The 57,263-nt window shown below is 39.9% G+C and overlaps 1 protein-coding gene across 5 annotated transcripts; it reads right to left on the reverse strand.

Annotated features, from left to right (window-relative positions):
- Nucleotides 1–966: 966 nt before the first annotated feature.
- Nucleotides 967–48,596, reverse strand: cdc45 (CDC45 cell division cycle 45 homolog (S. cerevisiae)). 5 transcript variants are annotated; one of them, XM_088000176.1, is made up of 19 exons: nt 48,458–48,596; nt 44,394–44,453; nt 41,710–41,802; nt 37,897–38,034; nt 34,281–34,427; nt 33,528–33,586; nt 31,706–31,754; nt 27,663–27,724; nt 27,458–27,508; nt 24,019–24,138; nt 20,455–20,586; nt 16,919–17,017; nt 15,435–15,593; nt 9,680–9,818; nt 7,393–7,476; nt 5,122–5,240; nt 3,326–3,402; nt 2,517–2,583; nt 967–1,194 (listed from the first exon to the last, which is right to left on the reverse strand). In XM_088000176.1, the coding sequence occupies exons 1-18, from the start codon at nt 48,506–48,508 to the stop codon at nt 2,519–2,521; spliced, it is 1,704 nt and encodes a 567-aa protein (XP_087856302.1). In that variant the 5' UTR covers nt 48,509–48,596; the 3' UTR covers nt 967–1,194; nt 2,517–2,518. The 5 variants fall into 5 exon arrangements, with proteins under 5 accessions (XP_087856302.1, XP_043571993.1, XP_087856303.1 ...); XM_043716058.2 differs by having other exon boundaries at nt 967–2,583; XM_088000177.1 differs by lacking the exon at nt 41,710–41,802 and having other exon boundaries at nt 967–2,583.
- Between the last annotated feature and the right edge of the window lie 8,667 nt (nt 48,597–57,263).

A 57,263-nucleotide genomic window follows, 5' to 3' on the forward strand; every position in this document is an offset into this window, starting at 1 on the left:
GCTGTGTTAAAAAATGGCACTGTTTGTTGTCATAGGAACAGGAGCATGCCTTTCTCACAGTCACCAGGTTCCTTAATAGTGTTTCAAAATTCCCAGCGATATTCACTACCAGTGATGCAAAAGGAATTGCAGCTTTGTTCTTGTTCTTTAAATCAGATATTGAGAATTTATATCAAACTGTTGAAAGACTATACTGGCATATTCAGGGAAACTATTCTTGTAAAGAACTGGTGGAGACTTGATGGGCTTAACTGTACTGTAAACACTCGACAATTTGAAATAGCAATCAGTTAAAGTGCAGGGATCAAGATGTAGGAGAGAGTGATCAGTAATTATAAATCAAGCCACAAGTTGCTCCGAGCTGCCACATTTGCTCATAGTTTTCACTTTTTATTGTCTTTTGGTTTTGGATTTTTTAAAAAAAGTGTAGGAGCTTCAGAAATAGATGCAAAAGGTGATACTGTGTGCTTTGGGACCCCAACAGGGAGTCCAAGTAGAGGTCCTGAGCCTGCACTTGCCAGTAACAGAGTGCTTCAGCAATTTGACTGGATGCAGCCTCCTAATGACAACTCATTGATGACAACTCTGTGGAGTGAGAGCTCAATCCCAATTTTGTTTTGTACTCTAAGTGTTACATTTATTGAAATGGATCCTGCTAGGCTGCACTGTTACTAGCAAGAAGCCAGCTACTCTGGTTCATGGCCCCATCTGAGCTTTCATTCAGTAATTAGCTGCCCACTTCTGTGGAATGGGTAGTCAATCTACACACTGGTCTGCCTCCTGTGAGATTCCCAGGCAATGGGACAATGGTGTGGAGTCGTTTGGCTGTGCCCCCGGCCCTACTTTGCCCACAGCTTCTTCACTTCCGCCTCTAAAATTTAGTGTTCAAAAGAATTAGGCAAAAATTCGGCACTTCCACATCAGATGAAAGTGTACAAGGTAAAATTATGCAACAATTCAATCATGTAAAATTAGTACTGATTTTATTTAAAATATACGGCAGTAAAATTTGGGTAAATAGCATGCCTACAATAATACACAATTTACAATAAAATACTCAATATAAAAACCAGTAAATGACAACATGGCAACATGACAGGGAGGTAATTTACACACCTTTTACACAATACAGAACCAAGTACGTAAGAACAATCTTGCATCTTTCTACAAAGTGAAAAATCACGAGGCATGTTTCTGAAGAACGAGAAACAAAATATTAGTTGAACATCATAAGATTAAAAGAATTAATGTACAGTAAAAATTACAAGATACTTGTTTGGGCAATGAGAATTCAGAATGACATACCAGTTTAAAGAAATATCAAGCCTCTCAAACACATTGTCTTAAAGTTCATTGCTTTTACAAAACAGCATGCTTCTCCAGGAATGGGGGGGGGGCAAGAAAATCAGTTTTAGGTGCAACTTTGTTTGACTTTCCATTCCATTACCAGGATATTAAACCAAACCATTGATGGGAATGGTTCCCAAACACAATCATAAAAATGCTCATGGATAAACAAGTAGCTGCAAGTGATAAGCATAAAAAACTCTCAATCTTTCAGTATGGGTTTGAAATAAAGAGCACTGTAAAAAGATCTATTAAAAACTGCAATAAAAATGTCAGAACACTAGCAGTCATTTCAACCTCATTGATTGCCTGTGCAGTGTCAGGGCAAGACAAAATACTGCAAAAACATTCTGAAGCTCCTCCTTGAAGTGGAGCAACATTGCTTTAAATGACTAAGAGGAGTTTGTTACCAATCATTCAAATGGTGACAAATGTGTCCATCAAAATTGCATCATGCTAATGTGTGTCCAACTCATGTTCAAGCACCATAACGATGAGGCAGAGCAGCAACAAAGGAAGAAAGGAAAGGAAACAAATTGTGCACTCAGGATCCCACTTTCCCAGGGATATCCTGCCGCAGGTGGCCAAAGATTTATCAGAGGGTTGAGAATCAGCCTGCTCAGTCACATGAAGACCGTAGTAGACGCCACTCTCAAATCAAGGGATGGCTTCCAACAATTATTTAACTGACTAATTAATTAATCAGTATTAGGGAAGCATCTACATTATAACCATCAGCTTGTTGTCTATTCACAATCACTTGATCATGCTTACAGCATACAATAGGTACAGCACAATTTTTCACTGTTTGCTTTCCCATACCCCTCTAAATTCTGCATTGTTCCTAAACAATAAAACTTACAAGTGCATATGATTTAATCTGTCATAAATTTACTGGATCTGTTTAAAATTAGCCTTGATTTCAGCTGCCATTTATGTGGTGCCGTCGCGATAGGGAGACAGGATGGTTGACAGGTCTACAACCAGTAATTTGTCCCCAGTTTCACAAGATGTTGCACTTCAAAAATGTATTGGCAAGTTCATTGGGCACAGTATGAACACCTGAGTCATAAAATGGAGTCAGACTTTCCAAGTATGGTTTTCAGAGGTGTCATTGCCACGCAAGACCAGAAACACTGGGTACTCCTGCTTCGGCAAGTTGCACTCACATTTATGTCAGCAGAGAGATCAGTGCATCCAGAAATTTACTACGATCCTCAGTTTTCAGTTCAATTACTGTAATGAAAAGATTAATTAGTTAATTGAAATCTAGTCACTCAGCATGTATACAGAGCTGGCCAACACCTTAAACTATACCTTTACCAATGTGACTGGAAATCAGTCTCTGTGCTCAAACCAGCACCAAACAGATATTTAGCGGAAGGGATGCTCTGAATGTGGGAGGATGGAATATGTCAATATACACAAGATGCAAGTGGGTAAAGATATTACCACTGATACATAGCTGTTGTGAAATGTTTTTTCAGCGAATGCTGTTCTGAAGTTCATAAACGTTATATCCAATGGATAGCGATGTTATTTCAAAAGGACACAACATCAGGCATAAAGTTAGACACTATGAGATCAAAAACTGATCAGGATGTGTTCTTTATTTATTGCACAACACCAGCTACCGAGAATATTCTTTATATACTAGTTTTGACCTTTCTAAAATTACTTCAGCTTTTTCCCCCCGAGTTAGCCCACAAACTCCATCCTGTAATACTTGTGAATGGAATGATTTCCCGCTACTGTATTATAAGGAAGTCCTAAAACAATCGGCTGAAGCTATGCACAAAATCTTTGACACGTATTCCTCACATACACACTTCAAAGGGCTACCTCCCTGCAATCAATCACAATTATACAGAGAAATGAAGAAAGATTCTTCCTCAAACTGGCCCTGAGGGAGAGTCACTAGCAGCATTATTGCTGAACTTAATCTCACAGCACCATAATTATCTTAAAGGTTACTTACTGGAAGTATCAAAGTGGTCATGCAGAGTCCGTGAGCTTGTACTTTCTGCTGCCTTCTCAAATGCTTTACCAAAGAAACTGAAAGAGAGTAATTATTGTTTACAGAACTTCAAGCAATTTTATATACTCCTTCTGAATGTGAACTAATAGCACTCTATTTGGAGTTACAGAAATGATCAAGACAAGCTTGCAAACCAGCTGCTTCTGGTTATACAGTAGCTGCACTGGAACCACACTTAAACATTTCTTTTGTATGAATTCTGTGCTTATTTAAAGGATAATGTGTTAATACTAAACTCTTGCCATTTTGTCACTCAGTAGCAGCAATGAACATTCAGATGATATTGCAACTAGATGAATAATGTATATTCAATTCTGTACTAACTTCAGAGTTACACAACTATTTTCACAATTAGTTTAATTTTGGCTTCCTACAGCTTATTGGTATAAGATTGAATATTGTCACTGGTTGCTCAATATTTACATTCATATCATGTATAAGACACACAGTGAGGAAAAGCTCTCATTTCATGAATCTTGGGTGAAGTCGAATTCACATTTCAAAGGTCAATGTGTAATTACTCGCTGTACATTATTTACATTGTATGTACGAAAAGATTAAATTTTACAAAGGAATCAAGCCAAATTCTTTTTAGTTTATGTTTCATTTTTTATGGAGCTCTTCAATTAATAAAAATGGAGCAACACAGAAGGCAGTCACTCAGTCCTAGTTCTCATACTGGTTCTTCGCGATCTTCCAAGTCTACATTCCTGGAAATCTCTCTCATTCCAGTATTTGTCTTTTTTGAACATTAATTAATCTGCTTCATTCACCAAATATGTATAGTTCTATAGATCATAAATTATTGGATAAAAACAAAATTACTTCATAATTATTTTAAACCTGTGTCCTCTGATTAACGACATTTAAGATCTTGGAAAAAGATTCCCCAATTTACTATATTTTGAAAACCTCTAAAATTTTCTCAAATCTTGTTCTGCTGCAAAGACAGGAACTCAAACTTCTATATGTAAATTTTAAAACAATTAGTCTTTCATGGGACTGTATTTGTTGGCCATTCTTAAAGGCTCTTAAATTAAGTTGCATTTCAGAGGACAGTTAAGAGCCAACCATATTACTGGAATTACATGTAGTTTAGATCAGATTTCCTTTCCTAAAGGGGAATACAGAAACAAATTGTTTTTCTGACAATTAATATTGGTATAGTCACTGTAAATGAGCATTCAATTCCAGATTTTATTTATCAAATTAAAATTCGAATGATTGCCCAGGTGAGATTTGAACCAGTGCCCCACAGCATGAACCTGGGCCTCAGGATTACTAAACTAGTGATAGTTCAAAAGTACCACCGCCTTCCTCATGAAATGCTTTGTTCCTGGTACCACTACAAAATCTCCTTTGCACTTTCTTCTAGCTAAATGCAATGATAAGTTTTAAAAAAATATATGAAGATGGAAACATTAATTCAGTTTTCTATTTGACATTTCAAAAAAAAAACCTCATTCATTGGAAACACTGCTCCATCAGCAAATTTAGCACAACTGAAGATCAGACTTGGAACTTGCTGACTGAAGAAGGGTTTATGCCCGAAACATCAATTCCCTGTTCCTTGGATGCTACCTGACCTGCTGTGCTGTGCTTTTCCAGCGCCACTCTTTTCAGATCTGCTGACCCTGCCTGGCTGAGAACAACAGCAGTGGTTGCTTTCATCATGGAGGGAAACAATAGAGCTTTCATTTTTTCACCATAAACATGGAGCTTAGCTATGGACTCACTTTTTTTTGTCTGAGCTTTCAGTTTCTGGTGGGATTCCAATAACGATCACTGTTCCTTTCTCCAGGTCCATTGGTGCTGCTATGACCAGCGGGAGCACCTTACATCGTTTGTTTTTGGTCTGTAGAGAAGAACAGATGTAATTCGAAGACACTGCTTATTACTCTCCGACAACACCATGTACGGAATTTCCAGCAACATGTCCAAAATGGCAAGTCAATGACCTGTGGCACTGCATGCAGGATGTCAATATCAAGGGCAGTGCTTAGATCAAATTTGCTAGAGAGGATTTTGGAAAGGCAGGATGGGAATGAGCAGTGAGAGGTAGAGCGAGAGAGAGCAAGAGAGTGAGCAAGAAAGCAAAAGGAGGGGGAAGTGTGTTTAAGAGAGTGCCGAGAAGAGGAAAGAGAAAGAACACAGAAAAAGAAGAGGCCTGAGGCGGGAGGAAGAGGAGGAAGGGATGGGCTGGGAAAAGGAGAGTAGGACAAGATGAAAGCATAAAACTTATCGGGGCAGGCAATAGCCGACATTAGTGTTTGACTATTAATCCAGAAACTCAGGTATCGTTCTAGGTAGCTGGATTCAAATTTGGGTTTGAATTCAATAACAAAATCTGGAAATAAGAGTCAACTGATGACCATGAAACCATTGCCAAGAAAAAATTCATGAATGAGGCTTTAGGGAAGGAAACTGTCATCCTTACCTAGTCTGGCCAAGACATGTGACTCCAGACCCACAGCAATGTGGCTGACTATTAACTGTCCTCTGGCAATTAGGAATGGGCAATAAATGCTAGTCCAGCTTATGACACCCTTATCCCATGAATGAATTTTTAAAAAATGCAAATAAAACAGTAATTAATTAATCCACATTAACAGTGGGCAGAATTTTACAGTCCCTACAGGCACATTGAAGATGCTATGGAATGCAGTGCACGGCTTCATCTGCCTGTCCCAACCTGCACCCCAGACAGCCCAATCATCTTTGAGCCTATTGAATTCCTTAAATGGCTAATAAATAGTCACTTAAGTACCTTATCCAGCTCCTATTTTGGGCATGTTGCAATAGGCCATTTGGCCTATCAAGTCTGTATTGCCAAAAATATACTACACTGGTCTCAGTTTCCTGCACTAGGCGCACAGCTTTGAATGTTACGACACTTCAAGCCCTCATCCAAGTACTTCCAGTCAGTGCATTCCAGGCACCCACTATATGGGTGAGAAAGGTTTTCCTCAAATCCCTTTTAAACTCCTGCTTTTCTCTCTAAAATTATGGTCCCTTTTATTGACACTTCAACTTAGGGAACAACTGCTTTCTATTCACGCTGTTGCTTGTCTATGTCATTACACACCACTGGACATGTGGGATTTGAACCTGGGCATCTCGGCTCAGAGTAGGGACATTCCAACTACCTGCCTGGAGAGGTAGAGCTTTAGCTGTACAGATGAACCTCGATTATCCGAATATCAGATTATCTGAAGAAGATCTTGAGGTCCCAATAGAAACATTACATCAAAGAAGAGTTTCCAACACCGATCGCGTCTTTTGTTTACAGTGATTAAAAGTGAACTCGGCTTACTGAAATGCTGCCGAGAACAGTCCTGGACATTGGTGGGAGCCCAGGCACCATCTCCAGATGAATGACCTCCCGCCCACACACTCTCAGGATTTCTACACAGGTACAGGGCAAAGGTGGAACCTGTCAAACAGTTGCAGTAAAAAGTTGTGTGTGTGGCTGTGTGCGCGCTATTTGGAGACTCCCCCCCCCGCCAAAAGGTGGCAGCAGTCTTGTTGTTGGCGTCCAGTCTGGCTGCCCTGGAGAAGGGGTGGGGAGCGAACGGGGGCACACAGGGGACTGGGACTGGACAGCTGACTGGAGGTGTAGGTGGGGATGGGGGGTTTGCTCACACGCGTTGTGCTGCTGCATAGTCTCCTCAACAGGGAGCAGACTTAACAGAAAATTCCCAACCCCAGAGGAAAGGCATTGAATCAATTAACCAAATAATCAATTATCCAAACGAAAGAGTGCCCGCCCATCTCGTTCGGATAATTGAGGTTCCTCTGTATTGGTTAGTGTTGGGTAAGAGGGAGAGAGATAGCTCCTTTGAGGGTATCGTGCACCCATCAGAGCCCACCCTTAACACGATCATATTCTACTTTAACTCTGCCCGGTCTTCTCAAACCCATCACCCATCTTAGGTGGGCCCTGACAGCCATGCTGTCACATGTGCATGTGTGTGTGTGCTCCCCCTTTAACGAGGATACATACATACCGAACGGACAAAGCACTTCAGCAAGTGTTTACACAGAAGTTTCAAACAAATGGGCTTTGAATAGATCTTTACATCGGGGGTCCCCTGTAAATGAAAAAAAATGAATTACTTAAAAGAACACAATTACCGAATTGTATAAGTCAGCTAAATCACAATCTTGGTTAAGTGTGTTTTAAAGTGAAGGAAATTAAACAGGTGCAACTTTGTGTGCCAAATCTATATGTTCTGGAAAAGGGGTCACAGCTGGAAGCAAAATGTTTCTTTCCTCCACGGATACTGCTTGACCTTGAGTACTTACAACCTCTTCAATTTCTGTTTTATGTAATATTTGGTTAGGATACATTGTGAAATCGGATATCTGTTTTGCTCTTAGCTTTTAAAATATTATTCTTCAGAGTGACCATGACAAGATTTGCACTTTTTGTCCATCTTTAGTTACCCTAAAGTCGTGGTAGATCTTTCCCTTGAATTGCTGAACTACCTGTAGCCTAGTGTTTCCATAGCCATGCAAAATTGTGAAATCCAATCAGTCGGGATTGCTAGAGTAGACCCTTGTTTTGTGAGCTGTACGTACTTGGACTCTGGGTATTAGTCATCAACCAGCCTTTTCCTACCTACTGTTCTCAGCATCAATTAATGGACATACATCTGCGACAGTGGGGTTTTCAGAAAGATGTAAAAAATCCAAGATGTTGCACTTTTGGCTGAGGGCAGTTGCTTCAGCCTTAGCTCTTGCATTCGCATGTCAATTACAAGTACACCATAGTTGAAGACGGAAATGTATATAGAGATAGCACTTCCTATTACTTTTGCACTAGCATTCCTGACTAGATGTAACTTGCTTGGATTCATTTATTGTGAGACTAGTTAGCACCATCTGTAGCCTGCTGCATTTAGTGTTTGGTCTCACTATAGCAGTTATGTGACTACATTTATAGTTTATTCTAAGGCATCCCTGTTGCTGCTCCTGGCAAAGCCTTGTGATTGAAGCAGTTTTGATCTGCTAATTTGATACTGATCAAGGTGTAAGCAATATGTAAAATGACACTAATCCTTTGGTTTTAAAATGGTGGCAACAAATTGCTGAGTAATTCTTCTATAACTTGTGCCGTGCAACTTTGACAATTAAAAGTGTCAGATGTCATTTTCCCAGGCTTGTAGTCAGTGTCAAAATTCCACAAATCATCTTGATCTTTTTGCATATTAAGCTGAGGAGAAATAATTCACTTTTAAAAAGGCTGTGCTACTGTCACAGAACTAAATAGCAGCACAATCTCCTATTTTCCATTTGTTTGTTTAAGTGATTGTCTCAACTTGCAAGGGAAACAGGGGAAACAAAGCCATTTGATAAACCAGATTTTATCTTTTGATCTTTAGACTGATCCTTTTGAAGGTGGCGTGTGCAAAAGGATGTCTGGGGGAAATTATTGTATAAATCTGAATAAAGCATATTATAGCAATATTTGAAAAAGGCAAAGCTAATATTTCTACCAGAAAAATGTAACTCTTTTAATTATTTGATATAGTTGCATATATTTTTATAAATATACAGTCTTGTAATTACAGGGGAATTCAGCTTAGTTACTGAGTTTTTGTTCATTCTTTCCACATAAATCATTGATTTATAATTCACTATTGGAGTGATGAAAGATATTGCGGGATCTGACACAAATTGCACGTATAATAATTTATTTGTATATATTTTTATATGCATTTAAATTGTGGAACTATTTCAATGTTCTGCAAATGGATCTTTGGAATCTCAGGTGATTGTTACTGTGGTACATGGGACAAGAAACTACAGCAAAGCAAAGTACTAACTAGATGAGAAAGCAATAAGATCCAGTGGTTGGGAATAAACACAAGGAAATACAGAAAATGAATTAACATTAGGGAAAGAAATGTACTGAGACAGACACTCACAGCATCTGGCGATGGGCAATAAATATAGTCTTGTCGGTGCTGCCTTTTATTCCTGAATAAATAAGGTTAAAAAACCCTTCAAATTTAACAGGCTTTAATTTATTGTCTGGTCTGTTTATGGGTGTTCATTTCACAGGAACTGCCCTCGATATATTATGTTATGGTCTGTGGGAAACCCTGGCTTCTCATGATACCTTTCATGTAGAAATAGCATAATCCTGTTTCAGACGCTGTACTCATTCTAAGATATGTTTATCCAAGTCTGATTTTACTTCCCTGGTTATTTAGCTCACATTCCAGTCAGTCTGCATTACAAGATCAAATTCCCTAAAAATGTCTAAGTTTGTCCCGGGTTGATCCTTACCTCTTGTAAATAACAGTAGAGGAAGGGTCCTTGTGAGATGATGAGGTTAGTGCAAATGCAGCTAGCAACTGTTTGGTGAATGGCTCGGAGCTGCTGCTTGGCCAGTTCCAAACCTTGTTGTAGCTTCTCTGGGTTACTCCTAAACAGCCAGAAGAGGCAACACAAAGTTAACACTTTCATTATAAATTATTTTCAAGGTATAGACACTCATTTTTGTGTCGACTGGGATGGAGAGTTGGGGGAGGTTCTCTCACTCAACACCTCTACCAACAATTTACAGTTATATAGTCCTGTACTGGAGTAAAAACACTTCACAAGTGGAATATTAGATAAACAAAGCTTTAGGGCAGACAGAGACACAAGTTCTCAGACAACAACTCACCAAAACGAAGGACCCGATACCCAACATGAGCAAAACTAATGTAGTGTACAAAGTCCCATGCAAGGACTGCACAAAACACTATATAGGACAAACAGGAAGACAGCTAACGATCCGCATCCACGAACATCAACTAGCCACGAAACGACACGACCAGCTATCCTTAGTAGCCACACATGCAGACGACAAGCAACATGAATTCGACTGGGACAACACTACCATTATAGGGCAAGCCAAACATTGAACAGCCAGGGAATTCCTAGAAGCATGGCACTCATCCACAAACTCCATCAACAAACACATCGACCTGGACCCAATATACCGGCCACTACAGCGGACAGCTGAAACTGACAACCGGAAGCGGCAGGGACAGGCCACTATAAATGCCAGAGGAAACACCACAGAAGCGCTTCACAGGAGGCTCACAAGCACTGAGGATGTCACCTAGACAGGGGACGAAATGTTTGCAACAAAAACTTCCAGCTCGGCGAACAGAACCACAGCAACGAGCACCCGAGCTACAAATCTTCTCACAAACTTTGAACACAAGTTCAAAACAGTGTCTGAAAGGGCAGAGTGGTAAAGAAGCAGAGTTTTCAGGAAGGAATTTCAGAGCTTACGCACCAGACAGTTGAAGGCATGACAAGCAATTGTGCAGCAGTTTTAAAATGAAGGATGTGCAAGAGCACACAGTCGTGTGGAGCAGAGATCTCAAAGATGGTAGGGCTGGAGGGAGTTCAAGAGAAAGTGAGTGATACACTCACGGATATGAAAACAAGTTTGAGAATGTTAAAAATCTAGATGTAATTGGAAATCCAGGGCTCTTTCACTCAAGTTACAGCAGATGACTGGAAAAACCATTTCGCAATATCACCCGATTACTCTTTATAAAGGCAGTCTGAAATGTTAATTTAATTTACAGCCCTACTGTCAATTTGTGACAACAAGTGAAATCAGAGAGATTTACATAAATCTATAGGCAGTGAAACCCTGCACAGTTTTCGGTCAAGTCCTGTATTATAACCTCAGGTTAAGGCCAGCAGAACATCTAGACAAACGACCAAATGATTATTTCCTAACAGTATCCCATCAAGATGAGAAATTGGAGAGAATTGCACAGAATTTCCAAGTCAATATCTGAGCAGGTGAGATGGAGGTTTGGACTCGATCCATGATTTCATTATTTATAGAATCCATTCATGTTTGCACAATTAAAATGTTGCTTGAAGTACATGTAGACTCCATGCTTTTTTGGATTACAATTCTTTTTATAAGGAGAATTTGGCAGATGGACAGTCCTTCAACATAATATCACAACATCCTGCAACATGAAACCTCTCAGCTATCAGAGTAGCATGGTCACTTAGTGGTTCGCACTGCTGCCTCACACTGCTAGGGAACTGCATTAGATTCCATTCTTGGGTGACTGTGTGGAGTTTGCACTTTCTGCCCATATCTGCATGGATTTCCTCCAGGTGCTCTGGCTTCCTCCCACAGTCCAAAGATGTGCAGGTTAGGTGGAATGATCATAGGAAATGCTGGGTCACAGGGATAGGGTAGGGATCTGGGTGGGATTGTTCTTTGGAGGATCGGTATGGACTCGGTGTGCTGAATGGCCTGATTCCACACTGTAGGGATTCGATCAATGGGAATATGGGTTCACACTGTGTATCTCAATGTCTTGAGTACTGGTGAGATTGACACACATTGAGTCAGTACAGATTTCAGAACAGAATGTTTTGTGAAGAAAGCCTAAGCACAAAGATGCATAGCTGACAGAATATGTGATGGCCATGCATCTATTCTGGAGATGCTATGATGACCACTTGCTTTATATTGATAAAGTAACTGAAAGGTTTAAGTAGACCATACAGTTAAGGTAACAGGGAGAGATTGAGATATCTCATGTTGATATAATTTGTCACATTGTGTCTTTTGATGCTGCCTGATTTAGCAGCGATATGTATGAAATGAAGAGATCAAAGGTAGAATTAGTATAATATTTTGAGCAAACCACTATTCTAATCACACTGGGTTATGAAATATGATATTGCAGATTTCTTATAGTGAATTACCTCAATAACAAAGAACTACGTAATAATAATGAATAAAATTTGCATGATTTGCCCATGTATTCACATTGGTTTATGCAATATTAGATGTCTGTATTGACCGGTGTTTAAAGCAACAAAAAACAAAATAATGGAGTAAAGGAGGTCCTCTACTGTCAATCCCTCATGTCTTGTACTGCCATTTGTAATAAATAGATAGTAAGCAAATTATACACAAATTCTGTTTTCAAGAAGTTTTTTTTTCAACCAAACCAGCTCTACATGGCAGGCAGAAGTAACAACAGACTCGAAACCAAGCAGACTCATGATCTGATCTGGAGAAACTAGAAGGCTTATTTTTGAAAGCACAAAAGATTATGGGATACAGCATCACACAACAACCTGGCTTGAGACTGATAACCTCAAAGATCACTGCACCATCTTTTTAAAAAAGGGTTCAAGTAAATGGATAGTGCTGTGTTTCTATGGTATCACTTTCATCTTAAAGGATGTTGTAGTGTGGTGGTAATATCCCTACCACAGGATCAGAAGGTCTGGGTTCAAGTTCCTCCTGCCGGGAAGGTGTACCAAAAAATGTCTCAACAGGCTGATTTTAAAAAATAATTTGCAAGTACGCGGACAGCATCTGGTGGCTAAACATGGCATTACAACACTGAACCATGTTCTCCCATTGCTAGATTTCCCATTAGACTGGATCATCCTGAGCCAAAGTACAGTGTTAAACTTTCTTGCTCAACTATGATGGAGGTGCATAAGGTATCATAAAATGGTTGTCACATCCATGAACTTATTCTGCCATCTCAAAGAATAGGTTGCCAGAGAAAAGGTGAAATTGTTGCTGAAATACACCACCATAGATGGGGTAGTGACTAGAGTTTGCGGCTAAAGAAAAAACTATTTTCTATTGCTTACTGACTTGAGAGCATAACACAGATATATTTTAATTGCAGATTATACAGTTATAGGATTGAGAAACTGAGGGAGAGGTTAGGAGATTGGGGTAGCTTTGACAGACTAGTCTTTTCCAGCCCTTCAATGTTATTTTCGTTTGAGTTTTTCTGTGGAAAATGAGGAATGAGGACTTTGGAAGAAATGTTCATTAATATATTTAGAGGGGGATGTTATGCAGTCGTAACGTCATAGGACAGTAATACACAGACCCCAGGCTAGTGCACTGGGGACATGGGTTCAAATCCCATCATGCCAGTTGGTGAAATTTAAATTCAATTAATAAATCTGAAATATAAAGTTGGTCACAGCAATGATGACCATGACAAATTTCATCTATTGTTGTAAAAACTCACTTGGTTCAACAATGCCCTTTTAGGAAGGATGTCTGACTTTGGCACCCTTATCCAGTTTGATCTACACGTGACTTCAGACAGACAGCAAATTAGTTGACTTTGAAATGGCCTAGCAATTCAAATCAGTTTAAAGGCAATCAGGAAACGGGCAAGAAATGTTAGCCTTGCCAGCGATGTCCACGTCCATGAAAGAATAATCTCACTTGCAGTCAGTTCCCACAATAAATACCACTCAAAGCCCACTTCAAATAAAACATTATTTTATTTTGTGCCTATCTCACTGTCAGACTTGCTCATGTAAATAGACGACAGAATAGTTCATAACCATTGACATCAATTGAAAAACCTGAACTCCCAAACAATCTCCACTTCTATTCTTCAGGCAGTTATATACAACTTAAGTATAAGAAAAACTACCAGAAAATAACTTTGAAAAGCATCGCAGAGTTACTGACAGTATGCTTTTAATTTCAGATTTCTCCGAGAAAGCATTTTTCTCAAATGCCTTCAATTTAAAATAATGACATTTGTGTGGAGCTTCCCAAACATTTTCTCACTGGTACAGCATTTCAAGCCTTGCAATTCTGTGGCCCCACAGTGCGGGCTGTGCGAGACTGAGCGGAGGGGACACAGAGCTGTAAAATTAGGAGAGGCTGGGGAATGGGGGTGTTTAATCTTCAGGACCTCGCAGCTTAAAATCTCTCAACTTGAGAAGCCCGGTCTACATAGTGCAATTGCCTCAAGGCATTTAATCTCCTTCAACCTTTGAACTCCTGGAACTCTACATTTCATTAACTCTAGCTTCTTGTGCATGATTCTCTCCTTGCACGCCACCATTTGCAGCCAGATCTACAACTGTGTTGGATTCACACCCTGTAATTTTCTCTCTAACATTCTCCATCTATCCTCCTTTCAGAAACTTCTTAATACCCTATTCTTTGACCAACTTTGCCCCTCAAACTTCCCTTAATCAGCTAAAAATGCAACTTTTGTTTGATTCATTGGAAAAGTTTCCTAGGACATGCTAGGAAAAGACATTATAGTCTCATTTTGTTTTGGGATGGACCTAAACCAGAGTAATTTCACCTCAGAATATTTTTCCTGATGCTAAACATGTTCTGGTTGGCTCAGCTATACAACAGTATGAGTTCAATTTCTGCAACGGCTAAGGTTACCTGAAGGATTGTCAGCTTCTCCTTTGCCTGATGCATGGTGTCCAGCAAGTTAAGCCATCACCAGTCTAATGAGAGAGCAGCCTAATGGTTTGGCAATTTATTTTTATTTTGCTCCAAACTATATGGTATTAAAAAACTATCATCGTAACCACAGGTGAGTGTAATGTTTACTCGCTAAGACCAAACTTTTCTACCTTTACTGGAAGCACTAGACACCAAGTCTTCGTCTGCTAGTTGCAAGTGGAATCAGTGCTGTTTCTAAATTTATCAGATGTCTGCTACAATAGAACTTGATTCACACTGGGGGTGGGGGAAGAGACGCAGGTAAAACCAATTTTACCTGTTTCTGTGCCTGGATCCATTGGATTTTCTGAGCACAGCAAAGGCAGGAAACAATCAGGCTGGAAGAACTGCATAACCCAAAGAGAACTTATTCGATATTCAGTCCATCAATTCAAATACAACCAATGTCAGGTGAGTCCCTTTATTGTTGTGAACTCTACTTCAGCAAAATTTCCCCATTTTCTCAGTGCTCAGACAAAATAATAGCTGCTGGAAGAGAACAGAAAAATCTGCCATAGAAACAATGGTGCTGGAAATACTCAGCAGATCTGTAAAGAGATAAAAAGAATTAATGCTTCAAGTTCAACATGACTCTACTTCAGAACAGAAAACTTTGCTCATGTATTCTAGACAAGCAATTACATTGAAGACAAAATGCTGAAAATGATTTCATGTGTGTTTTGACCATAAATCAATCTACTCCAGTACAATGATACCTGCAGTGTACTTCAAATCCTGCCCATAAATAAAGAGAATCAATACCTGGAAAGACTGTCTAAGGCTTCGATGAAGTTTTCATTCCCTTTGTCTTTCTCTAAATTCTCGAGTAGAGAAGCTGCTGAATAAACAACATCACTGGCAAGGAACTTGTTTTTAAACCCAAAATGCACACTGAAAGTCTGCATTCGAATATCCTTCATACTGAAAATAAAAACAATGTCTGCATCAACAGTGTTACAATTACAAGTTGCTCTTATCAACAGCTAATGACGAGGACAGAGAACAGTTACTCCAAACCATTGAATGTTGCTTTCGCTATCAATTCTAACATGACCTCTACTGGACAAACCAGGGAAAATTAGTTTACAGTCATGGCAGGAGTCTGTCTGAAAGGGAAGCACTCTTTACATGGTTACAATAACTTGTGCTGGTGCAGAAAGAGTTTACTTGTGTTGCACCATCCCATCGACAGCACTTTTAACAATTTAGCACCTATCACTCCCAACTCTGTACTCAAGTCTGTTGTGAGGCTACAGTCTACAATCTTTTATATTAGTAAGGTGAATAGCAACGGTCTTTTTTCTAGGGTGGGATGAGGAGGCTCCAAGCTAGAGGGCATAATTTTAAGGTGAGAGGATAAATATCTAAAAGGGACCTGAGGGGCAACCTTTCACACAGACGGTAGTTTGTATGTGGAGCGTACTGCCAGAGGAAGTGGTAAATGCAAGTACAGTTACAACATTTGAAAGATATTTGGACAGGTAAATGAATAGGAAAGACTTAGGGTCATATGGATGAAACACAGGCAACTGGAACTAGCTTAGTCTGGGAAACCTGGTCGGCATGGTTGTCCAGGAGGGTCTGTTTTCATGCTGAATGATTCTATGACTAAGCGCTGTGAATTAAACCAAGTTGACAATTAAGTAACCGACCCTTCGAAAGGCACCTCACAAAAATTTCAAACACATCATTCTAAAAAGGTAGAAATCAACGACAGCAACTGCATGGCAACACTGTCAATTCTATGTAATACACCATTCCCACTTAAAATATATATTAATTCCTTCATTGTCATAGGGACTCCAATAATTTAAGAAAAAAGGCCACCCACCTTCTTATTAGCATTGGGGATAGGTGATAAATACTGCCCTTGGTAATGATCCATATGCCAAAAAAAAATTAAAAAGCAGTAATATACTACACGAGGAACAATATGAGGATAAGATCAAGAACAGTAGCTGCGACAATAATTCTACAATTATCAACTCAAAGTTTTTGATTGTCTAATTATTTTCACCCTTCTCCCAAAAGGTACTCTTCAAACTAGTCGTCAAAATCTTAATCCTCCTTGACTTTTATTCCAAATATACCGCAGATACACACTTATGCTTTCTGAAACTACCTGCCCGTAGCAAGCCATGGAGATAATTCCTGTTCTTCTGAGCAATTTGCTGTCACTTTGATTTCTGTAAAATTGGGCGAGAGGAATCTGATAACTATAAATTTAAGATTGTTCTGGTTCATACCCAAACTTAGTAGCTGATTCTTCAATCATTTCCTGCAAATTCTCCTTCAGCGAAATGTCCATGGAGTTAAACTTCTGCCTGACTTCTTTCAGAGGCAGTCTGAAACATAAATGAGAAAACAAAGTCAGAATTAATTAGATAAGCCCAGCACCTAATATAATGTGGCCTTTACAGCATAAACAGGGTAATGACCACAAAAGCACCGACTCTCTTAGCAAAGGCAGACCCAAGAATAATCTGAGAATTCAACCAATCAAAAATGTAACCTTTGCAATAGCTCAATCAACCACAGAAAAACCCCCAAACAACTACAGATGCTGGAAATCAGAAACAAGAATCAGGAAAAATCTCAGTAGCTCTGGCAGCATCTGTAGAGAGAAAGCGGAGTTGAAGTTTTGGGTCCAATCAGCCTTCTTCAGAACCCGGGGACTTACAAAGTGCTGTAAGTTTGCAATCAATTTCCTTGAAATTGGTTAATCAGGAATTACGCAGTTTTCAAAGCAAGTTATACAAGCACTTTTATATTCCAATATCATGAGTAATAACAATTGTTATTATGAAGCGAGATCTTTCTTGGCTCAATGTTCTATTGTAAGAAATTGAGATGTAGCAGTTCATTTAGTTTTGAATAGGTTAATATCATAATATCCTATGTAGCAGGAACAGGTCATTTGGCCTCTTGACCTTGCTCCACCATTCAATAAGAACATGGTTGACCTCACTGTGACCATAATTCCACTTTCCTGCCCTCCCTACATAATCTGGCTGCCTCAAGGCCAAAAGACATAGGAACAGAAAGTAGCACATTAGTACATCAAGTCTTCTCTGCCATTCAACAAGATCATGGCTGATCTGATATTCCTCAACTCCACTATTCCCCCATAATACTTTATTCCTCTACGACTTAAAAATCTGTTTCTCAGTCTTGAACATAATTAACAATCCAGTCTTTTGCTGTAAAGAATTCCACAATTTTTAGGCAGCACGGTTGCACAGTGGTTAGCACTGCTGCCTCACAGTGCCAGAGACCCGGGTTCAATTCCCGCCTCAGGCGACTGACTGTGTGGAGTTTGCACGTTCTCCCTGTGTCTGCGTGGGTTTCCTCCGGGTGCTCTGATTTCCTCCCACAGTCCAAAAATGTGCAGGTGAGGTGAATTGGCCATGCTAAATTGCCGTAGTGTTAGTTGAAGGGAATGGATCTAGGTGGGTTGCGCTTTGGCGGGTCGGTGTTGACTTGTTGGGCCGAAGGGCCCGTTTCCACTCTGTAATGTAATCTAATCTAAATTCACTGCTTTTGAGGAAGAAATTCCTCCTCATCTGTGTCTTAAACGGACCACTCCTAGTCTATTCGACAAGGGGAAACAACTTTTCTATATCTAGTCTATCAAGCCCTTCAAGAATCTTATGTTTCAATAAGGTCACCTCTTATTCCTCTGAACACCAATGAGTACAAGCCCAATCTACGTAACCTCTCCTCATAATAAAATCCCTCCAAACCTGGTGAACCTTCTCTGGACTGCCTCTAATGTTAGTATCTTTGTAAATCAAAAATCTGTCCAATTCAGTCTTAAATATATTCAATGAGCCAATCTCCACTGCATGCTGGAGAAGAGAATTCTATAGGCTAACAACTCTCAATGAAAATGTACTCTTCATCTCAGTCTTAAGTGCCATATCCCTTATTTTCCAACTCTGTCCCCGAATTCAAATTGCCCCAACAGGGGCAAGCATCCATTCTACCAATCTCCTCAATAATATCGTGGTTCATCTACCTAAACTCCAACCTTTTCTCCTTCATCCAAGGAATCAGCTTACTCACCAAATCAAAACGGCTTCCGGTACACTTAAATGCCTCCTTAAGTGATTCATTTCTTAGTTAATCACACAATTCTACAGGTGTGGTCTCATTACTGATTACTGGCATTACTGATATGGCAACAATTCCCTACTTTCATATTCCATTTCTTTTCCTTTAAAGGCAACTAAAAGTTGTTATAACAACATGTTAGCTTACCTGGTATCAGAACACTCAGATCTTTCTGCACCACGATTTCTACAATATATCTTTGTTGTGTATTTTCATTAGCATGATGGATTGTCACTTGAGTCTGATCAAATGATATAATGATGATGTCATTTGCAATTCTGGGCAGGAAACAGCTTAGTCTAACCTTGCTGCCTTTAGAATACACATCTCCATGTTGTCAATAATACCCTGATTTTCTGCAAGGTTTGTAGCTCAGGTTGAGGTTTAGGGTGTAGGTTTGCTCGCTGAGCTGTAGGTTTGATATCCAGACGTTTCATTACCTGGCTAGGTAACATCATCAGTGGCGACCTCCAAGTGAAGCGAAGCTGTTATCCCCTGCTTTCTATTTATATGTTTGTCCTGGATGGGGTTCCTGGGTTTGTGGTGATGTCATTTCCTGTTCATTTTCTGAGGGGTTGATAGATGGTATCTAGATCTATGTGTTTGTTTATGACGTTGTGGTTGGAGTGCCAGGCCTCTAGGAATTCTCTGGCATGTCTTTGCTTAGCCTGTCCCAGGATACATGTGTTGTCCCAGTCGAAATGGTGGTTTTTTCATCCGTGTGTAGGGCTACGAGGGAGAGAGGGTCGTGTCTTTTTGTGGCTAGCTGGTGTTCGTGTATCCTAACTTTCTTCCTGTTTGTCCTTCGTAGTATTTGTGGCAGTCCTTGCATGGAATTTTGTAGACGACATTGGTTTTGTCCATGGGTTGTACTGATTTTCTATTTTTCGTGCCAGAATTCAAGATCACGATTTTTCTACATTATACTCCTGCCAAAATTCTGTGATCTATTTAACCTACCTTTACCCTTGTCGACTCTCAACCATCAACTAATGAGTTGGAGAGAAGTCCATTTTGCTACTGTTGAATAATGAGCCAATTAAGTAATTATTAGGCTATAGGTAGACCTTCCAGAGGATCAGAAACCTGAGAAGGTGGTGAGAGTGTGTTTGCATCCTGTCTGCTGTGACAAAGTCAATTTGAGGTTGGTAGCTCTTTTGCTTGCAGTGCCATCAAGCAGGTGGTGGGCATCACCGCAAGTACACCCTTTGAAGGTCTAGGATCACTGCACAATTCAGCCAGAGGTAAGATGGTGGGATGGGTTTCACTAGGTGGCAGTCATTGAGAGCTCCAGTGATCTGACTCAAAAATGTTAACTTTCTTTCCATAGGTGCTACCAAACCTGTTGAATTTCTCCAGCATTTTGTTTTTCTTTCATACCTGTAGTTCTTCGTTTTATTATAGATAGAAAAGCAAGCTGTGAACAGGACATAAGGAAAACTACCATAGGATATAAGTAGTTTTGATCAGTGGGTAAAGATCAGGCAATTGGTAATGCGGTAAAATGTTTTTTTTAAAGCATATGGTCCATTTTGTTAGGAAGAAGAATAAACATATTATCTAAACGATGAGAAACGGCCAAGAAATGCAGAGGTTTCTGGGTGTTTTATGCATGAATTACAAAAGGATCGTAAGCAAGTGCATAACGAAATTTGATAGATGCACATACCCCATATCTGCAAGAAATTCCTGCAACCTCTTCAGGCCTTGAATGGACCACAGCTTGAGATTGGAATAGGTATAGCTGGAGTTGCACATACTTTCATAAAGTGACCAATGCTGATACAGAGCCAGGCGTAGGCTTCAACAAGCTTAAAGTTAAAGAAAAAAAAAATCCTAATCTTTAGAAACACAAAGAGTTTGCAATGAAAGGATTACAAAATGAGCTCTCAAAATCTCCCAAGGAATCAGAATCAGAGCGCAGGTCAGGTCATAGAGATGTACAGCATGGAAACGGACTCTTTGGTCCAACCCGCCTATGCCGACCAGATATCCCAACCCAATCTAGTCCCACCTACCTGCCAGCACCTGGCCCATATCCCTCCAAACCCTTCCTATTTATATACCCATCCAAATGCATTTTAAATGTTGCAATTGAACCAGCCTCCACCACTTCCTCTGGCAGCTCATTCCATACATGTACCACCCTCTGTGTTAAAAAGTTGCCCCTTGGGTCTCTTTCATATCTTTCCCCTCTCACCCTAAACCTATGCCCTCTAGTTCTGGACTCCCCGACCCCAGGGAAAGGACTTTGTCTATTTATCCTATCCATGCCCCTCATAATTTTGTAAACCTGTATAAGGTCACTCCTCAGCCTCTGACAATCCAGGGAAAAAAACTCCAGCCTTTTGAGCCTCTCCCCATAGCTCAGATCCTCTAAATCTGGCAACATCCTTGTAAATCTTTTCTGAACACTTTCAAGTTTCACAACATCTTTCCGATAGGAAGGAGACAAGAATTGCACGCAATATTCCAACAGTGGCCTAACTAATGTCCTGTACAGCCGAAACATGACTTCCCAACCCCTGTACTCAATACTCTGACCAATAAACGAAAGCATACCAAACGCCTTCTTCAGTATCCCATCTACCTGTGACTCCACTTTCAAGGAGCTATGAACCTGCACTCCAAGGTCTCTTTGTTCAGCAACACTCCCTAGGACCTTAACATTAAGTGTACAATTCCTGCTAAGATTTGCTTTCCCAAACTGCAGCACCTCGCATTTATCTGAACTAAATTCCATCTGCCACTTCTCGGCCCATTGGTCCATCTGATCAAGATCCTGTTGTGATCAGAGGTAACCTTCTTCGCTGTCCACTACACCTCCAATTTTGGTGTAATCTGCAAACTTACTAACTGTACCCCTTATGCTTGCATCCACATCATTTATGTAAATGACAATAAGTAGAGCACCCAACACCGATCCTTGTGGCACTCCACTGGTCACAAGCCTTCAGTCTGAAAAACAACCCTTCACCACCACCCTCTGTCTTCTACCTTTGAGCCAGTTCTGTATCCAAATGGCTCGTTCTCCAAGTATTCTGTGAGATCTAACCTTGCTAATCAGTCTCCCATAGGGAACCTTGTCGAACACCTTACTGAAGCCCACATGGATCACATCTGCCGCTCTGCCCACATCAATCCTCTTTGTTACTTCTTCAAAATATTCAATCAAGTTTGTGAGACATGATTTCCCACACACAAAGCCATGTTGACTATCCCGAATCAGTCCTTGCCTTTCCAAATACATGTACATCCTGTCCCTCAGGATTCCCTCCAACAGCTTGCCCACCACTGGTGTCAGGCTCACTGGTCTATCGTTCCCTGGCTTGTCCTTACCACCCTTCTTAAACAGTGGCACCATGTCAGCCAATCTCCAGTCTTCCGGCACCTCACCTGTGACTATCGATGATACAAATATCTCAGCAAAAGGCCCAGCAATCACTTCTCTAGCTTCCCACAGAGTTCTCGGGCACACCTGATCAGGTCCTGGGGATTTATCCACCTTTATGCGTTTAAAGACATCCAGCACTTCCTCCTCTGTAATATGGACATTTTGCAAGGTGTCACCATCTATTTCCCTACATTCTATATCTTCCATATCTTTTTCCACAGTAAATAGTGATGCAAAATATCTCAGCGAGATGAAGGCTGCATTCATGCTATAGTTGCAGTGCGAACGCAAAGCAGTTTTGCTCTGACCAAAGCTTTGTAATTCAAACCCAGAATTAATAAATTATCTGACGAGTGTCAATAGAACACTCTTTCATGCTCTAAACATGCAAACTCAGAAAACGAGCCATAGATAATCACAGCATCTACCAACAAATGGTCACTAGCATTACATGTCATTCATTGGTGTTATCTATATTACATTGTGTTGTAGCCAACGGGGAAAAGCTTCTTTTCGTTACTTTTCTCAGTTAGCTATGTTCTTTTTTTTTGCTGAAATTCTAACTTACAATACATTTTCTATGTAAACATGTAGTCATTTCATTGTTTAATTGTATCCAAGTGATGGGCATTAACTTTGGATTGATCCCATAAACATACAAACTACAGCTGTTGGTTTGGGTGGTTATGCTTGGAAGTGTAAATCTGTAAATAAACATAAACAAGTGCTCCACGACTGATTCTACTTCATCATTCACCAACTGACTTCCTGTAAAGGAACAATTTGGTCCAAAGAAGCCAGACAACTTAGCTCATGAGCCCCTATTAATCCTTGCGATAAGAAAATCTTTATTAAAAAAAAAAGACCAATCCTGCTTGGTACAGTCCTATAGAACATAGAAGAATACAGCGCAGTACAGGCCCTTCGGCCCTCGATGTTGCGCCGATCCAAGCCCACCTAACCTACACTAGCCCACTATCCTCCATATGCCTATCCAATGCCCGCTTAAATGCCCATAATGAGGGAGAGTCCACCACTGCTACTGGCAGGGCATTCCATGAACTCACGACCCGCTGAGTAAAGAACCTACCCCTAACATCTGTCCTATACCTACCCCCCCTTAATTTAAAGCTATGTCCCCTTGTAATAGCTGACTCCATACGTGGAAAAAGATTCTCACTGTCGACCCTATCTAAACCCCTAATCATCTTGTACACCTCACCTATGTACGAGTTGAGATGCTAAGGACAACTTACGTAAAGAATGGAAGGATAGCATCTCTTTGAATGAAAACTACTAAATAGTTAAAGATATATTAAACTTCATAACTTGAGCATCAGCTCACATTATGGCATAAACCTTTTGTTGCAACCCAAGAGAAGTTGCATATGTTTCTTGACTATCCTAAAAACCATCAAAATTATTTGTTTTTCAGTCCTATTCAAGTAATAATATTTAACTTAGCAACAAAATGAATCTATTTTAAGAAAGCAGTTACTGAATTAGGGATACATTTCTCATGCTGACTGCACAATAGCTTATGATATAAATTTTGATTTGGAGATGCCAGTGTTGGACTGGGGTGTACAAAGTTAAAAATCACACAATCCCAGGTTATAGTCCAACAGGTTTAATTGGAAGCACGCTAGCTTTCGGAGCGACCCTCCATCAGGACGATCGAGCCCTCCACTATCACCTGATGAAGGAGCTTCGCTCCGAAAGCTAGTGTGCTTCCAACTAAACCTGTTGGACTATAACCTGGTGTTTTGTGATTTTTAACGATATAAATTTTGTTATCTTCATTTAATTGCTTTGTTCTATTCTGCGATTAAAGGATACTCATAGTCAAAGGAGATCCTCATGCAGTCAATAGAAAGCGTGTTCTCCTCATCCTCATTGCGATGGTTGTGTCGGGATACGTGACGCTGCACAATGCCAACATCAGTCACATACTTTATGCTGCAATGAAAAGTATGCTGAATACTTTGTGATCAACAGAAACAAAAAAAGTCAATTTCACCTTTATCTAGAAACTTAACATAGCAAAGCATCTCAATGCACTTTAAGCAAACATAATTGTAAGAGAGGGATAGAGAGGTATAGGGGAAAAAAAAAGAGAGAAAATTTCAGATATCAGAGCCTTGACATTGAAAGGCATGGCACTAATAGTGGAGCGAAGCAAATTGGAATGCACAAAGAGGTCAAAGTTAGAAGAATGTGATGTGGGGGCATCACAGCACAATCAGCAGTTGTGGGGGTAGAAAGATAAAAGCAATACATTGTCCTGGTGATCTTCTGTTGTCTCTTTCTCTACCTATGGTATTTTCAAAATAATGGACTTTTTGTGACTATCCCATTTTGAAATTGAACTAAATGATCAGACTTAAAGACGCATCCTTTAAAAATCCAGAAAGAAATGTGCTGGCAACTTCATATCTTCTGGAACATTAATCCAATATTATCATAATTTCTTTAGTTAACTTTCATGAATACACGAAAGTAGATTGAGAGACACTTTTTATTTGTTGCAAAGTTCAAACATAAGACGGTAAGGAAGTTCAAATTGAGGAATCGAAGTTCAAAGAAATTTGATCATCAATAGAGGATACAGTTAGCCTATTGCCAACATCTGGGTTATAATTCTATCCAGTCTGGTGGGTTGAAAGATTTTGCATATGACTTGTCAAACTTTGTAAGGAGATTTCAGTTATCTTTAAGTACAATAGGGTGGTTATGGTAAGGGATTTTAACTTTCCAAACATAGACTGGGACTGCCATAGTATTAAGGGTTTAGATGGAGAGGAATTTAAGTGTGTACAAGAAAATTTTCTGATTCAGTATATGGATAAACCGACTAGAGAAGGTGCAAATCTTGACCTACTTTTGGGAAATAAGGCAGGGCAGGTGACTGAAGTGTCAGTGGGGGAGCATTTTGAGGCCAGCGACCATAATTCTATTAGTTTTAAAATAGTGATGGAAAAGGATAGACCAGTTCTAAAAGTTGAAGTTCTCAATTGGAGGAAGGCTAATTTTGATGGTATTCGGATCGAATATTCAAAAGCTGATTGGGGGCAGGTGTTCACAGGTAAAGGGATTACTGGAAAATGGGAAGCCTTCAGAAATGAGATAATGTGAGTCCAGAGACAGTATATTCCTATTAGGGTGAAAGGAAAGGCTGATAGATATAGGGAATGCTGGATGACTAAAGAAATTGAGGGTTTGGTTAAGAAAAAGAAGAAAGCATATGTCAGGTATAGACAGGATAAATCATGTGAACCCTTAAAGGCAGTAGGAGTATACTTAAGAAGGAAACCAGGAGAGCAAAAAAGGGACATGAGATAGCTTTGGCAAATAGAGTTAAGGAGAATCCAAAGGTTTTTACAAATACATTAGGGACAAAAGGGTAACTAGGGAGAGAATAGGGCCCCTCAAATATTAGCAAGGCGGCCCTTGTGTGGAGCCACAGGAGATGAGGGAGATACTAAACTAGTATTTTGCATCAGCGTTTACTGTGGAAAAAACATGAAAGATAGAGAATGTAGAGAAACAGATGGTGACATCTTGAAAAATGTCCAAATTACAGAGGAGCAAGTGCTGGATGTCTTGAAATGCATAAAAGTGTATAAATCCCCAGGACCTGATCAGGTGTACACTAGAATACTGTGGGAAGCTAGGGAAGTGACTGCTGGGCCTCTTGCTGAGATATTTGTATCATTGATAGTCACAGGTGAGGTGCCAGAAGACTGGAGGTTGGCTAATATGGCACCACTATTTAAGAATGGTGATAAGGATAAGCCAGGGAACTATAAACTAGTGAGCTTGACGTCTGTGGTGGGCAAGTTGATGGGAATCGTGAGTGACAGGACTTACACATATTTGGAAAGGCAAGGACAGATTAGGAATAGTCAACATGGCTTTGTGCGTGGGAAATCATGTCTCACAAACTTGATGGAGTTTTTTGTAGTAGTAACAAAAAGGATTGATGATGGGGAGCAGTGGATGTGATTCATATGGACTTCATTAAGGCGTTCGACATGGGAGACTGGATGGAATAAAGGTAGAACTAGCCATTTGGTTACAGAACTGGCTTGAACATAGAAGACAGAGGGTGGTGGTGGAGGAGGACTGTTTTTCAACTGGAAGGCTGTGACCAGGGGAGTGCCAAAAGGATCGGTGCTGACTCTACTACTTTTCATCATTTATATAAATTATTTGGATGTGAACATAGGAGATATAGTTAGTAAGTTTGCAGCTGACACCAAAATTGATGGTGTAGTGGACAGAGAAGGTTCCCTCAGGTTACAACAGGATCTTGATCAAATGGGCCAATGGGCTGAAGAGTTCAGATGGAGTTTAATTTAGATAAATGTGAGGTACTATATTACGGGAAGGAAATCTTAGCAGGACTTATACACTTAATGGTAAGGTCCGAGGGAGTGTTACTGAACAAATAGACCTTGAAGTGCAGGTTCATAGCTCCTTGAAAGTGGAGTCGTAGGTAGATAAGATAATGAAGGCGGCATTTGGTATGCTTTCCTTTATTGGTCAGAGCATTGGGTATAGAGTTGGGAGGTCATGATGTGGCTGTTCAGGACATTGGTTGGGCCACGTTTGGAATGTTGCGTGCAATTCTTATCTCCTTCCTATCAGAAGGATGTTGTGAAACTTGAAAGGGTTCAGAAAAGATTTACAAGGATGTTGCCTGAGTTTCAGGATTTGAGCTATAGGGAGAGGTTGTTTGGGACTGTTTTCCCTGGAGCGTCGGAGGCAGAGGAGTGACCTTATAGAGGTTTATAAAATCACAAAGGGCATGGATAGGGAAAATAGACAAGGTCTTTTTCCACAGAGGGTAATGTGTTTATGGAATGAGCTGCCAGAGAAGTGGTGGAGGCTGGTACAATTGCAATATTTAAAAGGCATCTGGATAGGTATAATAATAGTAAGGGTTTGGAGGGATATGGGCCAGGTGCTGACAAGTGGGACTAGGTTGGGATATCTGGTTAGCATGGACAAGTTGGACTGAAGAGTCTGTTTCCATATTGTACATCTCCATGACTCTACAAAGGCCTGAGTAATGTAGGATAGCAATCTGGCTCAAATGTAGAGAAAGACTGTTTAAATGAATGAAATAGAAATTTCACTGAAGTTGGAAATTCTTTTTTCAGCTTACAGTTACAACATGTTGAACTTGATAATTACTATATTTAATGTATGAGCACTCCCTATTGACAGTAAGCTGATAAAGTATGGTAGTATAGTAGTCATCAAGAACACTTACTGTGTGATTTTGTCATGAACCCACTGATCCGTCAAACCGACAATAGCCCACCTAGAAGTTAAGAAACATGCACATATTTATAAGCACAGAATTACAGTAGAAAGCAGCGCAAGTGGCTTCTTTTCTAATGCCTAGCACTGGAAATGTGGAAACTGAACAAAAATGGTGCTCTATTAAATAAATCTTATGTGGAGGAATGTCTCACCACAACATGTCATTTGAATCCTTAGACATGATCCAGGCCAACTCAAATATCACCATGGCAGACTGCAGGAAAGAGACAGAATTACTAGTTTATCAGTATTTGATATTCAGGGTCTGCAAAGGACTTGAGAAGAGCTCAGCATTGCATCATTTCAAATATAACATACACCAGAAAGCTATTTAACCCATGCTGTAATTTTCCAAATCATCTTAGATTAAGCAACTTAAGGTAGTCCACAATACTACAAGGAAATATAAAAGAATTGATAGCACTTCCAAACACATTTCAGAACAAGTGCAATTTCGTAGTCATACAGCATGTTACACAATAATATCACAAAAGTGCTTCACAGAAATAATTATGTTAAAATATATTGATGACTACACAAGCAAACATAGCAGCGATTCTGCACTCCACAAACAGCAATGAGAGATAAACAATTGCTGGAATTAGAGCAATGCTCAAAATCTCTTGCTCTTTCTCGAATAGATCACAGGGTTACTTTCATACAAATTATTAAGCACTTGGGTTTAATGTCTCTGCCAAAGAATGGCACTTCTAACAACACAGCACTCTCTGGAATATCACCTTGGTGCCCTTATACAGCCCACATTGATAACTCAGGTTTGTGGATTTGAACTCCATTTCGAATGCAGGACATTTCATTGCTATTTGAAGGTAGTGCTGGACTCTCAGGTAAGATATTAAATCAAGAGCTTATCTGTGTGGGAAAAGGAAATCATACTCAACTAATCTCCTGGAGATTTTTTTGAGGACGTAACTTGTAAAATAGATAAGGAAGAACTGTTGATGTGGTGGATTTGGGTATCAAGAAAGCTTTTGATATGGTCCCAGAGAACAGGCCATAAAATTAAAGTAACCGGGATTGGGTATAATATGATGGCACAGATTGAGAATTGATTGACAGAATGAAAAGAGAGTGGAAATAAATGGGTCTTTTTCTGGGTGGCAGGCAGTGACTAGTGATTTAAAGCAGGGATCAGTGTTTCACAGTTATTTCACAATATATATAGATGACATAAACGAGGGGACCAAAAATGAAATATTTCCAAGTTTGCTGATGAAAATTAGGTGGGATTATGAGGAGGATGCAAGCAGGCTTCAGGGCGATCTAGACATATTGAGCATGTGGGCAAACACATATTCAAGTTTAGAAAGCAATCTGCTAGAAATCAGCTCCACAACAAAAATCAATCTCTCCTCTGTATGTATCGATCATCAGTGTTTCCATTTATTGCAACCATTAGTGACCATTCAAGGTGGTTTTTAAAAGTTATACAGTCCTTATTTGGGCAAAAGGGCACCAATAGAATGATTCCTATTTCTTTTCTAGATGGTGCCCCAAACTTTCAAATTTCTTATAAAGATTACAACCCAAAACACTGTCACATTGCACTGGTCCACAGAAGAGTTTATATTCATTGGTACGCAAATATATTTCAGCAGAAAACTCAGCATCAAGACGAATCCTAACAAAAAAGGTTCACTATGTCTGAATCACTGATCTCAAGTGGAAATTCTTGACTACAATGGTATCAGCTGTGGCTGAGTTAGTAGCACTCACACCTTGGGAGTTAGAAGGTTGTGGGTTCAAGTCAATTCTAGAGACTTGAGAACACAAAGCTGGGTTGACACCCCTGAGCAACACTGAGTTACAGTGTTGAAGGTACTGGCTTTTGGATGAGAAGTTGAGACATTAAATCGAGGACCGTTTCCATGTTGTACATCTCTATGACCCATCTGCTTTAAACAAAAACAGAAATTGTTGGAGAAACTCAGCAGGCCTGGCAGTATCTCTGGAGAGAAAGCGGGATTAACATTTTGAGTCCGGTGACCCCCATCTGCATTCACAGGAGGACATAAAAGGTCTTATAACCTTACTTTCAAGAGGGAGTTATCCCACATCCTGGCTAATAATTAACCCTCAAAGAAAAATAAATTATCTGGATATTATTGCATTGCAGCTTGTAGGAGCTTGCTGTGCATAAATTTAAAAAGAGTCCAATCACTGCCTTGGTGGCTTTTACATAATTTGATGTTAATGGGCTATGATTTAAAGAAAAGCATCAGCAAATGTTAGTATACATCATTTTCTAGATGTCTAAAGTAGCAACACTGCAGTTTCACCATGGGCTAACCACAGAGAACTAAGAATTTACAAACTGTTGACCAAGGCTGACAGACCCAGGTGACAGGGTTTTTGGCTATTCAAAAACATTTTATTTAAGACTGATCTGACAGTAAGTCATTTCCAAAGCAATGTGTTGAAAATTTCTTGCAAACAACAAAACACAAAAGTTAAAGAACTGTGGATATTAGAAAATGTGAAAGAGTTTGAACCAAGTCTTTTAGCTGATTCAGTAAAGAAATTCATAAGCTACCCAAATAATTTTTAAAGTTTGGGATACAATGCCTACTCCATGCATGTTCCAGGACAGACAATGGTGTTAGTGGAAATTTCAACTGATACAGTGCTAGTTCAAATTCCCTTTACCTTTCAAGAGTGCATCTGCTTGCTCTCAGGTTATCTTGCTGATATTTGAAATTCAACAATTATGATTAAATACGTTAAAATGCCACCATTGTAAAAAAAAAATTCTGATTAGAACTACTAACGCATAGGAGACAAAGTTGGGGCACACCATAAACTACAAGGAACAGATTTTATTAATGAATAGTACAATGAAACAAAGTTAATAATTGCTGCTGGTCTAGCAGCTAATACCCTTCTCAGAGAAGATGTGAAACTCGGAATCATAGAATTCCTACTCTGTGGAATCAGGCCATTTGGTTCATCGTGCCCACACCGCTCTTGCAATGAGCATCGCACCCAGACCCACCGTGCTACCCTATCCCTGTATTTCCCAGACTAACCCACTTAGCCTGGTAAAAACAATGACTGCAGATGCTGGAAACCAGATTCTGGATCAGTGGTGCTGGAAGAGCACAGCAATTCAGGCAGCATCCGAGGACAGGCAAAATCGACGTTTCGGGCAAAAGCCCTTCATCAGGAATAAAGGCAGAGAGCCTGAAGCATGGAGAGATAAGCTAGAGGAGGGTGGGGGTGGGAGAGAGTGGCATAGAGTACAATAGGTCAGTGGGGAAGGAGATGAAGGTGATAGGTCAGGGAGGAGAGGGTGGAGTGGATAGGTGGAAAAGGAGCTGGGCAGGTCGGACAAGTCCGGACAGGTCAGGGGATCAATGAGCACTACTGGGCAGTTTAGTATGGCCAATCCACTGAACCACCACATCTTTGAAACTGGAGCACCTGGAGGAAACACACACACAGACACAGGGAGAACATGCAAACTTCACAGAAGCAGTCTCCTGAAGGTGGAATCGAACTCAGGTCGCTGGCACTGAGGCAGCAGTGCTAACCACTGAGCACCGTGCCAACCTGTTGATAATCAATTCTGCAACTAAGAAGCAGCAGTTCAGAGATGATTTACCAAGTCAATCAAGGTTAGAAAAATAATTAACTCTTGAAAAAGGTTTAGCTGGTAAGCATTTACTTCCTTCTGTGAGTGTTTACTCACTGAGCTATGCTTTAGGACAGCAATGAAGGGTAAAGCACAATATATTCCAGTACTTAGTTATCTGACAACTGGTCATAACCGGTTTCCAGGCAGTAGCTGGATGAAGTGTACCAGCACTGAGGATGAAAGATAAAGGAAGTCTGAGATTAAAATGTTTATCCCCTTCTTTGACTGACTTTGGAAAAGTGACATACCGCTAAGCCTCAGTTGCATTTCTTTGAAAAGGACTAATTTCACTAAATATTGCCAAAATATAACATGAATCTGTGATCTTAAGTTAAGTAAGCAATCTTACCTCCAACTTCAGATCTTATTAATTCAAATTGTTGTTAAATCAGTGAGACAAAAAAGCACCCTTTTGAATTCTACCCAATATATCAGCTTCAGATGGAAAAGGTTAGATTGTGACATGCATGTATGAAAGAAGATTCCTGTTTCATAGCAATAAACATTAAAATATTTTCCAGACTAGCTATAGATACATACTGAAGTTCCATGGTATTCATATTGTTCATATTCAAACAAAATCTCCCTCCTGCAAAAGAACAAGCAAATAGGTCATTGGTAATCTGTACAACTCTATTCCCCACTCAAAATCTCTCTCTCTCTCTTTCCCTCTCTCACACATGTGCTTTCATTTTTGCCACTCCAAATCTGTATGCTCACCCCACCATTACAACTTACTATCATAACCACAGCCCCATTTTTGACCAGACTGGACTTCAATATGACAAGTTGAAAGCTTAAATAAAGTACTTAGTCATTTGAAATTCCAAAGAGAAGCGTTAAATCAAGACAGTTTCTGCTTGAATTAACCTACAAATGATCCTTATGTTGACCAACATAATTGAACAAATGTGTGAGATTTCTGAGTATATGTCCAGTGCGGCGAAGAAGGCATATGGCGTACTGGCTTTTATTGGTAGAGGAATTGAGTTCCGGAGTCCTGAGGTCATGTTGCAGTTGTATAAGACTCTGGTGCGGCCGCATCTGGAGTATTGTGTGCAGTTTTGGTCGCCATACTATAGGAAGGATGTGGAGGCACTGGAACGGGTGCAGAGGAGGTTTACCAGGATGTTGCCTGGTATGGTAGGAAGATCGTATGAGGAAAGGCTGAGGCACTTGGGGTTGTTTTCATTGGAGAAAAGAAGGTTTAGGGGTGACTTGATAGAGGTGTACAAGATGATTAGGGGTTGAGATAGGGTTGACCGTGAGAACCTTTTTCCACGTATGGAGTCAGCTATTACAAGGGGACATAGCTTTAAATTAAGGGGTGGTAGGTATAGGACAGATGTTAGGGGTAGGCTCTTTACTCAGCGAGTCGTGAGTTCATGGAATGCCCTACCAGTAGCAGTGATGGACTCTCCCTCTTTATGGGCATTTAAGCGGGCATTGGATAGGCATATGGAGGATAGTGGGCTAGTGTAGGTTAGGTGGGCTTGGATTGGCGCAACATCGAGGGCCAAAGGGCGTGTACTGTGCTGTATTCTTCTATGTTCTATATGGGTTAGAAAGCTCAGCCATACATCTAAAGGAATGCTGTATGTCCTATATCGCCACCACCTCAAATCCACTGTTCCATAAATGTTGTGTATTCTACACATGAAAGGAAGTATTTATTAACCACTTAAGCTCATCATTTCTCTGAAGTCCTTTATTACCATTACAATTGCAAATTCTCCTGAATGTCTCTAACACCACACCACTTGGCTAATGTTGGGAGTGGTTTAGTATCAAGAAAGCCCTTTGAAGGATTCCTTTTCCTTTTTAATAAATAAACGATTTGTTTGTTAGCAGAGACCAAGTCACCTGTCTACTGAGTCAGGCAATGTAAGGGAACTACAAAGTAGTGGTGAGAAGTCCTTAGTACAGCTGAGAACTCCTTAAAACAGCTGAACCAATAGATAATTACCAAAGATACAACAATGAGAATTAGAGAATCATTTCAAAAGTTGATTTCAGAAGGTACTGTATCTCTGTTACACTGGACAATAAGATTTGTGTAATACTAGCTTTCAACATGGAGTGGGTGATGCAGATCCAAACTTGGAAAGGAAAGCCTAGTGAGGAGAAAGGCAGTTGAGAAATTCATCAATTTAATTCCTCAAAACGTAATGTCTCGATTCCCAAGAACCCTATCAGTATTTACTGTGACTTCACATCAACTCAATTATCTCCATCTTTGCCATGTTTTGGGGACAGCAAAGAATAAGCTGTTTCATGCTTAACTTCTTGACTTCGATATGCACAGAACAAACTATCGAACATTTCCAAAGAGATATATGAAACCAAATATAATAACCAATACCTGCGCTCTTCCCATTCCCGGCGCTGACGTCTTCGATCTATTCTCCTCTCCAGGGCTGCCTAGAAGACAGTATAATCTTCTGAAATGCAACACACTCACCAGCACAAATTAATCGGGAGACATCTTGAAAGGCTCAACTCCTTTTGATTTAGAGGGATTTCATAAATATATAGAATCTAATTGCTTATAGAAGTGGAATAAACCAAATGTTCTCCAACTTCAGTGTGCAGGACATGATCAAACTGTGCAGAAGAGTTTTCTCATTTATATCATCATACATGAATGCTTATGAACCCAAATTTCTATTTCAGTTAGTAATTTTTCTATGTGCTTTTCTCATTGAGTCTTGGTGAGTTTAAATTTGTTAAAAGGAAATTGGGAGTATTCTAAAACTGACTCAAACGATTACTCTTTGTGCAATACCAGAATTAAAATGCTCTTGCACTGTTTAGGAAATAACATAACTAATCTGATTGATCCTGATCTTTAATATGTCCTGTGCCTATGAGTCAACACTGACAATTTATGCGCATGTTGATGTGTCCCAACTGGGAGTAGTAAACCGTGCTAATAAGCACTAACAAAAAGGCATAGCAATGTGTGATCCCTCAGATTTTGTTTTGACACCTACCCCTCAGAACAACTCCAATTTCAGTCTGTTTGTAAACATTTCATTTGCCCTAGCAATTAAAGTCAGTACAACATATTCTCACAACTTCTGCAGTAAACACACCATTGTCATCATCCACTCACCTCATCAAATCGCCTGCGTTTTTCAGAAGGTTCTGACCCTTCACTTTCATTTCCTGAATCCTCTGAATTCTTATCTTCTTCATCCCTGAAGAGGTCATCATAGGCAGGAATACCAAGATCATCATCCTGTTTTATTAGCAGTTTAACCTAAAGGACATATGACACAATAACCATGCTAACTGCTGTACAATTCATAAGTCAGGCAATATTGAATTCCATCCCAAAACTATAGGTGCACAGGCCATGTTCTGAAAGCAAACGGTGTCCAGTTTGTTATCTTGAATTTTTCCTAATTTGGAAGACTCAACAGGAGGATATCCTGGTGTCAAAAATTATTTTGCTTGTTTTCATTTGTCCCATATTGGTCACTATCCCATTCCACTATTATCAATGGGATTATAAAGTAAGCCTTGCCTGTAAAATGAGTGCCACTGCCCAAGACAACAAGCTGTCAGTAGAATATTAGGATAAACCTAAGTCTGTACTAATAATGCTGTAGGAATGAATAGGTGGGGGACTGGAATCTGTGAAAGCTATTAATATTGAGTTTCCTTTGGCTGTGTGCAAAACTCTGAGGAAGAAGCCAAGCTATTTTTGAACAGTGTTCTTTTTTTCCAGTTACATGTATGGCAGCCAGTAATTTCAAACGTAAATCAAGTTATTCAAAAGCCAGGAAGTCTCAGCAACCGTTTCAAAAATATTTATGAATTTGTAGCTATTGCAAATTTGTTCAATGTCCCCAAGGGAATAGGGTACATCATCATCAAGAAGAAAAGAAATATATTGTATATAAAATGATTCTATAAAGGGTGAGAGAGTCATATGCAGAAAGTAACAGAGATGTAGAGCAGCAGGAAGGTGTGACAGTGAGCAGTGATGGAAGACGTTGAGGGCAATACAGTGAGGGGAGACAAGGTGGCCAGAAGGTCAACATGCATGGCTGGGGGCGCAAGTGAAGGAGAATTGCGATTGTTCTTGAAAAGGAGAGAACTCATGCAGATATTTCAGCTGCTAAAAGCAATTAACAGAAAAGTTGTTCTGTGTGTTATCCTGGATGCCTTACTGAATACTGACACTGTACCCGAGCTGCAAATTTTAAAGGTAAAGGTAATATTCAACAATGAAAATGATGCCATGATATATTCAGTTAGATGGTCATTATACGACAGTAAAGTGCTTACATTCCAAAACTAGGCTCCTAGCTAGAACCTATTGAACACAATCAAAAACAAGTGAGTGTACAAGATTTCCCGAGCAACAACCAGCAAACATGTGTTTAGTGTTTGGCATGTCTAGATTTCAGATTTAGAGCAGTTGTTTCAGTTATTCTGAATAATGTAGCAAACGCAGAGCAGTTTACATTATCAAAGACAAAATTTTACAAACCACATTTAGACGACGATCATTTTTAAGTAATAATGCTGGCCACAGTATTGCATTTACAATGTCACTGACAGGTATTAGTGCAGACATTGACCCAATTCATAAGGAGTTGGTTTCGACTGATGCTGGAAATACCCTTGATAAGTGAATGCAGATGGATGTACTACATTTTTGGCCACATTCCCTTTGCGGAGTGCATAATTCCAATTTATACTTCTTTCCTGGTTTCTCTGAACACATCAAACTATATAAATTCCTACAGCTGCGTAGGAAAGAACATAGTAATTTTGTAATACACAATTCGAGTACTGCTTAAAAAAAAAGATATTTTAAATCAAGGCTTTTCACCTGGCACTCATCAGGACAATTTACAAGAATAACAGTGCAAGGGGGAAAAAAAACAACATTTATACCACGAGTGCGGAGATTTACTGGCCACTGATTAGTAAAGCATTGTCATGAAGAATGTGAGGAGAAGGTGAGGTCTGCAGATGCTGGAGATCAGAGATGGAAATGTGTTGCTGGAAAAGCGCAGCAGGTCAGGCAGCATCTAGGGAACAGGAGAATCGACGTTTCGGGCATTAGCCCTTCTTCAGGAATGAGGAAAGTTGGTCCAGCCGGCTAAGATAAAAGATAGGGAGGAGGGACTTGGGGGAGGGGCGTCGGAAATGTGATAGGTGGAAAGAGGTCAAGGTGAGGGTGATAGGTCAGACTGGGGTGGGGGCGGAGAGGTCAGGAAGAAGATTGCAGGTTAGGAAGGCGGTGCTGAATTTGATGGATTTGACTGAGACAGGCTGGGGGGAGGGGAAATGAGGAAACTGGTGAAATCCGAGTTCATCCCTTGTGGTTGGAGGGTTCCTAGCCGGAAGATGAGGCGTTCTTCCTCCAACCGTCGTTTCGCTGTGGTCTGACGATGGAGGAGTCCAAAGACCTGCATATCCTTGGTGGAGTGGGAGGGGGAATTGAAATGTTGAGCTACAGGGTGGTTGGGTTGGTTGGTCCGGGTGTCCCATGAAGAATGTACCTATTAATGATCGATAGTTAACTGTCAGACTTGGTAAAATTTTAAATCAAACAGATTGATTATGACTGGTCAGGGCATTGCCCTGTGCAACAAACCAACGAATTTCTTCTCTCAGACAATTGAGGGTCATTGGAACTCTTTACCACAGAAAGCTGTGGTTCAACCCTTGTGTGTATTTAAGGCTGGGAAAGATAGATTCTTGATCATAGGAGAATCAAGAATTATGGGGAAAATGCAGGAAAGTGGACTTGAGAAAAGTCGCATCAGCCACAATCCTATTGAATGGTGAAGCAGGCTCAAGAGGTCAATTGCCCATTCCTCTTCCTATTTCTTATGGTCTTCTTACCTTAGCTTCCAGGGTAAACTGAGACAGATGGGACACTGGGTTGTTTCCTTTTAAATTTGCATTTGTGGGTCTTGCTTTGATGAGTGCAAGGTAAAGGTTTGGAGGGATATGGGCCAGGAGTAGGCAGATGGGACAAGTTTAGCTTGGGATAATGTTTGGCATAGACCATTTGGACTGAAGGATCTGTTTCCGTGCTGCCTGACTATGAAAAGCTTTGACAAAACGTGTCTTTTTCAACAATACAAGAATTGAAAATTGTAGTGGATTGGTCAGTGCATAAGACATCAATTAAATTGATATGTTCATCCAAGGTTTCAAGGGATTTAAGGTATGGGGCAGATGGTTTAGACGAGATGGGAGGAATAACATTTTCACCCAAAGGATGGTAGAAATCTGGAACATATTGCCTTTACAGGTTATACAGGCAGAAATTCAATAACATTTAAGAAATATTTAGATGTGCACTTGCAATGCTAAGGCATACGAGGATATGGGCCAAGTGCTGAAAGACAGGATTAGAATAGTTAGGTGGCTGTTTTGGACTGGTGCAGACACGCTGGGCTCAAGGGCCTTTTCTGTGCTGCAGATCTCCATGACTATTATTGGGGTCAAAAGACATTTCTATGGGTCAACAGAGAAAGGGTTCACATTGTATCTGAGCCAAACTATTCCTCACTTGCAATTTCTTGCGTAGAAGGTGGAAACAAAATAACATTCTTAACTTTGATAAAAACCCAAACGACTAATAGAAAACACTAAACAGAGGTAGGGCTGAGAATAAAATTCAATTCTAAGTCCAATGACTTACACATAGAAATCAGTTTATGGCATGCTTAGGGTTAGAATTTAATTGACAGACATACCTGTGTATCATTATAGACATTAACAATATCAATAGGTCTATGGGTATCACAGACATAGAAGACAGTATCCTCATCAGGTTGCAGCGTCTCCAGTAAATCCAGATTAGCACCACAATTAATTAACACCAGGTACTTGAACTGCAAACAGGAAAATTACAGATTCAATGGGCTGTATCCTGGAGGTAAAGATAGATTTGGTGCCAGAAGCACAGCACAACAACATTTGCACACAACGACATCCAGAAGTAAACTACTTTTTTCGAGGTACTTCTTATTCCATATGCCAGTTCTTACTTACCCATAACACAAAACATACTCAACTTTGGATGTAGGTTTGCTCGCTGAGCTGTAAGGTTCATTTTCAGATGTTTCGTCACCATACTAGGGAACAGCTTCAATGAGCCTCTGAACAAAGCTCGTCCGGAGGCTCACTGAAGATATTACCTAGCATGGCAATGAAACGTCTGAAAACGAACCACCCAGCTCAGCACGCAAACCTACATCTAGAAGCTCAACCTGAGCCACAAATCTTCTCAAATGCTCAACTTTGTTAAAATCACAACAAACAACCAAAAGCAAATGCACACAGTAGGAGAGGAAGCAAAGTGCTATTCCAAGTCCAATGACTTATACATAGAAATCAGTTTATACATTTTTTTAGCTTGAAACAATCCAAACAAAACTAACAGCATTTCCAGCTCTATAGGAACCTGCAATTCCTTAAGGAATGTAGATTCTCTCCCTAAAACTCTTCTCCTCACTATCCACTCTTAAATACATTCCCAAAAATGTTTCTCTTCCAACAAGCCATTGTCCTAGTGTTTTGTTTTTAGTTTGGGGTCAGTCTTTGTCCAATTACATTCCTGTTACGTTAGAAGTCAGATGACACCAGATTACAGTCCAACAGGGGTTTATTTAAAATCAGAAGCTTTTAGAGTGCTGCGCCTGACTAATTTGTTCACCCCAGTCCAACACCGGCATCTCCACATCAATCCTGTTAAGTGCCTTGGAAAGGTTTATCGAAGTCAAAGGTATTACATAAATACAAGCTATTATTTACTTTGTTACATACACCAATTATCAAAATCTATTCTGCATTCCCCTGTACAAAGAAACCATTCAGAACACAGACATATACAGGTGCACATGCATACAAGAAGAAAAAAGGAAAGTTGACAATTATGAATTTTTAAAAAAATCTAAAAGGTGTGGATATCAAGTCACGTGATTTTTAAAGTGTAGAAAGTTAGCATTCAGTGAAGGTTCTTTTCTCTAACAGCTCATATTCAGAGGAGCTCAGTTTGCTAAGATAGGAATTGCAGAAGAACAGAAGAGAATAGTCAGGAGAATAATCTAAGTTCTGTTCTTTAATCTTAACTTTCACCTCTTTCTTGTTGACTGCAGTTCACAATAGTATCCTCCTGTTCTGCTTGCATGATCTGTAATCATGATATGTCCTGCACCATTCTCACACATCCACTTTGTCAAGTCTACCCCTCTTTCTCATCTCTACCCTCAATTTTGACCTCTGGGAGGGATCTCTGTAGTTTCTCAGCTCTTATCAAATGGTTGAAATGCTGACTTTTCCTTTGAGCACCTTTTAATTTGTCTTATGGTTTATACATGAAATTTTAAGCATACTTCTTCATAGCCACATTTCATAACCTTCTGTTTTCTCCCACAGACTTTTATTTATTATTCAGGTTTCTAAGGCTCACAGCAAAGAGAAAAGAATGTTGTACTTTAAGAGTTCTTATTCCTTTTTGAGGTTGTGTTTCCTTACATCTTTCATTTCCATGATGTCACTTTGACTATCTCTATCCTTCTGACACCAACATCACACCTCTGATTTTTTGTTATTATTTATCCTATGTAGAAAAAGCTGACTACTTGATCCAGTGTATCAACTTGTATTTTTCGTTTAGTTTCTTCTAATATGTTCCTTTAGACTACAATCATTTTTGTCCATTTGGCGTTCATACTCAAAATTTTTATTCTTAGCTTCTAGATTTTGTTTGACCTATGAAAATGTTTAAAGGTCTTTTATGATTCTGCAAGAATTGCTGTATCATCAGCATACTGCATATTCTTGCTTCTTATCTTACCTGTGAAGGCACACCTAACTCACTGAATATTTATTCTGTGTACAGACTGATTAATTTAGGCGGGAATACACAGATTTATCATATTCCTCTCTTCACTCAAAAAATCCCTGTTTGTCCACCTTCTAACCTGGAGCTCATTGTTTGGTCCAATGTAGATAATGGGTAAATCTCACATCTCTGCTGACAAAGTCACATTTTAACAGCACATCTATTAGCTTTTGGTGATAAAAAACAAATTGAAGATTGGTTCATAGCTTACAAAGTATGTATTAACATATGTTTACAGATAATAGAAAGGGGAGAGAAAGGAAGCAAACATTGAGCATAGTGAAATTGAAAAGAAAACTAAGAATGCATGTGAGGAGTTTTAAAATAAATGCTTTGAAATGATAAATACAGGAAAATTTCCAGGCATTGGTAAAGTAACACTGGGCTTTCTAAAAGCCCCTAAAGAAATAGGAAATAGAAGCAGTAACAGAAATTGGAGATCAAAGGTACATACCAAGTGATAAGATTTCCAAGCAATGGAATGTAGTTATTTTAGAACTATAGGTTTGAGACATCTCATTAAAGTGATCTTGAAAATCATAATATAAAGAAATAATAACATATTTGAAGCTCAAATAAAAGCTAAAACAATTTCAGTTTAGACCATGATTAGGAGTAGAAGTGTTCTACAAATGCTTATTGCCCTTAAGGTAGTGATTAGTCTTGAGTTACTAATATATACAGCCACAGTGGTATTGGGGAGAGCACCAGAATATTGAATCAGCAACAGTGCAGAAGTGGAAATATAATTCCATGATGTCTTGTGACTTGGAGGGGTCCTTGAACGTAATGATATTTCAATGTGCTCACTGTTATTCTTCGTTTAAGTGGCAGAGGTCACTGTGCTGGCCAGTAGCTATTCTGCATTTTTTTGGATCGTACACACTTGTCACTATTTGTTGGTGATGGAGGAATTGATTGTTTAAAGTAGTGTGTGGAAGGTCGATCAACAGGGTGTTTTGTTTTGAGTACTGAGCTTCCCAAACACTGACATTGTCATCCAGTAAGTTGATAGCATTCCATTAAACTACTGACTTGTGATCATTTAAGCATTGGTGGACAGGCCTTGCAGAAATAGAAGCTAGGCGACTCACTACAGCATTCCCAGCAACTGAAATGCTCTTGTAACCAGTGTTTATGTGTCTGATCAGATTCAGGTTCTGGTCAACAAAAACCGCCCGAATGGTGATGATTGGGAATTTAACAATGTGATTTTGTGGCAGATCAAAGGGACACAGTCAGATTTTCTCTTATTGAAGATGGTCAGTAGTTGACATTTTTATGGTACAGATCTGATTTGCCTCTTATTAGCCTTCAATGAAAAACCCAATGTAAGACAAATAATGTCCTGTAGCACTTCATATTTATTCCCTGCTAACTTAGAACATATACTTTTAATACACCCCAGTGTATGTAGGACTATAAAGTCTTTCACATTAAAAAAAATGACAATATTCTTGAGAAATTATTCCAATAAAACCATCTTCACACTATAAGAGAACTACAACATTAAGATACCTTCATTTTCTATCATGTTACATAGCCTAAGGGGTTTCTAAAAGGTAGTTATTAACTGTTCCTTCCAAGAGAAATAATCCCAAATATTTCTGAATTAAAAATGTACAGTCTTTCTTATCATACTTCCATAAAATTTACATACCTGTTCTTTGTGCTCAAGGAATGCCGTCTCCAAGTCCTGCCATCCAGCCACTGGAACCAATGTGTACTGAACATGGTCACACTGGAAAAGGGCCTGGACAGAATTATACAAATATGCAGTCTGATTACATTATTCCAACATCCATTCTTTCTTCACCATGAGGTCATGGTCATAGACACTAATTTAAGTTTGAGTACCCTCTGCAGCTTTCCCCAATTTACCTGTGGCACAGTAGTAGAGTTCCTACCTCTGGATATGAGGCCAGGTTCAAGCCCTCCCAGAGACTTGTAATTGCATCTCTGAACAGGTTGATTAGAAAATAAAGCAAACTTTTGTTTTAGCCAGCACCCTATGAGCTGGCGCTCTTGATAAAGCGACAAAACTACCGAAGTTTACTGTATTATTCTGTCCAATTAGTATAGTTTATTTTTATTTTATTTACCTCAATGGAAATATGCTTGTTCAATCTAACGGTAATACAAAATGTCAATAATTAATTCAATTTTGAGTCAAATTCTCCGCAAATATTGCGAAGTCCGAATAGTCAGTTGAGGATGTGAGTGAGAAGGCTCTCGGCCAATAAGTTTTATTCAAGGCAAAGTTACATTATTATTTAAGTGATTTACGCTATAAGAAAAGTATAACAAGTGTATACCATCTGCTTTACCTTTCTATCATTTAACCAATGTAATAACATACTATGTGGACCTTTTGATTATTCGGAATATTTGATCAATCAGCACATTCCTGGTCCCATTGATGTTGGATAATAAAATGTTTATTGTATCTATAAAAGGGAGAATAAGTGGGATTGGTGCATGGAAGGAGCTGTAGGGCATTTTACAGAACAGTTTTAAACAGCTGAATGACCTATTCCTGATCCTACTTTCTATGTTTTGTTGCCTAATTTTATTTCTTTTAGGCTTGTAGATCAGTTGATATTCTATGATTTTGGATGGGAACTGACAAAATTCATCATGTTCCCCACCTCGCCATACTGTACAGAGTCAAAGGGATTCCATGCAAAACAAATTACATCTGTATGAAACAGATCAATCATCAAGTCTGAAGGCACCAAGGCAGGTCAACCCAATAGCCACAAGTTCTTGCCAGGAGAAAGAATACAGAAAATACTACTCTAAATAATCCTGTTATATGCACATTATCATCACACTGAATTTCTCACAATGATGGGAAGTGACAAAGCTATTCCCTTTACAATTATAACCATACAAAAGCAAATAAATAAAACTGCTTCAATCTCTTGTCCCTATGAAAACCTATAATGTATCACAGCCCTAATAAGCATCCAGCACATCATGTCAAGTTTTGTGATCACTTTATATGATACAATGTCACTTGTGAATTCTCTGGAATTCATAGGGAGCTTTCAAAGTTAGGCCAATTACCATGCGTATTACCAATTCAGTTGTTATTTCAAATGCACAATAAAGTTTTGTCCTCAGATTCAACAGAATATATAGGCCTTCTGTGCTCAATTGCATGACATTTCAACAGTTCAAACCCTTTGGTGAAGAGAACAGAGAAGAATTGTTCTCAGATAACCTTTCTCCAATTTTATGTCCCAATTTAGGAGTTCTGCTGAACGAGACAAAGACAGTGAAAAAATATGACATTGCAGTTATTGTAATGAGGTCAACCAGCTAGACATCAAAGAATTTCCGTTCCTTAATTGAGGCTGTTCCTCTGGTGCAATCAAGGAGCCCTGGCTGACAGATAAAAATAAGAGTGTCAGACATTCCAGAAATTCTGGATGCTGACTCTGATCATGTTTAAATAATGGGATACTGACATTATTTCAGACATAACTACTTCCAATTTTCCCTCAGAAGAACAAAAAAAAGAGTATAGCAACAAATGCTTTGGTTTGGTACCCCATCAAATGGTCCATCGAATACCTTTGGCTTGAGATTACTATACTCAACGGAATGAGGACATGCCACAACACAAAGGACTAGCCACACTACCATGCATCAAAAACATTTCTGAACTAACAGCCAGACTACTGCGACCACTAGGACTCATAACAGCACACAAACCAACAGCCACTCTCAGACAACAACTCACCAGGACGAAGGACCCGATACCCAGCATGAGCAAAACCAATGTAGTGTACAAAATCCCATGCAAGGACTGCACAAAACATTACATAGGACAAACAGGAAGACAGCTAACAGTCCGCATCCATGAACACCAACTAGCCATGAAACGACATGGCCAGCTATCCTTAGTAGCCACACACTCAGATGACAAAGCAACATGAGTTCGACTGGGACAACACTACTATTATAGGACAAGCAAACAGAGATCAGTTAGGGAATTCCTAGAGACATGGCACTCATCCACAGATTCAATCAATAAGCACATCGACCTGGACACAATATACCGGCCATTGCAGCGGACAGCTGGAACTGACAACTGGAAGCGGCAGATTCAAACCACTACAAATGCCGGCAGAAAGATCACAGAAGCGCTTCACAGGAGGCTCCCAAGCACTGAGGATGTCACCTAGACAGGGGACGAAATGTCTGCATCACAAATTCCCAGCTCGGCGAACAGAACCACAATAATGAGCACCCGAGCTACAAATCTTCTCCCAAACTTTGAATTACTATATCAATTCAACATGGAGATTAGTGAATATGATAGTCAACACTACCCACCTGAAGAATTTTGCAGGCACACAGGGCATCAACATCTGAGGCAACAAGTAATAATACCCTCTGGAAAACAAAACAAAAGCTTAAAGTAAGCCTTTTCACAGGCTGTGGGAATGCCATTTCAACATGATTCAGAATGAATACCAAGAATTTGCACTTTGTAAACTCACCTTTTTGCATCCATATGTCTAACATCATTGCATTGCAGAATAAAGATGAAGGGAGCAAATGTGAACTTGTTTCTGGCTTTAAAAAGGTCTAATTTATAGAATCCCTAGAGTGTGGAAACAGGCCCTTCAGCCCAACAAGTCGACACCAACCCTCCAAAGAGTACCCCACCCAATCCCACACATTACTCTACGTTGGCCCCTAATGCACCTAACCTCCACACCCTTGAACACGATGAACAATTTAGCATGGCCAATTCATCTGACCTGCACATCTTTGGATTGTGGGAGGAAACCGGAGGCACCCAGAGGAAACCTATGCAGACACGGGGAGAATGTGCAAATTCCACACTCAGTCTCTCGAAGTTAGAATCAAACTCGGATCGACAGTGCTGTGTGGCAGCAGTGCTAACCACTGAGACACCATGCCGCCATTGTTGGATGTCAACAGTTTCTAAAGGAGATTTAAGCCTCTGTTACCTAAAAATAACAGCATCAACTTTTGGGCAGCCATCAGCCTTTCTTATCATTGAATCGAACTCAGGTTATATGTTTGCCCACTGAGCTGGAAAGTTTGTTTTCAAACGTTTCATCACCATACCAGGTAACATTACCAGCGAGACTCTGGTGAAGCACTGGTGTTATGTCCCAATAGAAACCGCACTTCACCTGAGGCTCACTGATGACAAATCTTCCAGCTCAGCGAGAAAACTTACAACTGAATCTCAACCTGAGCTACAAATCTTCTCAAAAACCTCAAACACCTATGTGCGCAATATGCTAATACTAGCCCGAAGATGAATCAAATTGACTGACGTCTGACATTGTGATGCTGGGGCACTCAAAAGGAGATTGAGATGCATCATTCACTTTGCACTTCTGGCTGAAAAAAGTTGAAAATATTTTACCCTTACCTTTTACCCTGATATGCTGGGCTCCCCTATCATTGAGGATGCGAATATTTGTAGATATGGTCACAAGCAGGAGGTTTCCTTGCCCATACTTAACCCAATGCTATGAGACTTCATGGAGTATGCAGTTGATGTTGAAGACTCTCAGGGCATCTGCCTCCTAGCTGTATACTATTAAGCTATTATCTCTGCTTATTTGCCCTGCTGATAGAACAGGGTGTACCCAGGGTTAATGGTGTTGTCTGGGACAGTGTGTGCAATGCATGATTTAATTAGTAAGACTATGTCAGGCTGTCTCTTGACTGGTCTGGAAACAGCTGTTCAATTTTGGCACTGGCCCAAAGATGTTGGCAATGAGGATTCCTTCTTGTACAGATGTACTATGTTCAAACTTCTGTATTCAATAGCAACAATTAAAGATGATTTGCTTGAAGATTTTGAAAGGAATTAATGGGGTAGACGAAGAGGAACTTTTTCCACCAGATAGGAAATATATGCAAGATTTTCCAGAGATGTGCACATCCAGAAAAAGCATTATAAAAGTGAACCTTTGATCTTCAATGACTGCTGTCAAGTAAAAACAATATGTAATGGTTGAGGATTCAGTAATGGTAATGCTATTGAACATGACAAAGAGAGGTGATTAAAATCTCTCTTATTGGAGATGATCATTCTCTGGTACTTGTGCAGCTGGACTGTTACTTGATCAGCTCAAGCCTGAATTCTATCCCTATCTTGCTACATATTCCATTTGAACTCATCATTATATGGAGTAGAGGGTGAAAATTTGCCACTCAGTGCAAATTGGTGGTTGGCCAACTAAACAGAAGTGACACTAGTGACATGAATGGAATGTACCAATCTTTACATCGGTGATAAACCCAAGAGAAAAAGTACATAAGTAATTGAATATGAAAGGCAGCAAAGCATAGCGTTTCACTTATCCGGAATTTCAACTGCTGAGTCTTTGTTACATCTTGTTTATTCTATGTTACTATTACCGTTATACTAATCTAGATTAGGTGTCAAAAAAGTTCTAAATAGAAGGCAAGCAAAGGAAGTCCAACTAGTCTTTCACGAAAACAAGGACACCAAGCCCCTAAAACCTTTTCTATCATTCAATCAGTTCAAGCATACTGTGCTTCAAAACCTATTTTGCTTTCCTTGTTTATGTTATTTCTTCCCACATTTCAATCATTTCCTTTCAGGTATTGAATGATGCTGAAGCATCAAATCACCTTGAATAATAATGCAATCATACAAATGACAGGCAATTAAGACAAAGTCCAGCTATTTATTGCCAACTTTCAATATCACCAAAGCAGTACTATGGGCACAGATTAGATTTAAGAGGATGTTGCCATGAATGAAATATTGTTATCTGAGTAAAGCCTGGAGAGTTTTATTTCTTTGGAACAGAGGGTTGAAGGGAGACTTAAGTGAAGTATGCAACATTATGAGATACATTGATAAAGTTGATCAGAACAACCCCACTTTCCTTAGAAAAGGAAAATAACAGTGTCAAAGATTTGAAGTAATTGACAGGATTAGAGGGGAATTGACAGGATTAGACGGCAAATCACATTCACTGCAATAAAATGCAAGGCTCTTTCAATACCACCTAAACCCACAACCTAGAATGACAAGGGCAATAAAATATGGCAACACCAGTACCTGCAAACTCTTTTCCAAGGCACACACATCTTGACCTGAAAATATATTGCTGCTCCTTCACTGTCACTGGGACTTTTCACGAGTGCTAGAAATGTATGTCCCTTTAATGGCAAGCCAGAACAGCTCCAGAATTGATTCAGAGTAGGTGACAATCATCAGACTTTGCCTTTTTAGTGGTGGGAAGTTCAGGAGTGCATAAAAGCATATTTAAATATAAAAACAAAACGGGGCTTTTGTGCTGCTGTGCACACTATCTCTCAGCCAGGAGATACAGCTTCAAGTCCCAACTGCTCCAGCGCTGTGAGATAACATGTCCATACTGGTTGATTAGAAAATTAAAAAATGTTCTGGGTTCTGAGTCCTTAAGTAGGCTTCTGAACAGAGAAAGATGGAAATTTGTGTTGGTGTTAAACTAAGATTTACAATGAAGCCCCTTGTAAATCTCTGAAAGCTTTTTGCTGCATAATTCAATGGGTGGCCTGTTAAACAATACCCTTCCTAACACTGTGTTTGCCTGGCAGAGATTTTTTTTAAAAATGGCATTTTCAAAGGCAACAAGGATTGGTCGATAAATGCTGGTAGCCTTGGTTCTCAGATATGATAAACAGTAAAAAACAAGATCACATACGAACAAAGACCTAAAACTAACTATTAACAAACATTCCAGTTTGCCTACTTACAAAGTGATCTAATTTGAATGTTGCCATTCCTATTATTAAGAGCTTATGGATTTAAGTGCCCTGACTCTATGTCTTTTCCTAAGCCTATTTCTCTTAAAAGTGACAGCACATTGATGCATATTAAATTTCAAATGCTACCATGTCACTTTAATCAAAAGGAGGCTGTCCAGAGAAGGAGGCTAATTCCCAGTGGCAGTGATTGCAGGTTAAGGTCAGTTTTGTTTTATTCATTCATGATGACGGCCTTGCTGGTTAAACTAACATTTATTACCCATCCAGAGGGTGGTTAATAGTCAATTAGACAACTGTGTCTCGAGTGACATATCGTCACCAGACCAGGTAAGGATGGCAGTTTCCGGAAAGGACATTATATTGAACCAGATTTTTATTTCCCCTGAGAATCGACGGCGGTTTCATGGTCACCATTAGACTCTAAACTCCAGCTTTCTTTTGAATTCAAATTCTTGCATCTGCCGTAGCGAGATCCGAACCTGGAACATTACCAGAGTCTCGGGATTAACAGTCCGGCGATAATATCACCCAGGCCTTGCCCTCCCCGCCTTGAGTTTTGCTGCCTGGGCTTGTGCAGCGTCCGGGCCTTGTACATCTGCCGCCTCACCTTCCCGTTTCCTCACCTGATTTACAATCACATCGTAAAATTCCTTCCGGAAATCCGACAGGAACATGGTGTGCTAATACACCCCGGTACCGGATTTCCACCCCCTCAATCTGCAGCCGCCACCACCGACACTGAAGAAGAAGAAGAACAACAACAACAACAACCCGTTTCTGGAGCCTGCCGACTGCAAACTTGGCGCCAAACGGCCCGTCAGCTGCAGCAACTGATTAGTGATTGGGTGGAGGCTCGGGATCTCCTCGCCGATTGGATTGTCGCGTTGCTTCCCTCACTGATTGGATGGCGGCTGTCCGCTGTTGATTGGACAGTGGAGTAGCATCTCCTCACTGATTGGAATGAATCCTGTCTCTTGATTGGTTAGGCGGATCGCATGCTGCATATGGACTGGATGGGAAATGGGTGTCTGCTCTTGATTGGTCCACATCCTACCCCCTGATTGGATGGAAAGCACAAAATTACAAAGATTTGATTGAACTCAATCGAGGAGTCTTCATACGTTCAGTAAATGTGGCAACTTTTGTTGGGAAGAGTTCAGGGTTCGCAATATTTGAGCAAGATAATGGAATACTGATCTTTATATGTGGAGTATAAGGATGCAGAAGTTACTCTGTAGATATACCCCACAAGATAAAAATAATCTATTTCCATTGGTTGGAAGAACTAGCTTTCGGAGGGCTGCTCATTCATAAAGTGGTTGTGGGTGACTGTCAATGTTAACTGTTTTCTCTCCACCTGCAACAGTTTATGCTTTTCTTAAAGCTAATTTAAAAATCACACAACACCAGGTTATAGTCCAACAGGTGTTGTGTGACTTTTAACTTTATACACCCCAGTCCAACACTTGCATCTCCAAATCTCAAAAGTAATGTGTGTCTGGGTGAAGGAGTTAGCCTGCCTTGGTATTTTTTCCTCTCTGAACCTATGTCACTAGCAACAATGTGAAAGGAGAACCAAAGTACATATCTCCATGTCACTACACAGCCTTTCCATTGGCAGGTCCTCAACTGTACCTCCTACCCATGACAAAGATTCACAGGAATTTCACCCTCTTATCAATGTCAGTAATACTGCCTACCAAATAACAACCAACAGGACCTCATCTCAAATAAACAAGGAGTCATATTGGACTTGAAGTTTTAACTCTACTTGCCTCTCCCTGCATGCTGCCAGATCAGCTGAGATTATCCAGCACTTCTGATTTTCTTTCAGATTTCCAGGATCTTCAGTATTTTGGCTTTATTTGAATTGTTAAATATTCCTATTTTGAACTCTGCTGAGAACATTTAGTCGAGGACAGGAGAACAAATAATGTAAACTGGAGACTAAATACTCAAGACTGAGGTGCACAGGCAGGTTGCTTGTAGTTAATTACCAACTTTATGACCAAAGTTCTTGAGCAGCAGAATATAACATCATCAAATTGGGTGCTTTTCTTCACCATTTTGTTTCGATTTCTCCAAATTTGATGCTTGATTTACTTTTCATTGTGTTTTAAAATAACCTTGAATAAAACAACACTCTCCTCCCCTCCCCCTCCTTTGGTGGTGTAATTTCAAATGAGATACTTACTTGTAATCGGATAAACCTAACTAATCAACTATTTAGACGTTGTTTCAATTGTAACATTCAGTAATTCAGGCAGATTTTACTGGTTTCATCACAGAACCTTGGGATTCTTATCTTTGAAAAATAAAAGTTAAGGGCTCTTGTGGCCCATTAGTAATACCCCTACTTCAAGACTGAGAGCCCCTAGTTTCAAGTTCTGCCTGTTTCGGAATTGCAGAATAATATCTCTGAATAGGTGATCTTGCATTTATTGGCAAACTCGATAATATGATACACTTACATAAAATGTTTAGCAATTATTGTAATTGAGGGGAGTGCAGCAGTCAATTGACACAGAGCATGTCTTCACATTCAACAGTAAGAATGAGCAGATAATCTGTTGAAGAATACATAATACCCAGTAGTGGAACTTTCCACTCATCTTCAAAAATCGCCTTAGGATCTCTTATATACACCTGAGATGGAAAAGGAGCCATAATGTCTCAGGTGAAACGCAGTGCATCCAACAATACCATGTTCCCTCAGTAGTGCACCAAACTGCCTTGATGTGCTCAAGTCTCTTGAGTAAGACTTAAAAAGAATTCTGGGGTGTCATGGACGAGGCCAGAGCACTCAACACATTCTTAAGCAGGCAGCTCAGACCATAACTTTGCAATTTGTTTCAGTAAGTGCACAGTGAAAACTACCCAGATTAAGTTAGCTAGGTTGACTACCAGATTGTAAAACAGACAAAATTTATTCACAAAATTACACAATGAAACACCTTATATGGATCTGTACGTCTCTTTGACACGTCAGAGAAGGCAAGAGACTTTGTGGACAAATTAACTTAATCTGAACAATTTAGTATGTACAAATAGTAGTGTTGTTTGGATATGTGCTGAAAATGTGTTGCTGGAAAGCGCAGCAGGTCAGGCAGCATCCAAGGAGCAGGAGAATCGACGTTTCGGGCATGAGCCCTTCTTCAGGAATGAGGAAAGTGTGTCCAGCAGGCTAAGATAAAAGGTAGGGAGGATGGACTTGGGGGAGGGGCGTTGGAAATGCGATAGGTGGAAGGAGGTTAAGGTGAGGGTGATAGGCCGGGGTGGGGGCGGAGAGGTCAGGAAGAAGATTGCTTTGGATATGTTTCAACATTCCTTTAAAAAAAAGAGGAAGTCTGGTCGGGGTTTTTTTTTCCTTTTTTATTGGTAATAATCTGGTCTAAACTATGCCCGGGAGTGGTTGGTATGCATGCTTTCAATTTCTATATTAAGTTATACCAAAGGATGGGTGGGATACTTAACTTTTTTTCAAAATTTCTTTGTTGACATTGTTATTCCATGGTGTATTTTCTTTTTTTGCTGCTTGTGTTTGTGGTGCAGCTCTTGCTACAAGGAGAGAAAATTGTTGGGATGGCTAGATGCCTACTTAATGGTGGTTTATGCCCAGTTTAGGTATTTAAATGCCCTTGCTGCAGTATTGGCAGCAGGATGGAAATTGGATTATGGGATGTATAGATGTCCCCTTTAGGCAAGGAGTGAGTTGCCCTATTCAGTGCCATTGGTGCTTTATATGTTGGTTTTTTTTTAGTTTTTGTTGTGTATAGTCTTAGATAGCTCTGTAGGTTTGTTAACTGTAGAGGTTCTAATTTATGTAGTTTTTATGTTCAGTAGATCGTGCGACATTCTTGGCGATTCCTCCTCTCTGGACTCTAAATGTTACTACAGGAGGTTATGGCTAATGACTTGATTAAATGATGTACCTGGAACATCAAGGGGAGTCACTCACCAATTAAGAGGGAAAAGGTACTTTTGCATCTTAGAAAGGAATAGGTGGATATTGTTTAATTACAGGCGACACACTTGGATAATAGGGAGAATTTGAACTACAGCAGATTGGCTTTGATCGGGTTTACTTTTCATCATTCAATACTAGAAGTAGGGGAGTGGCTATATTGGTTCAGAGGACTCTCCCATTTAAGTTACGGGAGTGTGTTAAAGACATACACAGGAGGTTGGTAATCCTCAATGCCCTGAAAAACGGGCAAGAATATGGTGTTTTAAATGTTTCCTGCCCTTTGGCCCATCCCCTCAAATTTCTGGTAGATGCATTCTCTAAATTTGGTGGCTCAGTGGTTAGCACTGCTGCCTCACAGTACCAGGGTCTCAGGTTCGATTCCAGGCTCAGGCAACTGTCTGTGTGGAGTTTGCACATTCTCCCTGTGTCTGTGTAGGTTTCCTCCAGATGCTCCGGTTTCCTCCGACAGTCACAAAGATGTGCAGGTCAGGTGAATTAGCCATGCTAAATTGCCCATAGTGTTAGGTGCATTAGTCAGAGGGAAATGGGTCTGGGTGGGTTACTCTTCAGAGGGTTGGTGTGGACTGGTTGGGCCGAAGGGCCTGTTTCAACACTGTAGGGAATCTAATCTAAATTGATCAGTCTCGGATCCTGGCATATCATTATAGGGGGAGATTTTAATTGTTTTATGGATCCTACAGTAGACAGGTTGCCCAGTCGCCCCCCCCCAATACCCTCTGTACAAACTAAATAATCAGTGGATCCATGCTTTACAGTTGAAGATTCTCCGCAGGGTCCACTTGGCTCTGGATTGTTTGTCAAAATTTAAACCAGGGGTATCTTTAACATGCCCCAAGTGTGGGGATAGTACGGGCACTCTTACCCATTGTCTCTGGTCCTGTGGTAGGCTTCAAACGTACTGGAGCCTTGTGGAGGGGATTTTGGATGTAAGGATGGAGAAGGACCTGATCTCTCTTCTGCTTGGCCTGCCCAGTGTATTCCCTGTAGATGCGCATAAGAAAAAAGCTTTTCAACATCCTCACTTTATGTGCAAGAATGAATATCTTGTTTGGTTGGGTGTCCGAAAATCCCATGTGTCTGTTGGATTGGCAGAAGATTATTATGGAGCACATCCTCTTGGATTTTCTGACAAGTATGGTATACCACAAAACTGAGAATTTCTATAAGACATGGCAGCCCTTTTTCAACTGCCTGAACACAGATTTGTCTGCCACACGATAAGGGCTTTTATATAGCCATAACGATTGTGCTTTATGGGTCCAATATCCAGAGACGGGGAACTGTGAATGTATGAATATGTGAAAATTAATGCTCTCGATATTTGAGACTTAGTGCTTTGTTTTGCTGAGCTGTATTATTATTATTTATTAGTTTGTTGTTAGTTATTATTTATTTAGTTAAGTAGTTGGGGTTTTTTAAAAGTATATTTTATATATATTTATACATTTGTACATGAGAGCGATCTGGGTTTTTAATTTTTTTGTGTTCTTCCTTTGTATTGTTTTGTTTTGTATTTGTAATATAAAAAATCTATTTTTCAATAAAAACATATTTTCAAAAAATTTCTGACTGTGTACTATTATTGAACTATGGCTGAAAAGTCAATTGTTTAAAAACAATTTAGGCCATTCTAGCCTTCCCTGTGCACATTTTATATCCTAGTCATCAGCTGCCTTCAGAGCCTAATACTGTATCAAAACGCCAGCATGATGACATCTCAAAGATATTAAATATATTGCCAAGATAATTTGAGTGTTTTTAAGGAGTGATTTTTATGGAAGCATTTAAGACTGGCACAGTGGTTCAGTGGTTAGCACTGATTCCTCACAATGCCAGGGATCTGGTATTGATCCCTTCTTCAGGAATGAAGAAAACCCTTCCTGAAGAAGGGCTCATGCCCGAAACGTCGATTGGATGCTGCCTGACCTGCTGCGCTTTTCCAGCAACACACCTTCAGCTCTGATCTCCAGCATCTGCAGTCCTCACTTTCTCCTATCTGGTATTGATCCCAGCTTCAGGCAACTATCTGTTTGGAGTTCGCACATTCTCCCTGTGAGTGCATGGGTTTCCTTCCACGATCCAAAGATGTGTAGTTTAGGTGAATTGGCCATGCTAAATTGCACCTAGTGTTCAAGGATGTATAGGTTACGTGCATTAGTCAGGGGTAAATGTAGAGCAATGGGGTGGGTTGCTCCTCGGAGTGTCGGAGTGGACTTGTTGGGCCAACTGGCCTGTTCCCACACTGTAGGGATTCTATGATTATGTAGATTTATTTTCATTGCTCAGTGACATGGTAAAAGAGTGCTAAAAAATTAAAGGAGCATTAGGCAATTAGAAAAACTCCTTTCATAGCACTTGAAATTGCCACAAATTCAGGCTGAAGCCAACTCCATTCATTTTTATAAAAAATTAATTTATGGTTATTTTCCAAAGAGAATATTGAGGAGTTCAAATTTCATAAGTTGGCTGGAGAATAGATTGACAACAATATTGCATTCTATATCTTTAGTCTAAGTTGTAAGAGTTCCATTGTAGTATCAGAGAAAGTTGCATAGTCATATAGAAAACAAACTTTTTCTGCTGGAAAACTGTTGCCAAGTCATTTTGTGTGTAATGTACCACATTTGGGCTACACATCTGGAAACTGAATTCATTATTATTTGTGTGGCAGGAAGAATTATAAAATCATGCCTTCCTTCATGAGGAACCTTCAACATGAGGTTGATGCTATACGAGTCAGTATGTATCAAAAATGGGCAGCTTTGGGAAACATATTAATCCCATAGGTACAGATTATATTAATATATTATCAACTTGCTTTGATTTTAATTTGTTTGGCATTCAGTCATGAGATGGAGTTTAATTTAGATAAATGCGAGGTGCTGCATTTTGGGAAAGCAAATCTTAGCAGGACTCATACACTTAATGATAAGGTCCTCAGGAGTGTTGCTGAACAAAAAGACCTTGGAGTGCAGGTTCATAGCTCCTTGAAAGTGGAGTCACAGGTAGATAGGATAGTGAAGAAGGCATTTGTTATGCTTTCCTTTATTGGTCAGAGTATTGAATACAGGAGTTGGGAGGTCATGTTGCAGCTATACAGGACATTGGTTAGGCCACTTTGGGAATATTGCATGCAATTCTGGTCTCCTTCCTTTGGGAAGGATTTGTGAAACTTAAAAGGGTTCAGAAAAGATTTACAAGGATGTTGCCAGTGTTGGAGGATTTGAGCTATCACGAGGGACTGAATAGGCTGGGGCTGTTTTCCCTGGAGTGTCAGAGGCTGAGGGATGACCTCATAGAGGTTTATAAAATCATGAGGGGCATGGACAGGATAAATAGACAAAATCTTTTCCCTGGGGTGAGGGAATCCAGAACTAGAGGGCATAGGTTTAAGATGAGAGGGGAAAGATATAGAAGAGACCTAAGGGGCAACTTTTTTAAGCAGAGGGTGGTACGTGTATGGAATGAGCTACCAGAGGAAGTGGTGGAGGCTAGTACAATTGCAACATTTAAAAGGCATCTAGATGGGTATATGAAAAGGAAGGGTTTTGGCAGGTGGGACTAGATTGGATTGGGATATCTGGTGTTCTGGACTAGGCCAGACCGCTCAAAACATTCTTAAGCAGGCAGCCCTAGACCATAACTTTGCAATTTGTTTCGGTAAGTTTACAATGAACATTATCCGGAGTAAGATAGCTAGCTTGACTACTAGGTTTAAAACAGACAAAAAATGTATTCACAAATTTACACAATGAAACACGAAGAACAAAATAAAGAACCCCTACAGAACTCAATCTACCCAGCTGGACTTAATGATGCTGTTCCAAATACACACAAAAGTCCCAATACGCAAACTCCCTTTAAAAACCATGCTTACAGGTTGAAGTTGAAGGACAGAAAAAAAGAGTTTCCACACAGCTCCTTGTTCAACTTCCCAGTTCAAGACTGAACTAAAACTGCTCAGCTCAGGTCAGCTAAAGAGCTGACCACTACCCTTTCATTATACAGGTCACTTCTAAAGCATAACCACTTTGGCCTGAACTTTCATCTGTTTACATATAAACAAAAGGCCTCCCAAAATCCTTTTCATCTCTGTACCAAACCAGATTGATCAGAGTCCAGCCTGGTTTATTGCCCCTCTGAAAAAATCAAGGACAGAGTCTCCTTGAGTCAGGGAACAGCTTTTAGAAAAAATGGGACTAGCTTTGTGACACTGGTTGGCATGGACGAGTTAGACTGAAGGGTCTGTTTCCATGCTGTACATTTCTATGACTCTATGTGAGTGTTACTGGCTTGGACAGCATTTATTACTCTAGTTACCCTTGAGGAGATGGTGGTGATCTGCCTTCTTGAACTGCTGTAGACCATGTTCTGTCGGTAGACTCACAATGTTATGAGAGAGGGAATTCCAGGATTTTGACCCAATGACTTTGAAGGAGTGGCAATATGTTTCTGAGTCAGCATAGTGAGTGGCTTGGGATGAATTTGCAGGTGGCAGTGTTCCCATAAATCTGTTACTTTTGTCCTTCTAGATGGAAATGGTTGTGGGTTTGGAAGGATCGTTGGTGGATTTCTTGTGGATAGTGCACACTGCCACTACTGGGTATCGGTGGTGGATGGAGTAGATGTTTGTGGATATGGTATCAAATAAGCAACCTGTTTTGTCCTGGAAAGCGTCAAGCTTCTTGAGTGTTGAAGCTGCACCCATTCGGGCAAATTTGGAGTATTCCATCACACTCCTGACTTGTGTCTTGTAGATTATAGACAGGCTTTGGGAAATCAGGAGGTGAATTACTCACCATAGTATTTGTGAGTTGAGTCTAGTTGAGTTTCTGGTCAATGGTAACCCCCAGGATGTTGATAGTGGGGGATTTAGTAATGGTAATACCATTGAATGTCAAGGGATGGCAGGCATATTGTCTTTTATTGAAGATAGTCATTGTTTGGCATTTGTGTGGCATGAACATTACTTCGAGGAGAAAGTGAGGACTGCAGATGCTGGAGATCAGAGCTGAAAATGTGTTGCTGGAAAAGCATGAACATTATTGCCAAGTCTGGATATTGTCCAGATCTTGTCGCAATATTATCTCAACATGAATACATTTTAAAACTCAAATCACATTTTTCAAAACATTCCAGTTTCCACCTCTTAGTGATTGGGATTTATATAATTGTAATGAAAATGACTTTTGCCTTCAATTCCAGTCTCCCTGCTACAGGAAGATGTTAAACTTGAAAGGGTGCAGAAAAGATATACAAGAATGTTGCCAGCGTTGGAGGGCTTGAGCTATAGGGAGTGGCTGAATAGGCTGAGGCTATTTTCCCTGGAGCATTGGGCAAGGATAGGGTGAACAGCCAAGGTCTTTTCCCCAGGGCAGGGGAGTCCAAAACTGGACAGCATACGTTTAGGGTGAGAGGGGAAAGATATAAAAGGGATCGAA

The sequence above is a fragment of the Chiloscyllium plagiosum genome, unplaced genomic scaffold, assembly GCF_037043375.1.
Source record: "Chiloscyllium plagiosum isolate Xiang-an unplaced genomic scaffold, Cpla_swu_hap1 HiC_scaffold_24, whole genome shotgun sequence".
Classification (NCBI taxonomy): domain Eukaryota; kingdom Metazoa; phylum Chordata; class Chondrichthyes; order Orectolobiformes; family Hemiscylliidae; genus Chiloscyllium; species Chiloscyllium plagiosum.

Coding starts and splice junctions, on each gene's coding strand:
- cdc45 (XM_088000176.1), bottom strand. CDS start 48,508: ATGTTCCTGTCGGATTTCCGGAAGGAATTTTACGATGTGATTGTAAAT. Junction 44,454..48,457: donor ACGATGTGATTGTAAATCAG/GTGAGGAAACGG, acceptor TTTGTTTTCCAG/AGGGTATTATTACTTGTTGC. Junction 7,477..9,679: donor TCTACTGTTATTTACAAGAG/GTAAGGATCAAC, acceptor TTTCATTTACAG/GGGACCCCCGATGTAAAGAT.